The sequence below is a fragment of the Marmota flaviventris genome, chromosome X, assembly GCF_047511675.1.
Source record: "Marmota flaviventris isolate mMarFla1 chromosome X, mMarFla1.hap1, whole genome shotgun sequence".
Classification (NCBI taxonomy): Eukaryota; Metazoa; Chordata; class Mammalia; order Rodentia; family Sciuridae; genus Marmota; species Marmota flaviventris.
Genome location: NC_092518.1, coordinates 128,381,661 through 128,453,749, shown reverse-complemented (window position 1 = coordinate 128,453,749; position 72,089 = coordinate 128,381,661). Strand labels below are relative to the sequence as shown.

The window sequence follows — 72,089 nt, the reverse complement described above, 5'->3', positions numbered from 1 at the left end:
GACAGTCAAAATGAATCCAACTACTATGTAAAACTATAATACTCCGATTTTTTTTAAAAATGCAATAAAAAATTTACAATAGTGAAGCAGAGTGTCAACTATGAAGTATAAGGTAGTTGTTTAGTAAGTGTAAATGTTAGTTCATATATGAACTAATATTTCATACATGAAATGTTTCACTGAATTTGAAAATCTTTAAAATCAAAATACAATTTTCTTATTATACTGCTATTCTTCTTATTTACCTTTTATTCAATAAATGTAATTATCCATTCCTGAAAGAGACCACCATATAGATGTCTGTCCCTTTTTTATGAAATTTATTAATGTATTAACCTCTTGCTCCCTGCTGCCTTTATACTCTATCATTTATTGTGTCATTTATTTTTCTGGTATGATTTTACATATATAATTCAATAGAGAGAATTTTTACATTTCAAGCATTTCTTTCCTGGCCCATTATTTTTATTGATAAGATTTAATTAATATTACTGAAAATAATTTTGTCATTTAGAGGAAAGAGGAATTTCAAAAGTGATCCACACTAACATATCTGTTATGGGGTATGTTTGGGATCCAGTGAAAGAAACTGTTACATTTGCTATTATTAAGAAGTTAGGGAATCAAAAAGTCAATTCCAGAACTATTGGTCCTAGGAAAAGAGTACTTGAGCTGGGATCAGGGGATTAGGACCTGCTGCCAGAACTGTTGGCTCCAGACCCTCACCAGCAAAATTGATACTTTGCATGCTGCTTCACTTTCCTATGTAGAATTGCCTTCCCTTCAAATATATTGAAATTTCATCTGACTGGTTGTATATAAATCACACCCCTAACCATGTCTGCAGGAGAATCTATAAAATGTAGCTTTTAGCCATCTACCTTGTACAATATAGGAAGGCATACCTGAATAAATTAGGGAAGATGTTTGGAAAGCCACTGTTTGGGTCAGCTTTTTTTTCCCACTGTAACTAAAAGATCTGACCAAAAAAATGTAGAGGAAGAAAAGTTTATTTAAGGGCCCAGGATTTCAGAGGTCTCAGTCCATAGACAGCAGGTTCCATTCCTCAGGGCTTAAGGTAAGGCAGAACATCATGGTGGAAGAGTGTGGCAGAGGGAAGCTGCTCACATGATGATCAGAAAGCAGAGAGAGACTCAATACAAAGTATATACCCCATAGCCACATCCCCAATCCCCACCTCCTCCAGTCACACCCCACCTGCCTCCAGTTACCATTCAGTTAATTTATATCAGGGGATAAATTCACTGATTGGGTTAAGACTCTCACAACCCAATAATTTCTCCTCTGAACTTTCTTGCATTGTCCAAACCATAACAGCCACTATCACCTTCAATAAGGTCACAACTACTTAGTTCAAGGCAACTGTCACTCAAGCACATTCCACTTCTGACAGTCATTCATTAGTTCCTTCCACCTTGCCTCTTTAAAATCTTCATCCTAATATGAAGAAACTAACATAAATCCTCACACTTTTCCTTGTCTCCTCTTCCCTTCCCCTTGAATTAGTTGAAATTTAACTTCATGCTGATGAACACTCTTGGGTTAATCACTGTATTAGAAACCCCTTGGATGGATATTGTTCCACCTTCTGCTTCCCAGACCAGAGTGTCAGTGCAGTGGTCATTCTCCCCTCTTTTGGAGCTTACATTATCTGATTATTCTACCTCCTCCTGCTTCTGCCCCCACTTTTTCATCCCAAGCACCTACTTAATTCCAAAATCTCTATTACCTACTTCCATATATTAGCACCTGAATTTAACTTTTTTTCCATCACAAATATTGGCCATTATTCTTGGAATCAAACTGGCTACATGCCTTTCAATTGCCTTCCAATTTTCAAATCTCAAAGCTACTAAAATATTTGTCTTTCTCAAACTGTTTACTGCATTTGAAATATTTAACTTCTCTAATTATTTAATTTTTTATTCTTTTTTTTGTTCTGGGGATTGAACTGAGGCCTTGTGCACCTTAGGCAATTGTTCTGTCACTAAGCTATATCCGCAACCCCTAACTTCCTTCTTCAACTGAGTGAATCTTTGTGACCCTACCATCCTGAAAGATTTGTGAGATAAGAGATCTCATCTGTCTCATGTATAGCTGTATTTTAAGTGTGTAAATATGACTGGCCTATGGCATTCACCCAATAAATACATTTAATAGATAATAAATGCACAACATACAATTATCTTGTCCTCCTAATACTTGATCAATTTTCTAATTACACATATTCCCTAAGATTTAACCTATTGCCTCCTATTCTTTGTGGTCTCTACGTCAACCAAAAAAAAAAAACAAACTCCCACCACTGGGTTATGTATTTATTTCCATTTCTCAAGAGATCACCTATTGTCAATGAAAATTTACTCCCCATTTATATAGCCTTGCTCTATTCCTGAGCTCCAAGCTGCAACCAATCAACTGAGCAAGTTCAATGTTCTTGCTTCTAGAAGAATCTGATGAAATAAGTTACAGGCCTTGCAATCTGTGAACATCTGCCTAGTGGGGGTGACAGACACTAAAATAAAATTATAATGTAATGTGAGGAACGCTCTTAAAAACAGGTATGAATACAGTGCTGCAGGAACATGGATTAGAGGGAATAATTTAGCCTGGGATTATTAGCAAAGCCTACAGAGAAGTATGATTTAATTTGAGACTTGAAGATTGAGTAGAAAATGACCAGGCAACCAAGGTAGGAAAGGGTATTTTCATGGAGGAGGCTAAAGAGATAACAAGAATAATGAAAGGGTATGACAGCTATGGTATGTTTGGAAAAAAGAGATAGATATTTTGCCACACCTAAAACTATGTTGAAACTTGAACTTTAATCTTCCCTTTCTAAATCATTATGTCTTCCTGATTTCTTTTTCCCTATGGATATCCTCATCCTTCCTCTGATGCCTTCAATTCAAGACTTCTGGGTCATCTTGGATTCTTAACACTCATATCCTATTAGAAGCATATTGATTTTGCCTCAAAATTCTCCTCAGGCCCATTCTTCTATTCCTATATTAACATCCCTAGATCAGACCTTCATTACTTTCCTTGGCTAAAAGTTGTTTCCTAAATGCTCTCCTAACCAATGACTATTCCTACTTAAATAACTGCTGGCTCCTTGAAGTCTGCTTTTCTGCTTGTTGCTTTTCATTGACTGTGTTGATTCCTCCTCTTCTACTAAGTGTTGTGTTTGTTGAGGACCCTCTTCTAGGCCTTCCTCTCTTTCCTTCCTTAGTCTACACTGTCTCCCCAAATGGCTGACTCACCATTATATCTTGATGATTTACTGACAGTTTAAATCTCTCTATTGACTTCCACTTAAGCATCTCCACTGAGATAATCTGCAAGCTCTTAAAATTTCTTCTATCCAAAGTTGACTGATTATCCACCAGAAACTTGCACGTTCTCCACTTTTCTATCCCAATCATTGGCACTTTTTATTCAGCTTCTCAAGTAGAAATCTGAATCTTCCTTGATTCCTCTATATTCTAAAATTCTCATCATTCCATCAAAAAAAAATCTATTCTATCTCTGAAACTATCTGTACTGATTAGTTTTATGTATCAATTTGGTGAGGCACTCAGCCAAGCTATTCAATCAAACACTATTCCAGGTGTTGCTTGAAGCTGTTTGGTAGATGGGGCTAACAGCTACGTTCAGTTGACTTTAAGTAAAGGATATTTCCTCCAAACTCTGGGTCAGCCTTATCTAATTTGCTGAAATAGCTTAGAGCATTAAGTAAGGACAATGTCTACCTCAAGAGTACAACTTCAACTTCTACCTGAGTTTCCAGCCTGCCCTATGAAATTTGAACTTTCCAGCCCCTTCAATCAAATAAGAAAATTCCTTAAAATAAATCTATATCTGTTATGTATTAATGACTAAATTTTTTCCTCTGGAGAACCCTGACTTATACATGATATCTCCAATCTCTCTACCACTATGATGGATGCCTCCTGCTTTATTATCTCTAGCCCCCTAATATAGGCTCTTGACTCATCTTTACCTGTGAACTTGCCCACTCCAATCCATTCACCACACTGTAACTATTATATATTCATAAAGATGTAAACATGATCATGTCACTGTCTTGCTCAATGAGCTTCCATAGCTGCTAAGTTCCCTGACAATCCACATTCCTTTCTCCTATTTTTGAAAGCTCACCTGTTCTACACTTCAGCTTTAGGTGTCCACATCACACAGATGTTAGGATCATGCCAAACTTCCCCAGAATGTGATCCTATCTTCTGCCTTTGCACACGCTTCCTATTTCTTTGTCCCCAGCTAATTCTTCCTCTTCATTGAAGACTCAAGTATCACTTCTTCAGGAAATCATCCCTGACCTCACCTCTTATACTTTCCCACAAGATTTGGTTTTAATGTCATTAATCCTATTGTACTTCGATATGAAAAATAGAATTTGGGGTTAATTTAGAGAAAGAGAAAGATATATTCAATGTTTACCAACATCTACTCACTGTTTGGGAGCCTTAATACAGGATGTCTTGAAGTAATCACACATCTGCTCGGTGGCTTTTTTTTTTTTTTCATTGAACTGAGATTCTTCTGTTAAATGATTATATTTCCAAACCTTGCATCCAATTGTTGTCACCCCATGAACAAGGTGAGAGAGTTGAATAATGCCTATTTTCTCCTATTTGGAGACTGGTACAAGATGCCAAAGTGTCTAGAAAAGTCCCAAATTCTTCATGATTTAGGAAGAGTTATAAGTGTGGCTAAAGATGATTTTAAAAAGTCTTGGTACAATGCTGAAGATTTGCCTTAAACATCAAAGTTTTCTTGCTTTCTCATGCCACATGTGAACAGCAGTTGGGAGGAAACCTCTGTTTATTGTTGTCACTGAGTCTTGGACTGACAGAGGCTTATCACCATCTTATGACACTGCTATCATGGTATTTCAAATTGTTACTTCTGGGGAAGAGAGTGGAGAACCAAATCATAGTAACTCTTCAATGCTGCAATCAGAAAGGAAATGTTATCTTTTCTGCTTCCACTTCGTTAGCCAAAGTAAAGTATAGGACTGTTATTCTCTCAAGGGAAACATGTGCCTGGAAAGAAAGGAGAACCAGGAAAAGCGACAAGCTCTAGAAATCTCTATCACCAGCATTACTACCAATAGATTTTTTTATTGAGCACATGAACTAACCTTTATTTTTATGTATTTATCTATATGCACTGCTGAGAATTGAACCCAGTGCCTCAGACATGCTAGGCATGTGCTCTACCACTAAGCCACAACCACAGCCCTCAAAGTACAGTTCCTACTGAATGTATATTACTTTTACATCATGGAAATGTGGAAAAATCATAAATGAAACCATCATAAATAAGGAAACATTTGTACTTCAATGTGTAGTTCCTAAAAACAACATTTTCTTAAATAACCACAGTGCAATTATCAAAATCAGGAAATTAGCATTGTTGTGCTATATAATCTATAGTCATAATATTTAGCCAATTGTTCCAACAATTTGCATTGTAACAAAATACAACAGCATTTTCTGGTTCAAGATATGATCCAGAATCGTATTGCATTTAATTGTCATGTCTTTTTAATATTCTTCTATCTAAAACAATTCCTCAGTATTTCTTTGTATTTTATGTCCCTGACAATTGTGAAGAATTCAACAAATTTAGTTTGTAAAACAGTCATCAATTTTGGCTTGTCTGATGTTTCTACATGATTAGATTCAGGTGATTCACCTTTAAGAAGGAAAACCACAGAGGTGATACTCTGCCCTTCTCAGTACACCTTATGAAGAGACAAATGATATCTATTTGTCTTTGTAATGATCTATAATTTTATATTAATTTTTGTCTACTAATGTTTTTTCTTCTTTATCCACACCATCAAATACTGCCTGGCTGCTGCTATAGGTTCAGTGAACATTAGTTGATTTGAATACATCTCCATTCTTCCAAAACAAAACAATTACACCAAAAATCTGTAAATCAGAATCCTAGTTTCTTCCCTCTTCCTTTCATGTAATAATCACTAAGTTCCACTAATCTTATCTCCTAAATATCAAAGAATCTCACCCTTCTCCATTCTCACTACCTTTGTAGTGGTTTCTAATTCAAAAAGCTTGGTCTCTCTGCCTCTAGTCTTCCTCTCTTCAATCTATCTTTGGAAGGTGAGTGAAAGAAAAACACCAGTATCACATGTAGAAGGAGGGTAAGACTGTATTTAATTTCCAAGTCAAAGTGTTAGTAAGATGAGGCATATGCTTTCCTGTTCTTTCATTGTCTTGCAGAAAGATGAATCTAATCATTGAGGTTAGGAATTAATTGGATTTTTCTGTGGTGTTTCCGGAGTTCATGACTATGCCAAAGATGTTGTAAAACAAGCAATGTCCTAAATAATGGAATAGAATTTATCATAAAAACCTATAAAGTTCACTGAAATTTCTAGTCATGGAGCCTAGGCTAAGTTATGAGAAAATAGACTCCAAAGTTTAGGTTGTGGGTGATTTAGAGCTCTATGGTTAGCTCCAACGGTTGCTGATGGATAGCTCTGCTTGTGGTGAGGTATTTATCCAGAAGTACATTGGCCATAGTATACATTGTCTGTCAGAAAATAGACTTACCCCTCCCACTTACCCACTTTTTCACTTTCCATGGTTCCAGTCACCCATGTCCAACTACAGCCTGAAAATATTATAGTGCAATAAGGAATTAAGATATTTTCAGAGAGCGAGAAAGAGACAGAGAGACACAGAACTTTTATTATAGCATCTTATATATAGCATATTATATAATTTTTCTCTTTTTAGTAGTTATTGTTGTTAATCTTGTACTATACATAATTTATAAGTTAAACTTTCTCAAAAAATGTATTTATAGTATATATAGAGTTTGGTGGTATCTGTTGCCTTAGGCATCCTAGAGGAAGGTCTTGGAATATATCTCCCATGGGTGAAGAGGGGGACTACTGTGATCCACAGTTATGCAGATATCCAACACAATCTGAGGTAGGGCACCAACCATATCTTTGGTACTAAGACCCCTAACTATCTCATTGTTAATCTCAGGTAAGCCTCAGGGACACCTCTTGATGAAGAATAATCCATGTAAAATAAAAATAAATTGTGTCCTAACACCCCATGAGGTCTGACTGATGGTGCCAGAGGATGACAATACAATCTGTGCCCAGTGGTTCTTTGATTATCAAAGATTTAGTTTTATGGTTACTCTTGGCAGGTGGGTAACTCTATGAAGGGGGAGGGAGGGGACACAAGGGAGTGTTTTAATTGCACAGAAAAACTAGTTCTTGAAGTGGTTGAGGGAAGAATAAATGCTACTTGCTTTGAGTCTTTTGCATCCACTTGACACGGATATTTCAAGGAATAGATACGTGAACAGAAAAGGCCAAGGCCCAGGCCAACAGAAATTAGGCCTCTGCCTGTAGGAACATTTGAGACGTTGTTTAAGATAATAGGATTCTGATAAGATCATTTGCTGATTTAGATATAGTTTGTACCCAAAGACCCATGTACTAGAAGCTTGGTTGCCAATATAATGGTGTTGGAAAGTGGTGAAAACCTTAAGAGGTGGGGCCTAGTGGGAGATAATTAGCCTTGGAAGGGATTAATGCCTATCTTGCAGAAGAGATTAGGCCTCTTGAGACTGAGATTAGTTACTTTGAGAGTGGATTGTTATAAAGCAAGGCCACCCCATGTGTTTGCTCTTTTCTGCATGGATGCTAACACTCCACATAAATCTGTGCTGGGAGCCATTAGCCAAGTAGGTATGACAATTTCCTTGCCAGCGTACCCCATGTTGCAGTGACATTGAATGTAGGTGACCTTGCTCAAGGACCAAGGCGGATTAGGGCGTTCCCGGTTTAGGTTCCAGGTTTAAGGTTTAAGATTATTCCTGCTGGGAATAGGGCGTATCCTGCTGCCTGAGTTCCCCTTGAGTTCTCACGGGATTCAGACAGTATATTTTGGAGATAGAAGCCCAGTGGAGGTGGATTTGGGCAGAGAAAGTGGATTTGGGCAGAGAACGTGGATTTGCCCAGAACGTGATTGTAGACGGCTGGTGTGAGTTCGGGAATAAAGAGTTGCTGTTTGAATCTACAAGTTGTGTGGTGGCTCGTGATTTTGTGCCCAGCCAGACTGCGGCATTTGTGCCCAGCCAGACTGTGGCAAATCCGTACTATGTGATGTCATCTGCCACATTGTGAAAGACAGAAGAGCCTCAACAGAACTGTGAACAAAATTAACCTGTTATCCTGAGGCTGTATAATACATCAGACATTCTGTTATAGCAGAATGGACTAAGACATTCCCCCACTGCCAAATCAAGTTGAGTTTGACCTATCTACTTTTGTGATAGTTGACACTTATGGGTCACTGACTCAGACAGGTACAGTTTGTTCAATCTGGAACAGGAAGACAGAGAGGTTATTTGTTCTATGACCCTCTTCTTGATTCTCTGGGTTGGATCTGTTCATGACTATCCAGTTTAAGTCTGTTAGCTCCTCTCAAAGTGTAACAATCTCTTTACCAAATGCTACTTCTTGAAATAAAGGAATATAGCTACAGTGCAGTGGTGACTTATTAAAGGAGCACAGACACAACAGAAGCATCTTCAGAGGTGTGTGGCAAACCCAGCATCAGAGTTGTCTGCCTGGAGGGAAGACCACTTGCTATCCCATGAGCAAAAACAAGAAAGCCTCCCAAATTTATGGTCATCCACATTTCTGTGATCCATACAGAAAACTACTCACTATGGTCAGTGTGCATTCTGTCTGGTCCTGGGCTTTTCTTTGTTGGTAGGCTTTTGGTGGTGTCTTCAATTTCATTGTTTGAAATTGATCTGTTTAAATTTTCTATGTCCTCCTGATTAAATTTTGGTAGGTAATATGTCTCTAGAAATTTGTTAATGTCTTCAGGATTTTCTATTTTATTGAACTGTAAATTTTTGAAATATTTTCTGAATATTGTTTGTATTTTAGTAACATCCATCATATTTTCTTTTTCATCACAAATTTTATTAATTTTGAGTTTTCTCTCTCTATTTGTTGGCTTATCTGAGGGTTTACCATTTTATTTATTTTTCAAAGAATCAAGTTTTTGTTTCATTGATTTTTTTGTTTCAATTTCATTGATTTCAGCTCTGATTTTAATTATTTCCTGTCTTCCACTGCTTTTGGTGTTGATTTGTTATTCTTTTTCTAGGGCTTTGAGATGTAATATTAGGTTATTTATTTGGTGACTTTCTATTCTTTTAATGAATGAGCTCAATGCAATGAACTTTCCTAAGAAAGGAAAGTGTCCCATAGATTTTGGTATGTTTTATTCATAGTGTCCCAGATATTTTGTTATGTTTTATTGCTATTCTTATTTACTTCCTAGTATTTTTTTAATTTTTATTTTACTTTTTTTAGTTTTAGATGGACACAATAGGTTTGTTTGTTTATTTATTTATTTATTTATTTAATGTGGTGCTGAGGATTGAACCCAGTGACTCATGCATGCAAGGCAAGCACTTTACCACTGAGCCACAACCCCAGCCCTCTAAGTTTTTTTTTTTTAAATCACCCCTGATTTCTTCTAGTATCCATTGGTCATTTAATAGCATATTATTTAGTCTCAAGGTGTTAGAGTAGCTTCTATTTTTAACTTCATCTTTGATTTCTAATTTCATTCCATTATGATCTGATAAGATGCAAGTTATTATTTCTTTGTTTTTGTATTTACTAAGAGTTTTTTTGTGGCCTAACTATGGTCAATTTTAGAGTAGAATCCATGTGCTGCTGAGAAGAAAGTGTATCCAATCATTGATGGATGAACTATTCTATATATGTCTGTTAAGTCTAAATTATTAATTTTATACTTGTAAGTTCTATAGCTTCTTTATTTAGTTTTTAATTTGGTGGACTTTATCTAGTGATTAGAGAGGTGGGTTAAAGTTACCCAGTATTATTGTGTTATGGTCTATTTGATTCTTGACATCAAAAAGGGTTTGTTCAATGTATATCGATGCTCCATTGTTTGGGGCATAAATATTTATGTTTTTTATGACTTGTTGATGTATGATTCCCTTAAGCAATATGAAATGATCTTCTTGGTACCTTTGCATTAACTTTGGCTTGAAGTCCACCTAATCTGATGTGAAGATAGAAACTTCTGCTTGTTTCCTGAGATCCATGTGAGTGATATGTTTTCTTCAATCTTTTCACCTTCAATCTGTGGATGAGATGAGTCTCTTTGAGACAGTATATGTTGGGTCTTGTTTTTGTTTTTTTGTTTTGTTTTGTTTTGGTACTGGGGATTGAACTCAGGGGCACTCAACCACTGAGCCACATCCCCAACCCAATTTTGTATTTTACTTAGAGACAGGGTCTCACTGAGTTGCTTAGCACCTTGCTTTTTGCTGAGGCTGCCTTTGAACTCACAATCCTACTGTCTCAGCCACAACAGGTGCTGGGATTACAAGCATGTGCCACCACAACTGGCTGAGACTTGTTTTTTAATCCAATCTGCCACTCTATGTCTTTTGAATGATGAGTTTAGGCCATTTACATTCAATGTTATTATTAAGATGTTATTTTTATTCCCTGTGATTTTTATTTATTTCTAGTTTTTATTTTGAATTAGTTTTCCCTTTGATTAACTATTCTTCTAGTGTAATTTTTCCCTTTGCTGGTTTTTAATTTTATTTTCATTTCTTTTTCTTGAAATATTTTATTATTTTTTAGTGCAGGCTTTCTAGTTGTAAATTTTTTTAACTTTTGTTTACCATGGAAGATTTTTATTTCATCACCAATTTTGAATTTTGATTGTTCTGATTATATTATTCTTGGCTGGCATCCATTTTCTTTCGGATCTTGGTATGTATTATTCCAAAACCTCCTAGCTTTTAGGGTCTGTAATGAGAAATCAGCTGAGATCCACATTGGTTTCCCTGTAAAAATGACCTGTCATTTTTTTTCTGGAAGCCTTTAAAATTCTAACATTTTTCTGTATAGTAGGCATTTTCATAATAATGTGCCTTGGTGTGGATTTTTCTAAAATTTTTTTTTTATCTTTATTTTTATGTGGTACTGAGGATAGAACCTAGGGCCTTGCACATGCTAGGTGAGTGCTCTACTGCTGAGCCAAAACCCCAGCCCCTTGTTATAACTTTTTAAAGTTAGGATCCTGTATTTGATTTTCCATTTCATTCTTAAGGTTTGGGAAATTTTTTGATATTATTTTATTGAAAAGATTATGTATTCCTTTGGGTTCTAACTCCAAGCCTTCATATATCCCGATACATCTTATATTTGGTCTCTTTACGTTATCCCGTATTTCTTGGAAGTTCTGTTCATGGTCTCTTAACATCTTTTCTCCATGGTCAACTTTATTTTATTATATATTTTGTCTTCATTGCCTAAAACTCTCTGCCAAGTGGTGTATTCTGCTGGTGATGATTTCTATTGAATTTTTAATTTGGTTTATTGATTCCTTCATTGTGAGGCTTTCTACTTGATTTTTTTTTTCAAAATCTCTCTTTATTGATCTTTCACTTCCTGTATTTTCTCTCTGATTTCACTCCTTACATCATCCTTTATCTCAGTTTAACTATGATGATTCTAAACTCCTTCTCTGACATTTCTTCCACATGAAATCTGTTATTGAATTATCTTCATCTCTTTGGGGCATTTTGTTCCCTTGATTTTTCATGTTTTTTGTGTGTCTACCCATCCAATAGTATGGATCTGAGGCAGTAGAGTTTCTACCTTGTGGAATGATAGTGTCCCTGAACCTTACCATTTAGGGGCAGGCAAATAATAACAACCAATGCAAATAATATATAGAATTAAAACAAATAGTTCCTACTATGACATCTACAATGTTAATTGTCACAATAAACAGAAATAATGTGTTCAGTTATTGCCCACAGTAATAACAGTAAGTTTACAAAAGGGCTTACAATTTTGAAAGGTGGACAGGGAGAGAACAGAAGTGATATAGGATGTGATGAGTATGAGGTAGGAGGAGAGTAAGTAGAAGTAAAATATTAAACGAAGGGTGAAAGAGAGAATAGAGATTGGCTGTTAGTAGAAGAAAAGAGAGAAAGACAATCAAGGGAAACAGATAAATGAGAGAAAAACTATATAAAGTAAATTTTTTAAAAAATACAAATCTGAAATATACTAACCAAACATCCATGTTTTCAAAATAATGATCCATGAAAAATAGCTGGCTTCAAAAATGCTAGAAATGAGAGAAAAACAAATATGAATGTATAAGTGTGCATGAAACATTTAGGGAAAAATTAATCAGATGAAAGAAAAAAATAAAACAAAATTAAAACTAAAATTAAAAACAAAAAGATCTTGATGAAAAGTTAAGAGTGGTTTCTGGTGGAGTTCAAAATATTCTTGGCTTCCCTTTCAGCAGTGCTAGGTGCAGTGGGCTGGAGTGTGATGCCTGGTCTACCCTCAGGTTGGGGTTACTGGAGTGTAAGAGTAAATCCCATAGGTGGAGCTCTTAAAGTTGGGGTTTAGGCTTAAAAAGGTTATTTGTTGAGTGGTGTTTGGTATGAAGATTTTAAATCAGCACATATTCAGGGCCCAGCAGTTGCCAGTCCATGCTAGAAGACTACATCCTAGGGATCTCCCGTGTTCCACTTTTGTGGCAGAGGAGCCAATTCATAGTCCCCTGTGGACTCCCTCTCCCCATTTCCTGGTCTCTTAGGTTCCGTCTCTAAACTTAATCTCTCTGGCCTCTGGCTTTCAAATTGCTGGCCAGGTGAATCTCTCCCAGCAGGTCCTGCAAGTGGCCAGACTGGGTTGGGGGGAGCCGAGTGGGTTTCCACAACCAGTATTCCCCTGTGTAAATCCCTCTCCATCTTTGATTTTCTCCTAGTCACTTAGGCACACTCTATGTCCTGCAATGTTGGGTTTGTCAGGCCTGTATTTCAGGCCAAATTTGGTATTGCCAGTAATCACCTCCCCCAGCTGTTGCCCCGACCCCCCCAAAAAGCTGATGTGTGAGACAATGCAAGTACATTTATAGGTGAAATGATTGGGTTATGAAAGTCTTAACCCAATCAGTGAATTAATCCAAAATGGTAATTAACTAAGTGGTAACCAAAGGCAGGTAGGGTGTGGCTAGAGGAGGTGGGTCATTGAGGGAGTGCCTTTGGGGTATATATTTTGTGAGCTTAGCTTAGTTTTTCTGGTTCTTGGTCATTATTTTCTGAGCTGCTTTCCTAAAACACACTCTTCTGCCATGATGTTCTTCCTTACTTCAAGCCTTGAGGAATTGAGTCAGCCATCTATGGACTGAGATCTCTGAGGAAACTCCATAATGACTGTACTCATTTAGTCTCATTGTTTCTAAGGGCTACCTTTTCTCCAAATAATCCTTGCAAACACTTGATATCTCTTTGAAAACAGCCATTCTAACTGAGGTTAGGTGAAATCTCCTTGTAGTTCTGATTTGCATTTCCCTGATGTTTAGGGATGATAAACATTTTTTTTTTTTCACGAGTGTTGTCCATTTGTATACCTTCTTTTGAGAAATATCTATTCATGTCTTTTGCTCACTTTTATTGGTTCTTTTCAATCAACATTGGGGTTCATTTTGACAAAATTATAAAAGAATGAAAAATAATTTGTTCTAATTCAGTCCCCAGTACTTCCCTTCTCTACCCTCACCCCTCCTGTTCCCTTCCCTCTATTCTACTGATCTTTCTGCTATCTAGTTCTTTTTCTTTTATAGGTTTTGTCTTGTAGATATAATAAAGGTGAGATTCACTGTGGCACATTCATAAATGTATGTAGGAAAGTTAGGTCGGACTCATTCCAAAGTCTTCACTAATTCCATCATTTTCCCCTCTCCCTCAATCTCCTTCATCTAGTCCACCCATCTATCTTCTATTTTGATGGAATCCCCTCTCCCTACCCCAGCCTTATTTTGGACTAGTATGCAATACCTATCAAAATAACAATGACATTCCACACAGAAAAATAATCCAAAAATTATATGGTGAAGCAGTGCGGAGAGTTAATGGCATCCCCCTCCAAAAGAAACTCTCCCACCAGGATCTCCTTGAATTTACTCTTGATCTTTCAGGGATTCATTAATTCCTGCCCTAAAAATCAGCCATTTTTATCTACTGAACCCATGTACTCTCCCTAGAATCTCCTGAGTTACTTGGGTTGCTTATCAGCCTCTCTCTTTTTACTACCTTTGTATTTAATAATCCCTTTAAAAGACCCAGAACCATAATGTACTGCCTGAGAAAATCTCAGAAGGAAAACTAAAATGGTGCTCCTTCCCTACCTTTTCATTTTTGCTGAGATGTGAGCCACATTCACAGGGCCCCATATCTCGCTGTTCCTTTTGGGGGGAAGTATAAATCAGCTCCAAAGGATGGCAGAGGGAGAAAAGTGAGGGATGTCTTTATATAAGATCCCATCGACTTTTCCAGCATTCTCTGATTTAAAATCACTTGATGGCAGTTATTATAGATACCCAGGATTTTCATACAATCATATTAAAATGTCAAGGTGTCACAAAGCAGTTCAGACTTCAGTAGCATTGTTCTTCTGTGCATTCAGCATCCCAGGAAGTCTCCTCTTAGTGGCTGTGAATGAGATTTCCTGGGACATCTAATGCAAGACAGTGCTGTCATATTTGCTCCCTTTCCAGTGGTCAACTGAGCTAATTTGGCAAAAAAAGATAATCCTGCATGAAACCCCAAATGCTTGCCATTTGGCTTCACTTATTTCTTGGGGGTAACCTGTTTGTCATATAAGTAATTCAAGCCTCAATGGACTCTAATGACCATTGCTGGGAGTCCAATTCCGTTAGTGTACAGAAGCCCCACAGATTGTGCCTCAATTTTCTCCAAAGGGTCATAGGTGACACTGTATGACACATCTCAAATCTAAAGGTTAGGTTGCATCAATTTTTCCAATGGCACTTGGGGGCCAAGGGCTCTTTTCTCCCAACTTCTTTCTCCTTAGAACTCACAGGGTGGGTGGAGTGTCAAAGGATCACACTGTCTCAAAGTGCCTTCCTTATACAACGAACTTTCCAAGGCCCTTGGAACTTATGGTTATAAATAAGCACTGTGATAGCATGTTCACCAGTGATTTTAGATGCTGAATTAGGGCACATCAAAGAGAAACATATAAAAGATTTCAATGAGGATATCATTATAGAAGGGAAAGAGGCACAAGGATACCATTCACCCATGCCAATGCCTGGGCACTGCTGATTGCACCTTGGGGCTGTACTATTTCTTCCCTGTGCATCTATCTTTCCAAAGAGCAAGCCTAACAGCACTGCACATGGAGACTCAAATAAAGGTTTACATACTCAGTAGTCTCAGTTTAGATACCAACTGTTAGCAGAGTTTTTTTGGGAACCCTAGCTGCTAGTACCTGTGATCCTGTGGGAAGCAGGATTTGCACTCCAAGGCACTGAAATCTCCAGCTAGCCAAGCCAGAGTTCAGTTTGTGTACACCCTCCTTCTGCTAGCTGGTTACTGGGCAGTTAGGTAGGGGCTCCTGTTGGGTTCTCCACACTTTTGTTAATTAAATCTGATTGTGTAAAGCTCTTCAAAGACTCACTAAAGCCCAGCATCTTTAACTAGGTACACCTTGTGTCCTCCTTGACAATCTATCTCCACTCTTGACAATCTTATCTCCACTCTTCCTCAAATTCAAAGTTTGTCACACTGAACTTTTGGATGCTTTCTGGATACACTGGATTTTCCATGCCTAGTTCAATGCTCCCAGGCTCACTCCTTTTGTATAAGTCTTAGGTAAGGTTTTACTTCATTTGGGAAGACCTTTAATGACTCCATGCCAGGCCCCAATTTAGGTCATGTCCCTCCTATGTGGGCTCATCTCACCATGTACATCTTGGTTCCTATGTACTGAAAATGCTCATGGACTCACCAAGCTCTTGTACTATTATCCTTGTATCTCTAAGAAGGTTCTGTAGTACCTGCATATATAGAGCAAGTTTAGTAAATACTTAAGAGAACCAAATGAAATCAGGTAGGCGGTGCTTTGTAGCACTTAAAGCACTTTGTAGCTTTAGCCATACACTTCGTTAATGTGTGAACAATTTTGGAGTTAGTACCCCCAGCACTAATTTTCCTTAATCCAAGAAGAAACTAAAATCTGCAGAGATGAAATGACTTATCCTGATGTAGAAATGTGGAATTCACCTCCTCATTTCTCTCATTCCTGTCATGCAGCTATCTGTGCTACACTGGCAAGTTTTAAGGACAGATACCTTGAGCACTATTAGTACACTATTCTTTCATACAATATCTTACAGGTCTTGATCTCCATGGAAATATGACCAAGATGCCTTAAAATTTATCAAAATAACTTTACATTTGAACAAATGAGTTCTTTCAACATAAACCATCCATGTTTTGCATGATACAGAATAATGGTAATAAACCCCAATTCCCAGGATTCCTTGTAACCATCTTTTGTTGACAGTTATATCTTCCCTCCTTCCAATTTCAATCTATCCCTGTAATCAAGTGTACGGTACACAGAAATTGGAAGACGTTTAAGGACTCAAATTTGAAGCTTTGTCTTTAATCATTTAGCAAGTACAATTTTCAAAGTCTTTTCATGCCTTCCCAGTAACATAAAACTCCTTAGCATTAAAATAAGAGCGGACAAGTGGGATGGGATGCGGTGGGGCCTGGGGTTGTGGCTCAGTCGTAGAGTGCTTGTCTCTCATGTGTGGGGCACTTGGCTTGATCCTCAGCACCTCATAAATAAATAAAATAAAAGAATTATTGTGTTCATATACAACTAAAATTATTTTAAAAAAGGATTTTATTGGTTTCTTTGTGAAAAATTCTGAGAGAAAAAAGCTCGAGAAAAATACACTGAGAAAAAGATGCTCAAGATTTAAATCCTGGCAACAGTTGTGCCTTCTGAGCAATCAAGACTAGCATCTGGTAATGAATATTTCAGAATAACTGGTTATCAGAAGAATCTGAGGTTTACACGGGAAATGCCATTTATGGCCATGTGACAAACTGGTTCAATAGAAATTAGAATCAGTGTATGGACTCTAAAAGCCACTACAGTCAAAACCACCAGGAGCTCTAAGATCATGATCAGATGACAGAAATGCTTCTAAGTCAGCCAAGTTGAGTGTCAAGCCAGTGGCTGCCAATAGGCTTTTCCTTTGTAGGGCTGAAAGCTACTACGAAACAAGTTACTAATGGCATTTCTACCTACTCCTTAGAGATGGACTGTGCCCTGCTAGGCAAAATCAAAATCAGAAAACCAGAAAAGTACCACAGAGGAAATTTGAAAAGCAGAAAACAAAGGGGCATATCCCCCTCCCGCAGAAATAAACAAAAACATCAATAAAGGATATTTGTCTAGCATCACTCTGGATTCCAATAGCAGATGGAATGGTGATACTGTCAACTGTCAATTGTACCTCTTTTAAGGCTGTAACCTTGCTGGAGTTTCTTGAAGTGACCACAATAGCTAATTCCAAGATACATTCTACCTAAATTCTATTACTAAGACATTGATATCAAAATATTTTTAAACTATACTGAAATAATATTTTCTAAAGGGAGGATATCATTATGGATGCACAGGTAGGAGTATGTATTTAATATGGTTTAGCAGCATCCTATAAGATGTATTTAAATTTTATAACTGAGAACATGGAGAATTTTCAAGTATCTTCATTTTTGCCTGTTAAGGACTCCTAAAAGATGAATTGCAATCACACATTTACTTTACATGATAAATATCCCCGACATCAATATTTTTTTAGGTTTATAGAAATTTAAAACCAGGAGCAAACATCTGTCAGACTATATTTTTGCTTTTTCATAAGTGCAACTTTTTAATAAAAATTTACATCTAGATAAACAATCTTCAGAGTTTTGAAACTTTAATAAGATTTTAAAAACATCATGACTTCAAACTGAAAAACATACACATTTAGCACACAAATATTGTAATATGAATCAACTCCAACTCCATTTGAAAACATGTGAATCAAATTACAGTTTTAGAAGTTAGTAATTCACATTTAAGCAAGTTAGCGCCTTGCTGAATTCAGCCTTTGTAAAAAAGAGACTTAGTGCATATTGTAATGGTACATTGTGTTTTGTACCATTTTGCTGATTTTTTTCACTTTATTAAACAATAGTAAGTTCTTGAAAGTTGGTAGATAACGGCTAACTTCCTATGACATGTGAAATTTCCAATGGCAACAGTTACATTTTGTAACAGAACACTTTCTATAGATTTCTTTTCCTATCTTAAAATTTTAAAAGCAATCATTTGTAAGGATTGCATCAACATCAATTTAGCAGAGGAAGATCAAACTTTATTGAAACTGCTTGCATACAAAATATATTGCACTATAACCAAACAAATGTCAACATAAAATCCAATCTGTTGTCGCTAATATGTACAGAGAATATTGCCCAAGAGCAGTTACATTACAAGGTCATTCTACCTTGGTTAATTATCTACAGTATTTTAAACCAAACAGCTTACAGATGATGTGTGCAAGGTACCAATTTCTGTTTGCAAATACTATACATTCCCAGAATAAATAACTAGAAATCAACATTAATGTTTGGCAATACTTTTTAAAAGACTTTAATATTTGTGAAATCATGTGCAGTTTGTCGCCATTTTTATATGCTTATTTGTATGCAAGGAAAAGTAACAAAAATGAAAATTCAAAGAAACAAACTCACAAAATACATCAGAGGCAGAACTTCGGTTTGTACGGCTCTGTACAGATTCAGTGGTACCCCTACTCGGAGTTATTTTTTAAGAAAAATATAACATCTTAGAGTGAAGGTCCTTCACATATTTTTCCTCAGTAAATTTCATTCATTTAAAAAAGAAAGACTCAAAAACAAAAACAAAATCCAACACATCCAAAAAAGGAAAAAAAAAAGTATTATTTGCTAACCAATACTAGTCTGCTTTTCAATTCTGCTTATACATCAGACCTTATATCTCAAAGTTTACAAAACATTTAACCTGCTTCCAATGTTTCTTAGACAAAGTACCTGTACTTTGCAGGATTATTATGTGTACATGAAAATGACCTTCCTATCTCCCCCAAATAAGCCTGAACTTAAAATGTGAAAAACTTCACAAAACTTAGGGAGGACAAAATAAAATGTTCTGAGTTAAAATTGGTCATCAGGCCAAAGAGCAGGCATATCCTACTAACTTTCGACCAGGAAGATTTGTTCCTAGCTGAAAACATTTTAGCCTCTCTCAAATGAAAAGATAGTTATTTCTTCTCCTGTCTATACAGAAAAATTACACATCCCTTTCAATAACACTATTTGTCAAACTTCAGTGCAACAAAACAAAAACAAAAACAAGTCCTATTCTTTATACTGCCTAACCTGATGTTTATGTAAGGAAAAAAATATGGAAAGCATGCATTCTTCTATAAAGTACTAATGTTTGACAGGGTTTGCTACATCTTTAACATTTAGTGTTTCCAACTTATCTTCCCTGAACTCTGCATCCAAATATAATATTCCTACCTGCCAAGATATAAAAAAGGCACAGATCATACAACTTTTTTTTTTGCTAATGAAAATGACAAATGTCACATCACACATATTTCAGGGTCCACAAAAATACTGGAAAAGTGGACCAAAACAAAAACTGACACAGGACATGAAATGACATAGCATTTCATAGACTCCTAAATGTGATTGAAAACAGAAGTCCAGTCTGATTACCATAAATGCTATTTATTCAGAAAGACTGAAATGAACTGGTGAGTTATCACCCAATGCAGGAAAATGGTCCAAATTAACAAATATTATCATTGCTTAGTACTTTAAAAAATAAAACTAAAATCCTGCCCTGAAGTGCTAAGTATACTTAAAAGCAATGTTTCAAATTTTAAGATCCTTTTTGTGCAAATCTGAAAAATTGTTGCTTATGGCCAATACAAAAAATAAAATAAAATTCTTAGCAGAATTTGTGTTCATTTCATGCCCTGTGCCATCTTGCCTACTATTTGTCTTTGGCCTAACAAAGTTTTCTAATATGGAATAAGAATTACGGAAACGGTATAGGAAATATAACTTCAGAATTATGCAGTTTAGGGTACTCCATTCACGAGTGGTTGCTGACCATCCACGCTGTCTGGCTTTTCCTTCTTCTGGTTACGATCTTTACCCGTGCGCAGCCGGTTACCTTCGCTGGAGGTATTCTGTAATGTTTTAGTGTGGACACTCCTTTCATTATTGCAGTCAACTCTGATCTAAAACAAGTTATAGTTGTTATATATAGACCATATCCTATTGTAATCTTTAAATGGCCTGACAAGAAAAATAAGTCTGAAGTGTAAATTCCACATGTTCAAAAGGGAAATGGAGATAAGCATAGAAGAACTGCAAGAAATAAGATAAGGCGGGTTCTTTATTTGGTTTATGATTTGAAAACACTCTTCTTTAACTGGAGCATACTGGTCATCTCACTGCATCCAAAGTTAGAGAAAAACTCACAATACTACCATGTCTCCTTCTAAACAGAATAAACAGTGAGAAACATTTAATTAAAATGAATTAGTATTACTGAACACCAGAAGAGAGATACAATGCTATATAGAATATATAGCACTGTGTGTGTATGTGTGCACGTGTGTGTGTGTGTGTAAAACATACCTCATGCTATGCTAATGCTGGAATTAAAAAAGAACAGGCTATTCTCCAAAGACTGTGGAACCCAGGAGGAGACACACAAAACAATGTCTTCCTATTCTGGATTTACCAGGATAAGAAGTCAGCTAATTCACTTATTAGACAGACTTTAGTTTACACCTTTATATCTATCATAGGTATGATTAAGTTTCTCTGCACTGAAATTCCCATTGCATATGACTACTGCTTTCTAGTAGCATGTGCTTCAGTAAGGCAATTCAGATGGTCCTACAACTTGAACTGTGAAGAACTGTGCTGGGAGCCATTAGCCAAGTAGGTATGACAATTTCCTTGCCAGCGTACCCCATGTTGCAGTGACATTGAATGTAGGTGACCTTGCTCAAGGACCAAGGCGGATTAGGGCGTTCCCGGTTTAGGTTCCAGGTTTAAGGTTTAAGATTATTCCTGCTGGGAATAGGGCGTATCCTGCTGCCTGAGTTCCCCTTGAGTTCTCACGGGATTCAGACAGTATATTTTGGAGATAGAAGCCCAGTGGAGGTGGATTTGGGCAGAGAAAGTGGATTTGGGCAGAGAACGTGGATTTGCCCAGAACGTGATTGTAGACGGCTGGTGTGAGTTCGGGAATAAAGAGTTGCTGTTTGAATCTACAAGCTGTGTGGTGGCTCGTGATTGTGTGCCCAGCCAGACTGTGGCAGAACTGAATGTTAGAAGGAAATCTGAAGATGATAACTTGTGGAAGGACTAGCATCCTAGAACAGTATAAGGACTAATGTAATTTTAGAATAACATTCTAAAAGTTACAAAATATTGTGCTAATTCTGAAAACTACTAACAGAAGTCCTGATGCTGTATAGAAGAAAGATATTGACCAGTGTACCTAAAACAAATATTCATGTGCTTCAAGTGTATAAGCTAAAAATGTGTCCAAATGGATGACTTCAATTGCAAAGTATGTTAAAATTTCAGGCCTGTGTTTTAAATGTTTGGTTGTCAAAGGTTCAGTGCTTTGTATTCATTTGCATTCTCACACAGAAAACATTTTTTATTCAGTATTCCATTATAATTATAAATATGCATACTTTTAACCAATGTTTATATTGTCAAGTTCATGAAACTTGTCAGTTTAAGTGAAGAAGCACAAAACTAGTAGAGAAATACCTGGTAATATTTTGCCAAAGTTTTTAATCTAGGTCCAAGGCCTTTTCTATGCTATTCCTTAGGAAAATACCAATAGTTAAAATTTACTTAGAGGTGATATGAACTATAAGAAATATTTTACCATAAAGTTCTTAACATTTATGTCTAATAATGGGTGCTGATTCTAAACCAATCAATAGAGGGAACTCTTAAATCTGCCACCAGGGTTGGAATATCACTCCACAACATGCTAGCTATGTGAATATGGGCAAAGGACTATGACTTCAGTTTTCTCACATATAAAACAGAATAATAAAACTACTTATCTCAGTAAGCTGTAAGATTGACTAAGATAAAACACACAAGAGGCATTTAGCAAAGATGCCCGATGTGCTTGAGGTAATTTTAAAACTATTTGAAAACTGGGTTTACCACTGATAATGACCATTTGAGAAGAGATCCTCAGAATAGACCATCTTAAAACAAATGGTTAATTTGCCTGGAGACTACCTGAACATCATAAGCCCTATCTATCATAACTATTAGTTGCAAGCAGAGAGAGCTTCCCCATACTTCTACTCAGGGAGAATACCCTAGTCTTGAAATTCAGGGGACAAGGGGCCTACGATACTCATTTATTGTCTTTTAGTACATTTCAGAATGTTCCTTTTCTTAGGGATTTGAGGGGGGTCCTCAACGGTATTAAAATCCTAAAGTGGTTGCCCAGGTCTTCCTAATGCTAAGACTCCATCTTCTCTAGAGAAATCCTCTTACTTGTATACTTGTCACAGAGGACTAAGACTGCCTACAACTATAAAATTGAAGGAAAAATACTTCACATGCTCCCAAATTTGAAATCTTTGAACATGTTTAAAAAGAAAGTAAAACTCAAAACTGAAATTACTGTATTCAAATAATTTATGGAAAGAGTCACATAAGTTTTACCTGAAGGGATCCATCAGCTGTTCTTCCTTTTGCCTCTCTTGGATTACGTGGGCGATTATCTGTTCGGGAGTGATCGTCGTTTCCTACAGGAGGATTTTCAAAAGGTTTAACAGTTACTGATTCTCAAGTGCTTAATGGAAGTTCTAATACCACGTCCTCTATGTAGACCAACCACAGAAACTAATTTGTAATTGATAGCCTCGTGATTCCAGTTACATAATTGTTAATAATCTTTTCTGTTACCAAGAAACAGAAGGTATTATATACAGCATAAACAGGTCAATCTCAGTTAAGAATCAAATGCTTTCTCTTCAGAGTACTTAATGAAGATAACTAATTAGCTACTTATCTGTGTTTTTTCATATATTCTACATAAACCAAAACTAATATTGTGTTAATATACAAAGGAAAGGCTGATACTTTCCTATGATGGTCAGCACAAAAAAGGAGACAGGATTTTGACAGTACGTACTTCATTGCATCACCAAGCTGTTTCATGGAAGTTCAGCCGGCTGTTACAGTTCACCATTATTTCTCAATAATGAAAACCTCTGTACCTTTGAAGCCTCCGCCTCGTCCTCTTCCTCCCTGTCCTCTTCCTCCCCCTCCACGCCGCCGTCCGTCTCCTCTGCGCAGAAAGTTCTCCCTCTCTTCCTCTGTTGGAGCTAATGACCAATCACTGAGTTCGTCTCTGTGGTCAGATTCTGTTTCAGAAGCATTTGATGCTTCAGAATTAGTTCCTATCGAGAGTTAAAAGTTATATACCATTGTCCGACTTTAAAAAAAAAAAAAAAAAGGTTAACAGAAGCTTCCAGAGACGATTCAGGGGTAATCCAATACTCTTCCCAATTTAGAAGCCCACCAGAGTATCAACACCTTCCATTTTGTAAAACAAATAATTGAAAATTTGAAATGTTGGGCTTTGAAATATTTGAGATGTAATTTTGTAATTTATAAACAGTTACTGTTTGGGTTTTTATTTTTTTTAAAAAAGATATTTTATTAGCTATCTGAATTCAAACCTGAGTATGCCATATCTGTAAACAGCTGTTCTCCTTTAAACATCTGCTCTCTGGAGAAAAAGTTGTCTACAACAGTTCAGTGCAATACCTTAATAAACAAAAAATCTATAAAGAGAGCTTGTTATAAGATTTGGCCTGGGAACAGAGGAGAATGTACACATTTTGGTCACCTCTGAAAGGGCACTAATGAAGGCCACCATGACATCTATCTCAGGGAAGGGTCTCTTAGGGGGATGTGTTTGTCCGATGCTTGGCCCACAACCTTCCCTCCCACTCCCACTGAATTAACTGATCATTAATAAAGGAATACTTTGAAAACCTCAATATGCCTGAGGGGTTAATAGTGGAGGGGATAGGAGTGTGGGAAAAGAGCTCCATGGTGAAGTGAAATTCATTGGTAAAAAGAACGGAGTGTTGGGAGAGGGGTTAGGGGTTAGGTTCAAGGTTGGCCTTAGGAGTAGGTATCTCTCCCCGACTCCAGAATATCAACTCTACTACCTCTCTCTATCTCTCTCTCTCTCTCTCTCTCTCTCTTCCTCTGTTGGAGCTAATGACCAATTATAGCTTCACCATTATAGCTTCATTCCTGTGGATCTTGAAGGCTTTTCCATCTTAAAGAGTTCCTTTTTGAAATGCAAATATTTGTGAGATGGATTATACCTTACACCATCATTAGCAAGTAACATAGTAGATACACAGTTGAGCAAGAAAGACAGTAGGCACTGGTAGGTGGGGACCGGGTTCACTGAAAGGTACTGGTAAAGAAGATAGAAGCACGGACAGAAGAACTGGGAAGGCAAAGAGAAACTTCGCCTACTTCTTGACTGTGCCTAGGGCTGACATTGGCCATGCCACTCAAAATCACCTTATGAGTCACAGGATGCAGACCCCTGATTTACATAGTCCATCCAGCAAGTATGACCAGCACATGCCTGACAAAAAATGAGCCACAGTACACAAATGAAAAAAGTTTTGGCTATACAGTAATAAAATCAGGAGAGGTCTTAAGTCATCAACACACAAGGGCTTGAGTGGATTTATCCCCAATCAGAACATGGACAGAACTCAGAACTGCCCTGTTGAACTATGTGTGTCATTATTAGTTTTACTCTATGTCTCTTGAAACACAATTTGACCCACTGTGAATTGGAAACCATGTAGTGAGAAGTTGTTATAATGGGGTTCTAATGATATTAGAGATTAGCAGCTATTAGGTCTAGGAACAGATAAAGTTACTGAGTAAAATGCTTAGTTTGTACCTGAAGTATATCCAGGACCGCGTCTGCCGTGCCCCCTATTTCTGTAAGGTCTACTACCTCGACCCATTCCTTGACCATCCTCAGTCACATAGCCTTTTTCCTTATCTGTACGATTTGGTGGTGGTCTAGAACTAGCTCCAATCTGTCGCAACTGCTCATCAATTTGTAATCTCTCCAAACGCAACTGGTCTACTTCCTATTTAAAATATACAAGATAACAGTAAAAATAATTTGACATTTTTCTTAATAATATCTTTCTCCTTTTTATCAGATAAAAAATATACTGGAAATATTTAAATTTCAGTTCTAAATTTATAGTAAACACTGTTACACAAAATTATCAGGAAATTGGTCTCCTTAAAAAAGAAAATTACTATAGATAACAGGTTATTGATGTCCAGAATTAGAAATATAATAAAAACTCAGAATTAAAACTATACTGAATAAAATTTATGTTTATTTGATTTGGCACAATTATCCAATTATTCTATGGCTAAGGCACAAATATGTTATTTTTTTGGGACTTCTTGATGATAGGATATTGAATAAAGCAATATTAAACTATATAAATACAGATAAATGACATTTTAAAGTATAGCCATCTAATCTCAAAAAATCACACACTGTAAATTATCTTAATTAAAGTAGATTTGCCAGTTAAGATCTCAATTTACAAATCACTGAGTTTGGGGCATCTTTTGCTTTAAAAGAACATATACTATTTTTTGGATGTGATTATATAGTTAGGAACAATTATTTTCCATGAACTAAAAAATGCTGATATTCCTTATATAAAAGGGGCAAACACTTGAATAGCTGAACAAAACAGTTCAGTCCTACATTATTCCTTGAAAACCCCTTAAAGTCTACAACTCTACTACAACAAATACAACAAACAGTATATATTCAGATGATTAAAACATACAGCTGGGGTCTACTGACAGACCCTTATAAACAGTACTTCCAATAAGCTATAGTCTGTCAAATCCAGACAAAAACCTAATTTTAAACCCTTGTCCTTCCAATCTACCCATAAATATCTCATTTACTGGCTACAGGGAATCAGAACCATAACTACAGTAAGTACTGGGTGTTTCAGTCAAGTAGAAGTCATTGTAGAGACTGTCTATATAAAAAGTCACTGGAAAAACCCCTGAAAAGCTTAAGTTCCTAAAATATGGTGTGGTATCTGGAAAAGAAAAGTCAGTTAAGGATCACCTGTGCTCTAAACCACACAAGAGTAAAGGACAGAATGCAGCTGAGTGAGTGGCTGCCTCCAAAGGTACAATAATAGCTCCTGGAATGGATATACGGATCTTGCATAACAGAATGGTATTCCAGGGTAATACCACTGAGGCAAAACAGTCACCTTTTGGTGAGAGATGCCAGGCCCAATCAAAGGAAGATCTGGTGATAGAAAGAATGGAAACAGGACAGCTGCTGATAACCAACAAGTTATTCAATTGTGAAGAATAAATCAAAAGATCTGAGAGAGAACATTAGTCAAAAGAACAAGGGATTTGATACAGTACAACCCTAACTGTCCAGGTCTTTACAATCATTTAAGCTAAGAAATGAAGAAAAACACATACAACAGATCACACACAAAACACACTGTTAACAACAATAACAGCAACAACAAAAAGCAAATCAAAAAGGTATCCTACCCATGCAAACCTTGCTGGATGAAACCTTCCCATTTTAAATTATTAACTGATCATCACTAAGAATGAACAAAATGCCCAGCTATTGCACTATTTCTTCCTTTCACTCTGATTTACATATTATTGCTCTCTTTTTATTTAAGTCAGCAAAATAAATCTTATTAGGATAGTGCCATAAAAAATGGAAAGCTGGATTACTTTTTAAAGACTATTTAATACCAGCTGTGTTATAATTTTGATAAATAGAAGTACAAAGAAGAAATTATAAAAATTAGGTTAAGAGTACATTTCATTATATTATAGGCCAAAAGGAATTTCAAAAAGCATTTAGTTTAGGGAAATATCTTGCCTAAAGTCATATAGCTAGTTCTTAGTTAAAGAGAGACTAGAAGCAAATAGCTATATTGTCAATCCAGTGCTCTTTTCACTATACCTTGTAGCCATTTGGTTCCTATCTCCCAGCTTGCAATCTAGAGGTAGAACTGTACAAACACTAACTAAAATGAGCAATTACAAGAAGACACAAATAGTTTGTATTTTGAAAAACAGAATAAAGAGAAAATATGAAGGGCCAACATTTAAACACAGTAGTTCATGAAATGCTGGAATTTCCTTGATAAATGACATAAAAGGGACAACAAAGGTGAGTGTTAGACACAAAATTTAGTGTGGAAAAAATCCACAAAAGCTAGAACGAATCAATTGGATTAAATGGCTAGATATAAGAATACCAAAATTGAGTGTAAGGGTTTAAGAGAATAGGCAGAAATACAGGAATTTATTGAGAATGGAATATTAGGTTCTTAAATTTACAATAAAAAAGTAAGTTGTGTTTTTAGAAGGAATATATTCAAGTTAAACAAATTAAGTATTTTCTCTATTTTCTTTTACAAGGCCATACATTATTATGCACAGGCTAGAATGATTCCGAACTGCTGAAATATTTACTATAGTTTTTAAATTTTAGTGCAAAAGGATTGAAAGTTAAATTTTTCCTGTTCTCACAGCATATTAGCAATGTATAATAGAGTTGATGTTTAATACAAATAAAAGTATTTTCCAGAAAAATAAAATATTTTTTCTGTCCTCACCTTTAAGTAGTTCAGGTGATAATCCAAGAGAACAGTGGCATTAGCTATGCTATCCTTTGTTCCCACAAAAACAAATGGTACCATACCCTGAAAAATAAATTACAGCAATGAATGTATAAAATTAGTGATAACTGCTCTGGAAAAATACAAGTAATTACTAAATTCCTACCACAGGGTCTGGTGAACAATAGGTACATAAATGTTTGTTGAAAAGACAAATCAATATATAAAAACAAAAGTAGTTGATGTATTTTACACATCTATTTTGAATAAGGACAGATCAATATAGCAATTATTAAATGTTGGCAAAAAACACTGATATAATTCCAATATATGCAAGCTTTAACATGAGAAGTATAGACAAATGCTCTAATTCATTTACTACAAGTTTTACTAAATCAAATTCTTTAAGAAAATAATTCAAAACTAGATACCAGGATTTCAAAAGTAAAAAAACAAACCTAAATTTTGTTGAGTTAACAGAGTATAATCAAAACAGGAACAAAAAGAATTAGGATATTGAAAAATGCACTGACAAACTGAGAGATAAAAAAGATACAGGCACATTCATGACCCAAATAGCAAGACCATATATATTTCAATAACATATTCTGAAAAATTTAGAAGGATGAATTACAGGGAAAATTTGCTTTTCTTTCTATGGATACCACTTTGATATTTATTAAATAAAATCATTAGTGGTTCCTTAGTTGTGGCATAGTTAAAACTATAGTTTACATGTCATTTATATGCCATCTTTCCATTTATTACTATATAAAACATTTTCTGTGGCTTGACTGTTTTCAAAATAATCAGTTTTGGTCTGCAAATTACTCCTTGCTAATATAGATGTTATAATGAAGGATTTAACACCCCTGTGTATCTGGAAATTTTTGTTGCTTTCAATTGTTTAAAATTATAAAAATGATTGATATCATCAACTTTCTAAATGTACATTTTCCTCATTTTGTATTAGATTTATAGACTATTTCCAGGGGTCATACAATGAGAATAAAGTACATGAACTTTTTTATATTTGAAAAATATTAATAAAATGTTCTTGCACTGTTACATGTATTGAAACTGTCATCAACAATGTGAGAAAAAATGTTTCACTGTATTCTCCTTTTGCTTTCCTTTCTAAGTTGACTGGATGGGTAAAAAATTATGATCCCTTCTATTGACTTCCCTCAATTACTAGTGAAAGTTATAATTTTTGCATACTTTATACAGTTGACTGTTAGATTGTAATATTCTATATTCTATAATAAAAGAGAACAGATTTTTAAAAAGCATAATCTAAATATTTATACTTCTGACTCATCACTATAAATGAGAAAATAAACTCTTTCTCATCACAAGCAATAGGGAATCCTAGGGGAGATTTGTAAAAAGCAGGGAATTATGACATACATTCAAAATTAAGAATATTTCAATATTTTGCTATTGAATACATATGGTTACTGATATCTATAAACGATTAAAGGAAAAGTATGATGGTAGCTTTGCTGTGGATATAACATAACTCTCTAGGCAAAGATAAAAGGTATGAGAAGCCAAGAAGCTATCCCTTGAGCAAAGCATTGGTCTTTCATAAGAGCATTCATTTGATAAGTGTTGCTACTGCTGGGATGGTTTTACCTGCTTGCATTCAGTATACAGCATCTAAAAGGTATGAATGGGCTGGCACAGGGTTTTTTCCCCTGTACATGAGCATGGCTGCTGATGAACAAAACTGAAGAATCAGAAAAACACCACTTTCAGACTGACATTCACCTAATAGGCAAGGAACTGCCTTCTGAGTAGCACTGGCCACCTAAAAAGGAGCCAATAAAAACTCCTGGTCTTCATACTGATTTGTTTTTGCACATGTAACATGTAAAGTATGGAATCATCAGGTCTATAAATCAGAATTCCTTTCTCAAAAACATCATTTTAACTCATGTTTTTTTTTTTTTTTTTTTTTTTGCCACCTAACTTTGTTACACATCTGTTAATTGTGTTTTCTAAAATCCCATGTAAGAGAATGCTACACCCTTCCCACACAATCACCAAAACCAGCTTTAAAATTCTGTGTTACAGATTTGGTTAGATTGATCTTGAAGAAAATGATTTAAAAATATTTTCTCTTACACCAGGTCCAAATTGTTTTACTAACCAAAGGCTACTCTAATTTAAGCACCTATCCAGAGGACCTGAGTAAATTAAAAGAAAAAAATAAAGTAGAATGGTGGCCTTTAATAGAGATACCAGGAAAAAGTGATGACCTATTCTAGTATGAGAACTAGGCTTCCCAGCAGAGAGGAATAGCCAACCCACTTGAAATTACAGTTTTGTGCAAAATGACACTTGATTTTAATCTCTTCTGAGTTATAACATCTTTTCCAAAAACAGCTTTCCTAGGCCAGGTAGGGGGTGCTGCCCTCAAGGATCTATACAGTGTGGTTGAGGAGATCAACAAGCACTTGTTGGTCTCCTCAACCACACTGTATAGATCTATGTTCTATGCTATGGTTTAACACAATAAAGCACAAAGAGAAAGATTCTTGATGCATTCAGGGAAGGGGAACAACACTGTATAACACAATGAAGCACAAAGGGAAAAATTCTTGATGCATTCAGGGAAGGGGAACCTGAAGCAAGTACATAAGCAAAGAAATGAGTAAGGTCAAAGTGAGGTTGGAAATGGAGGAGAATGAGTGCTCTAGGAAGCATAAACACAAAGTTTTCTACTGCATATATCTAGAAGCAACAGAATATGATAATGTTCAAAGAATTCCAAGTACTTCAGTATGGCTCAAGCTTCTCTAGAGTACAAGGGAGAAGAGTGGTGACAGATGACACTGGATAAGTAACTGGCATGAAAGCCTTGAGCTTTGTCTGCAGGAAAATTAATACACATTCCCACAAATACTCCTTCACCAGCCCCCAACCAAGAATGATCATTTATAGTCTTTTTTAACAAGGGGAATAAACATTTAAAGTATAAACCTAAAATATATTTTTCAATGAGTGTCTTCCTACTTGCCAAAACTTGAGTTCAGGTTTCTGGAATTCCCTACTACAACTGATCAAACCACTAAATACCTAAAGAAGTGTAAGGATTGCAAGTGATATTACAAAAAACTCTTAACAAATGATATACAGAAGACTGGATGTAGGACTTAATTGTAGGACTTCTAAAACCCATTTCTAAATTGATAGCTTAGTTCAAATAGTGAAAATGAGTTTCTAAGTGTTTTTTTTATCTTTAAAAATAGCTTAACTGAAGGCACATTTTGAGCTACAAGGCCTGCAAACTTAAAGGAGATAGAGCATGGAAAAACATAAAGTACAGCCTCAAAAGAAAAATGCAATCCTGTTATGTTTATGGTGTTAAGAGTTGTCGTTCTGAATAAACAGAGAAGTATGTATTACTTTGGTTTGTAGTATCTCATCAGTTCACTAGCAGATCTAAAAAAATAGAACATGAGTAGTTCACCAGTCTAACCAGGAAAAAAAAATATTCAAAACACCAACAGTGACATCTGAATCAAAAAAAATTACTTTTAATGTTTTCCAAATTGACAAAATAATTCTTACCCTCTGGACTTTTGTACTGTTTGGTTGAGTAAAATGGGTGCTGTTTTCCTTTATATCTAAATGTTTTTTTTCTTCAGAGGGGTTAGGTCCAACCCTTGTATTATTGGAAGGTAGGGAATTTGGTGGCATAATTTCCTTAAAAACAGGCACAAAACACAAAAGATAAAAAGAACCATTTTTAAGACTTGTTAACTCCATAACTGTATAAATGATTGTTTTTAGGAATGTAACTTATAGAGTACTTTGGTATATAAACATCATGCACTAAAAAACTGCAAAGGACTTAACTAAAAGAACCTTTCACAAAAAGTGGGTAGATGTGTGAAATTTGACATTTGGAGGTGACAGTACTACTGCACAGAAGGGCATAACCTCATTTCCCTCACCCCATACAAACACTTCAAACGTTGCTACCAAAAGGCATATATTCGGGAAAATAAAAGTGAAAGTTATAAAAAAAAGTTATATAAAATTTAAAGATAAAAAAACTATAAGCACACATAATCCTGAAACTAAAAAAAAAAAAAGTCAAAGGTGAAACTTTTGTTTTTGTCAGCAACATTAACATTTGAAAATGCTTTACAAAACATTTTCACACATTATCTCATTAAGTTGTCATTAATGCCAAACCCAGTGATGTATGTTTCATATTAAAAAATTTGTAACTAGCCATTTTAAAAATTAGAAAATAAGATTTACATAAGTTAAGATGACTAATCTGAAGTCACAGCATTAGATAACAGATAGAGGCCATCATGTACAACTATACCGTTAGTTATATCAGGCATGTTGGATGATCAAAATATCTACAGTCACATATACATATGTGACAGAGAGGTCTAAGTTAGTATGTCAGCTAAAAAATAGAAGACTTTTACTTTTATTAGACAACCAGAAACATGAAATATAACATACCTCTTCCTGTGGGACATTTTTCTCATTTTCGGCCTCAATTCTCACCCTCACAACTCCTGACTTGTCCACAATCTCCTGAATCAGTTTTCCATTTTTTCCTATTACTTTACCTAAGTAAGAAATGAATAATTCATTTTTGGTTTTAAAAACACACCTTAGTCCCTCTGAGCACACTCTCCTGTAAATTATCTCATGTATGTGTGTATGTACGTGTTTACACACACACACACACACACACACACACACACAGAGAATTGTAAGATTCAAACAGAGGCCCCTGTTGTGACAGTTAAATTAGTTTTCTCCTTGATTAGGTCATCATAACTTAAATGCCTTTGGTCAGGTACTACAGTTGATTAATACTTGTGAACTGATTGGGTAATTCAAACTTCTAAGGAAGTCCAAAGATAGTCTATTGCTTTGCATACGTAGGAGGTTATGTACAATTTAGGAGGTTATGTACAATTTAAACTTGCTGGTAGTGTGGTGCTTTATTATTCTGCAAAGTTCTACAAAAGGAATTAAGGAAAGAATAATTGTAAATATCCATGCTCAACTGACAATTTTGATTCTTATCTACATGTGATTTAAATCTGCCTCTTTATCCATTCATTCTCATTTTTAGAATTTTATAAAAGATAATCTAAGTTTAAAAGTGGCTTATGCAGGTATACATAGATCTAAAAGGAATACAATCTCTCACGCCAGTCTGTTAAAATATTATTCCTGGGTAGTAGTCAAAAATGAAAATCATAATGAAAAGCAAAAGTTTAAAACCTGTGTAAGTACTCTTCACTAAAAAAACCAGAGTTCAAGTACTAGTAATAAACAGGCACTGGATTCTTTCCCTCATTTTAGAAATTCCAGCCACATACATCACTGGGACATAACTGCTTTCAGAGCCATCATCACATATTAGTGTAAAGCAAGACATTACAAATATAATAACTACTAATTCTAGAAATCTGTGTGTGAGCTGTATCTTATTTCAAGGGCTCAGCAAGGTATCCATCACATGCTTGCCCCACTAGCTTTTCTGAGGCAAAACTGAGGAAAAACATGTAAGCCAAAATTTGCTTTGAGCCAATCCTAGATAAGAACTCAGTAAAGATCTCCTCACAGAAGGATCCTGTGGCTCTTGTAATTAGAGCACAACTATGACATTTTTGCTGTGTGTAGCTGCATGAGAGCCTTTGGTCCACTCAGTGGTCAGGAAACAGAACAGATGCCATTAAATTAGAACACCTGACCTAGGATCTTTTGACAATTATTTCTGGTCCTATTCAAATAAAAAGGAGAAGAGTAGGGACAGTGAAGCTACCTGAATGGAGTTTCCCATAGTTTGTTTGGGTACTGGGAATTGAACCCAGGAATGCTCTACCTACCACTACATTCCCTACTTCTTTTTAATTCTTCTTATTTTTTTTTTTTAATTTTGAGACAGGGTCTTGTTAAGTTGTGGAATCTGGCCTTGAATTTGCAATCCTCCTGCCTCAGCCTTCAGAATCACTTGGATAACAGGTTGTGCCACTCTATCCAGCCCACAGTTTCTTTTTATTTATAATAGCTATATTTTCATGAATCAATGCTGGTTTAAATAAAAGTCTAAATGAGTTAGCAAAAAAGAAAAATGAGATTTTAGCATGTTTCTATTAAGATAATATCTTGACTATCCTAAGTATTGTACAAGTTTAACACAGCTGAATAATTAAACAAATTCATTGTCAAAGCCAGGGAAGAACAAGAAAATTTTAAGAAAAGGAAATCATTATACACACTAAAGAGAGTTTGAGAAAAATAGATAATAAATCATATTGTGAGACCTAACAAAACTCTTGTAATATTGATTATGACATCTCCCCTAAAGATTGCCTTGCCTAATCTTATGTAAAAATGCTTTCTTAAAGTCCCCAACATTGCCAGTTTTGTAGAAGCCCTCTCAAAAACAGAATACTCTCACTTTACTAAATAGAAACACAACACAACAAAAAACAGGATGATTTACTTCACAAGGCTTTCTGGTAAAAGATACTTTCAGAGATCCTCTTCTTTCCAGTTAAGACTATAGGTAGAATCTACTTTTATTTAATAACAAATTATGAAATTCAATATTAAACAATTATTTTAAATCCCAACAGATAATTGACTACAATTCTGCTTTACTGAAATGAGGTTGTTTTGAATAAGGTAAAGGAAATTGAATTGAGTCCACTATTATGCCCAGAACTGCACTAGGTACTTTATATGTACACATATACATACTGTAAGGTGGATATTTTATACTTATTTGATAGGTGAGGAGAGAAGACTCAAGGAAGCTAAAGACTAAAATCCAGAGCCAACCCCTATGCCCAAGCACCTTCCCCTACCATCATGCCTTCTCTAAAACAATGTTTTATGAGACATATAAGCATCATCAATTTGATATTTTTTTTAAAAAACGAATACTATATTTTCATAAGATTTGCCAAATTTACAATAATATTTCTTATTTAAAATTTTAAGTACTTGCTTAACAAGCTATAAAGAAGAAAATAAATATCATTTATAATCTCACCATCCTGAGATATTCACTTCACCCTGTGCTATACATACATTTTCTACACAACTGGTATGTGAATTACCTCAATAACATTACACATTCATGTTCTTTAATTTGTCTGTAATATATAACTGAGCTATTAATTCTGCATTATTTCACTAGTATTTGTACTTTATCTTTAAGCTGATTTTCTGTGGGAGAAAAATACCATTACTAGTGTTTTTTAATGACACTAAAGATGTTTAAAACTCTATGCTGATAAAAAGCAAGCTATATAGTTCTGAAACTATGTCCACAAAATGCATAAGTCGTCCTTGTTTTCTTTTTAAACTTTCCCAAGAAGTTGCATTACCTCCTACAGCAATCATGATTTCAAGGTTAAAAGATTAAACATGTACAGGCAATAGGTCTCAATCATACTTACAAATTAAAATCATATTTAATTTCCTTGATAAAATTACACCTGTTTTTGATATGTTATACTAAAAATACCTGCAGCATTTGGGAGGGTTGGTGAAATGTTCTTAGGTATTTGCTGACACTCATGATGGTGATGGTCATCGAACAGTACTCAAAAGTTAAAATAAGAAGTTACCAGTAACTTTGCAGAAAGTCCCAGAGACATTTAGTTACTTCTGGCTTAAAAACGTACTAGATTTAAGAAACTTGCATTCAGATTGTCAAGTTGAGATAATTAAAATTAATGCTATATTTTATAGCCCTCTTAGGGAAATCAAATACCTATCTACTATGAATTATAAAGATACCAACTATCATTCATTAAAAAAAAAAACAGTCAATTTTAAGATAGAGACACTATACAGTGAGAAGTCTGGTTTTAACTACCAAAGCACTCTCCTTTGCATACATTCTGATAATATAATCTGAGTATGATACCCAGTAAACACTTTCTCAACATGGTAGCAACAGACCATATTTCAAAGACTGCAATTCAATTAAGTGATACTCCCGAGTGAGGAAAAATTGGATTCTATTGGTATAAAAATTGTTTACCTGAATTTTATTTTTGTGGTGCATGTTAATGGTTATTTCTGACTCACCTACTAAGTTTCTTGGAACTTGTATGACATCTTCAGCAAATTCAAGAAAGCTTCTAGCCTTTTTCACTGCATCCTGATCCTAATAAAAAGGGGGAAAGTTTCAAGACAAAATGATCAACCAGCAGCAACACTGATTTGGGGCAGGGGGCTAGTTAGTAAAATATTTACCTCTCCATAAATATGAAACGTGCAGGTATCTTCATCTAGATCAATAGCAGTGACCCCAGGTACTTTTCTAGCTTGCTGAATATTAGCACCATGAGTACCAATTGCTAGACCCATCAGATCTTCTCGTACAATAAACTGTTCATGAAACCTTGAGGCAAGCTGCCTTGAACTCTGAAGAGAAATACACATCTGATGAATACGCTTTATCAACTATTAAGACAACTGTATTTAGGTCAGCCATGTAAATTATCTTGACCCTGTATATTGGGGCCTATAAATTAGTTTCAGTTGAAAATTAATTTTAGAAAAGATTTCCCACAGCATAAGTACTTTTTAGGTTATTACTGAAGGTCTATGCCATTTGATATTAAAGGAAAGAACTTGTCGACAATTTTCCAAGGTAACTTTTGAAAACCTATTTGCAAGGCTGCCTTAGTTAACCAATATCAACAATTCAGCAATTAAGAAGCAGATCAAATGTTCCCAAATAAACACCAGCTCACTGGATCTGACAGACTCAATATTGTTTAGGCAAAACACTGAAAATGTCATCTTTATAGAACATTTTATTTTTACTTAAGGATATTATTTTTTTTCCCTGGAAATAGTACATATTTAGGACTTAGTATCACTAGGTATTGTGTTCTAAACATCCCTCTCTTTAAATGATGGCATCAAAAGAACATATTCCATTTTCTCCAAACCTAAGAAAAGGAATTTTAAGACTTGCTGTCATAGAAGTTAAATTGATTACAGCATGCCAAAGATTTAAAACTTATCTCACATATGCATCTGAAACCTAAAATTAGAGCAGAGTCTGTAAGACCTTATGATCTGGATCCACAAGTATAATGAGCTCTTTCAAATATATTCAGTAATGACAAAACTAAATTCCACTGATACCCCAAACTTGTGGATAATCACTGTCTTTTAAATAGTATATAAAATTTTAATGTTTAGTTCTAGCATGCCATTAATGCAAACCAAACGTATTAGTGGCTCATGTTGAAAATGGGAATTTCTTATAGGAATATGTGAATCTCTTTAATATTAGTAGTGAAGGAAGATAGGCATGCACACTAGTTCTCATTATTCAACACACCTGATAATTGAATGAATATACCTAAATGTAAATAATTTTATAAGTACAATTTCCATTCTTTTAGATTAGAGTAGTAAAATTCATTAAATATTTCTAGGACTTTCCAAGAAGTCATGCTTTTTGAGTACGGGTTCATTAACCTGGTTCCTTCTTTTCACTGATGATTCACTGATAAATGGTAAGCCAAAGATTAAGAAGAGGCATATGCGTGTATTTTATAATACTCACAATAAAAGTAAGAAGGCTGCTCTGGCATATAAATTATAAGACAATCACTAAAGAAACCACAAAATTGTGAACACAGGGACATTGAGAAAGAATGAGAAAAACAAAACAAAACACAACCAATCAAAAGACCTCCATGGCCATAAGGAAAACAAAGTAAAATTTTCCTCTCTTGCTATCAGTTCAGTAATCACACATCAAGTTGGAATGTAGCAAATTTCGTAGGGTTTTACAAGAATATAGCCTTGACTACCTTCTCTCCAAAACTTCAGATTGGAACTTCTTTTTTTTTTTTTTTTAAATATTTCAACTGATGCTTTTCCCCTGATGAAATGAATAATGATAAGGAAATCTGGATTTTGACAGTAATCTACTTGAGTTGGCACACTGAACCATAATCCATTTAGTTTCTATGGTAATGGATGGAAATACTAGACTGTTATCAATGAAAATAAATGTATGATGATGGAAATTATAGGAGAATTAATAAAAGTAGATAAAATGCACCTTAAGAGACGAAATAGTAAGTAAGGGAAATAGCCTCTGGCAGGAATCTGAAGACAGGAGTTTTAAAGAATGACAACCAATTAGAATGAAGAAGTTCTATACCCTTTTAAACAGAGATAAACATACATAATGAAAGGAATATGATTAGATATTTTAATAATTTCTAGTACTTTAATGATAACATGTTATATGGAAGAAGCATTACCTCATTTTATTAGCAGCTTTGACAAACTTACAGTAAAAGTGCATTGACCAGAAGTCCCATCAAATATATGAACTGCTTAATTTTGAAACATCAGGCAAGAAAACTTTACTATGATTATGATTCATACAATTTAGCTTTCTAAGCTAAAATGAATTATTAAGAAATACTAAATGAATGACAAGCTGCCCATATTCAAGTTTTGGAATTGTACATTTTACTCAAGGTAGCCTTACAAGTAGTGCTAGGAAAAGTGACATACCTCCAGCTGCTTACTAGCTTCTTCATTTCTCAGTATCAGAGACAACTTAGTGCGCAGACTTCGAAAGTGCATGTCAATCAACATATGTGCTCGCTTTGAAGTGACTTCATTGATGGACTAAATGATTAAGTTAACAACGTTATTATCAAAGCAAATTCCCCAAATGAAACAAACCAAAAATAGACAACTTGGAAACACTCACCAAAATGACAAGCTGATAATTTTCTGGATCATAAGTTACAGAGAAGGCACCAACTGCCTTTTTAAAGTCCTTATGTGCCGATTCTTTAGCACACCTAGAAATAAAAAGAAACCCATTGTTGAGTGATTACTAACTACTGGCAAAAATATATTCAGATTTATACTTAGGATAATCATGGATTCGTATTAAATTTTATTTATGCAAAATACATTATATCCATTTAAAAGATTAGTTCCTTTGTTGTGTATCTTGAAACAGTCAAATCAAGCACTTGATTTTATAAAAAAAAAGAAAAAAAAGAAACATTTATGTTCTAAAGGAATTACTTGTGGGTTTAGATTATCAAAGGAAACATATTTAGGGAAACCACTCTTCTCTGTAGGCTTCCCAATTTTGGTTACATATAAGTCAGTAGATTCCTTGAGTCAATATTTGAAAATTTATGGGGATAGCTATTGGGTATCTAATTTTGTTTTGGTTTTCCTTTAAAACAGATGATAAATTTGAAGGAAAGAAAAAAAGAAAAAGAAGTATGAATGAGAAGGCAGAAAATTTACATATAAATACAACCTCTAGAATAAAAAAAGGATTTCTATGTATTCTGATCTGCAATTTATCTGAGTTGCAGTATGTCCAAATCAAACTTACTATATGCCCTTGATAAAATTTTGAAAAAGTAATCTCTTATCTGAAGTCTTTAGCCATTACTCCATATCAAATATTATAAACATATCTTCAATCTTTTTTAACCCTGCTTAGAGCATTTATTTAAAAATATTTTAGCTAAAGGGGAAAAATCTGGAGAAACTTTCGTAGTCTAGAATTTGATTTGTCAAAATCGTAATATTTATTTTTATTAGTTCTGAAATCTTGAAATTTACAAAAATGTTAGTTTATTTTACAAAACAAATATATGTTATGTACATTAGTTATGTATCTTGCCAACTAAGTTTACAAGCACCAAGTCTGGCTGTGATTATATAACTAGAAGAAACAAAATAAGTTCTTTTCAAATTATTTTTCAGACCAAACCATCTTTTGCCAAAGCTTACTGAACTTAAAAATTGACTTGTACTATTTTAAAATTTATATTCTTTTAAATTCACTGCATATCATCTGCATGTTCTCACCATTTCTTGTGTATAAACTTACATTTGTCTTAAGTCTTCTGGCACCTCAAGTTTGATCTTATGGAAAGTATCTTTTGTAGCAGGTTTGTTTGGATTAACCGATCGTAGACGCTCAATCGTGACAATTTCATTGTATGTAGCATCACATGCTGCATATTCTATCACATAAAACTGAGAAATACATAAAATCATTCCTTCTCACAGTTTTTTTAAAATCAAGAGCAAAAACTTATACCTATTGAATTATTTTCAAAATTAATTCTTTACAGAAAAAATCAATAAACTTAAATATACTGAACATATAGTGAAAACATTATAGAAAAGTGACTCAAATTTGGTATTAATTCAAATACAAATTCAAACTGAAATGTAGTGTCTGGGTTTAGAGAAGTATAAGAAAAAAATTTAAATTAGCATTTTCCTACCTCACCCTTTATCATCCTCACTTTAGCTAACCACCAACAGCAAGGCTCTTTTTCATTTGCTCTGGAATAAACCTACACAAAAATTGCAACACAGAATATTTATGATTAACATAATATAAAAATTTATACATTATCAGACATTGAGGAAATTTTCTTAAAATGCCTGTCATTCAAATAATATGCCATATGCTTTCAAACAAATTGTATCCTTGTCTCTACCCTGAGCTACACAAAGATACATAATCAGAAACTACCTGAGATTGCCTGGGAGCTCCCTATTAAAAGCAGTTCACCTAGTTCTCTGTTCTACTTCAGTAATACTCAGTACTCTGAACAGGTATGCTTAAGAAAGGCTGATTGTTCATAAACGTGGGCACTTTCCTTAGCTACCTAGTGAACTACAAAAATGTATCTAAAATGTACAAACTTGCTTTTGTTTTATTCAGATAAGCAACTAAAGTAATCAGAAGTTACTGACTCTGGCCTACTGCCTTGTCACTAACGGGTAAGATCACTAACTGACCAACCACTCAGCCCACTAGGGATACCACCCTGTCCTTCTTGTTTTCTGGGGACTAAATGGACAGATCCTTGGTTACTGTCGGGACTCCTGCCTCCTCTCCACTAAAAAGGACAAATCCACGCTGGCAATCTTCTGGATATCACATTCCTGCTCTCTCACACACTGTGGACCAGTTCTTCTAACCGATCTCTCTGGTGACCACTTCAAAGTTCACTTACGATGTGCAGCATGGAACCTTTGGTGAAGACACTAGCAAATCATGGTTAATAGGAAAAGAAACAATACAATATATATGTTGAGAGATAGAAATACTCAGAAGCAGAAAGTAGAAGCAGGGAGGACAAGAGGGGTAGAGAGGAAAGGCCCCAAGAGGAGAGAGAGGTACCGAATCTAAGGTTGACAAGCAGGTCAAGGCTCAAACTTGTCTCCCCTTTACAACTAGAGTTAATGGTTATATAACTCAACGTACCTTTCCTTCTGGCCTCCACTGCTCTCTAGACTCTGCTCTAGCCAAAGAAATAACCTGAACTGTTACGTAATACAGTGAGGTTATCCTAGCAACAGCATCTCAATGACTTCCACATGTCATGTGACTACAGAGAAAAACAAAAAGGTCCACTTTACCCCTTCAGCAAACACTATTATGAGTACTACTGATACAGACAGACCAAAAGACTTGGCCCTTGTTTTCAGAGAGCTTGTAATCTTCTGGGTAAGTAGACAGTGAAAAGTCTTGAAATATAGATAACATTTCTGTTCCCTATTATGATCCCTTGCAAAACCAAGCCCCATTGCTTATACCTAGCAAGTATTCAGAACATGTTTGGTAAATAAATAATACTTTATTTATATTTTTAAATTATAGAAAACAAACCAGGCCTGGACATCGAGACCTTCCCTAATTACTCTCTAAAGTAGCAGTCCTGCCCCTATATTACCTTTCATCTCGGCTTTTTTTTCCTTCATGACTTTCACTTGCCATGATAATAGCTATCCTCACTAGAATGTGACCTTAACAAAGGCAGAGACTCTGTCTTATTTTGTTGCACCTTTGGTACCTAGAGTAGAAAATAAGAATTCAAGTACAAGGACCTAGTACCATTTTGCCTTACCTCTATATATGTGTACTTAGTTGCTTTCTTCATATTTTAAATACACATGAAGTTACAGTTACTAATAAGGCATTATGCTAAGTGTTATGCAGAAAAAAGAGAAGTAGCTCACAATGAAATATGAAAGGGTAGGAAGGCAATGGATGATGCTACACAAATTAACACAAAAGAGATTATAAGTGCCTTAAATACAAAACCAATTTCTAATGAACAGAGAATCATAAACACAATGATTCTGATCATGCGCTAAATCTCCATAGCAACTCTTGGTCAAACAGCTCAATGGCAGATGACCAGGTTGTTCACAGTATATTCTATGAAAAAGATTTTATCCATATGTATCAACTGAGAGCTGTAGGTTTTTAAAAAATACATCAGGAAAATTCACTGCTACAGAAATAAATTTCAGGTCACCGCTCTATTAAACAGAATGATTTGTTTTGTTTGTAAAATAAATTTTCCTAATACATTTTGCTTAAAACAGGGATACAGTTATAAATAAACATTATTTAAATAAAAATTCACATATGGAAGGAAAGGGAAAAGTACTAATGGGCAAAAGAACTTGGGGCAGTGACTTTTAAAGACATTCCCTGAGAGGGGCTAGAGATGTTGGCTCAGTGCTAGAGCACTGACCTAGCATGTATGAAGCCTTGAGTTCAATGCCCAGTACTTAAAAAAAAAAAAAAAGACATTCCCCGAGTTCTACTGAAATAGACAACCTTAAGCATTGTATAATTTTATATTATTTCAAATCATTATTAAGAAGGGCAGGTCAAAAGCACATATCTACCTCAGTTATGAAACTCAAGTTATGAAACTCAAGGCAGCTTAAATAGTGCATAAAGCAAGGTAGAGATAGATATATAAAAAGTGAAGGCAAATTAAATACACAACTCCTTCCATACTTAATGCTATGGCAGGGGGAACTCACCTCAACTTCATCACTTTCATTTATATCTTTATTATAACCTACAGGTGGTGGGAATCTCACATCATGGAATGGAATCTGTCTCTCTGGCTGCCAGCTGAAAATAAACAAACATGTAATTATTTAACATGCTTTTGGTGTGTAAATCTAACAGTGACCTCACTGCCATTAATTTTTGATTAAGTGTAACCCTCGATTTCTAGTTTAAAGAAACAAATGCTTTTAAAATGGCCAGTTTTTGCTGAGTATAATGGCAATATAGACACATTTCAACAAAGTCTGCATGCAGCATAGCAGCCTAGTACTTCCACTTGGAATATTTCTCTAAACACAATAGATCAACAATTTATTTTCAAAAAAAGTCTTTCTTCAATAATTTCAACTTCTATGAGTTTTAAATATTAAGGACATAACAGAAATTTCCTTTGATGCTTAAATTAAATGTTAGTATCAATAACTGTTAGTAATATCATCAACATACTTGTACTTGCAAAGGAATTTTAACCACATTCCAATAATCAAAGAAACTGCCCTCTAATTCCCAAGCAAAATGGGGCAGTCAGCACATTAGCAATTCACAACTCACTTTTCCCCCTTTAAATTTTAGATCCCACGAGGCGGTCAATTCCATGGGTAGCTGGCTGCTGATCAGAATGACGTATCAGCATGCACTGGGTTGGTGGGGGTCTCCTAAACCACAGAAACCCGATGGAGATAGCCTATAGGAGTTCAATTAAGTTGTCTATGTTTTGTAATTTAAAATGATAAGGAAAACTTTGAAAGATACCAACTTATTCTTTCATACCCAAAAAGATTATAAATTATTAAAAGAAAATTTGTAAAACACTGGAGGATTCAACTGCTGGAGCAGTCACTTCTGGGTTCTTTCTGGGGTGTCTCATCAGCAAATATTACAATTTGTTCTATGTCTAAAGTCTACGTTATGTTAAGGGGCTTTCTTAGTAAAATCCTAATGAGGAAAGTGCTGATTTTTTTTAAAAGGATATAAGAGGGCAAGTGATTAAGTCAGAATTTGTAGACATCTGAATAGCACTGAAATTAGCAGAACCCTCCCCCTGACTTATTACACACACTTGAAAACTATAGAAACTTTTAAAAAAAGAGTCTTTACTTGAGAAAAGCCTTTTTATACAAACTGAAAATTAGTGGCTTTAACATGTTACAAAATCATTAGTAAATTTGTAATGCATGTAATAATGCAAAATATAATTTTTTTGGTTCCAATGAAGGAAAATTATTTAAATTCTTAAGTGTATAGTGATAAAAATTCAAATTCATTATTTAAAAATGTGAAATATGGAAGGTAAAAACAAAGCACCTAAAACAATCTGGTATAATAGTAAAGCAGTGTTTCTTTATGACTGACAGGAAAGAAAGAATAAATCTCAACTAAAGTTCTTTGAAACACTGTTCAAACATTCTCCAAGAAGACAAAGAAAAACTGATGCTCTACTTCAAATTCTCAGGACTACAGACACAGCTTGAAGAGATACTTTTATGCAGATGTGATACAGGAGATAAATAATTAGGAGGGGAACAGAATAATTTTATATTTACAGTAGAAATCTGGTTGAAAAATCAAAGAGAACTGATCTGATAAATTAATGTATAAACTAGACACATTTTGACATAAATGGAGGTAATGAGTATTTGCTTAATACTGTAAATTACAGACAACAAGAGAAACTAACTCTCCTATTATGGCAAACAGTGTTAACCTAGTAAAGGGATAAGAGTATAACTGCAAGAAAAAAATTACTCTCCAAGTTATCAAACATTCCTCCATTAGAGGTATGATAATATTGTCGCCTACTATATAACCAGATACTCAAAAAAGAAAAGTGGCAAATGCTGAAACTTTGGGATTTAGGTATGCAAAGAAAAAGACATTCTATTATTCAAACTTGTATTGTGGACTGAGATTACCAGGGAACAGGTTTAGATATTCTCAACCCTTTTACTTCCATCTCTCTAAATGTATCTCAGGCATCTAAGGATACTACTACTTTGTCCTGCTACTAACTAAAGAACCAACTTACAATCTAATTACAAGAGTTGCTAGACACTAAATGCAGACTTGCACTTAATTTCTTAGAGCATGTTTTTATTTATTGTTCAGTACATCTGGGTCATGTACTACATTTTAGCAGATTTATTGAGAAAAGAGTCATAAACCATATAATCCACCAATTTCAGTGTACAATTTAGTGGCTTACAGTATGTTCACATATATGCACAATCATTACTAGTAATTTTAGAACATTTTCATCATCTCAGACAAGTACTAAGCAGGCACTAATCAACTTTCTGTCTCTACATATTTGTAGCCTGCTTTTGATATACTATTACTTCTCTTAGTACATAAAAACCCAAACTTCTAACTGTTGGTCGTTTATCAGTATTCAGCAAAATCCCAAAACTGTGGCCCCACTTACACTTTAGTTTATAGCTACTTCTTTTTTTTTTTTTTTTTTGGTACTGGGGATTGAACCCAGGGCCTCATGCATGTGAAGCAAGTACTCTACCAACTGAGCTATATCCCCAGCCCCTATAGCTACTTCAGTATATTGAACAATTACTATGAAAATAGCCTTTGTTAGTATTCAAAAAATGTGTCAAAAGACTTGCCTCCCCCAATAAAATGTTAACATCTATACTTTAGTACAACTAATATTTCCAGATAAATATCTTTATTTTCTGATATAACTAAAGAATGCAGAAAAGATCTTATTATTATTGATTATAAATATATGAAGGTAATGGTAAATATGACTTTCTGATAAAATATACTAGCCAACTAAAAACATTAGTTTTAGATTTAATGTTACAAAACCCAGATGATTTTGTGGCCAATATCCATAAATCCCTTCATTTTCATCTTTTACAAAAATTACAAATATTCCTATTTACTAATACAGAAGATTCTGGTTTCTTTTTCAGTCAAAGGGACTAAATCAAGCATCAAGATTATACGATAGGGAGCTCCTAAGTCATTAACAAGAACAGTCATCCCACTGATTTAACAGTTGTTCAGGAACTTCTTGGTCAGTAATATGAAAAACATTCAGACTAGACTTGAATTTTAAAGATAAAAAGCAAACAGAGAAATCATCATAAAATATTACATGATCTGAACATTAAAACTATATATTAAGACACTTACTTGTTTTCAAATGCAACTGTTATTGAATCTTCATGAACATCCTTTACAAATGCCTGTAAAAAAACACAATTAACTCAAGACCATTTTTAGTTAAATTTTAGAGATACTAAACATTCTATGCTGAAGAATAAAATGGAGCATTGAGGAACAAGTTTGTTTTTGAGGTTTATTCATCCATTTATCACGTCTATATTGCCACCTACTATATGGTATACTCTAGGAATAGAAACAGTTAAAACACTAAACAAGAAAAATTGCTCCACAGAGGTCAGAATCTCATAAGAGAGTTAAGTACAATGAAAATTACAATGTGGTGGTGAGTATAAAGCTGGAGGTACACTTTGGGATAGTATTATTCAAAATTAAGAAACTTGTTCCAGGGGCTGGGGTTGTGGCTCAGCAGTAGAGTGCTCGCCCCGCATGTGTGAGACCCTGGGTTCGATCCTCAGCATCATATAAAACTTGTTCCAGAGCCATATGTCAGCCAGCATAGATGTGTTGCAGTCTATGAACAAATGCTATTTCCTTCCTATTGACCTTCGCCTCTTTTCACCTAGTTATCTTCTATTGATTTTTCAGGTTTCAATACAGATGCCCCTTTCTATGAAAACCTAGAAGACTAGGTTAAATCCCTATCCTCTGCTTTCTCAGCATTCTGTGCTTATCCCTACTATAAGCTTACTCCACTATATTATTGTTCATTTTCTCACTAACAGTAATATTGGGTGTTTTGGGGTCTTATTTACTTATACTATGGACTGAACCTAGGGGTGCTTTACCAATGAATACATCTCCTTTCTTCTTCTTACCCCCTTTTTTTTTTTTTTGACAAGGTCTTGCTAAGTTGCTGAGGCTGGCCTCCAACTTGCTATCCTCCTGCCTCAGCCTCGCAGAGTTGCTGGGATCGCAGGCATATGCCACCATGCCACCAGGTCTTATTTTATTTAGTTATTTTCCAGAGTGCCTAGTATTAACTCAATGTACTAGGTACTAGGCAGATAATTGCCTAAGAAGTTGCTCTGCCAGCCCTGGGAAAAATTGTGTGTGGTGTTGGTGGTGGTAGATTGATAAGGGAAACTTATTGAAAGAGGTCAGGTTTCTACTAAACCTCAAAGAATAAGGGAAGAATTAGCTAACCAAGGGAATGTAGGATACAGAAGCATTCTACCAGGTCAAAGAGGCAGAAAGAACAAAAGCTCAGATTATGAGAAACAGCTTTAAATGTGTTAGAAATAAATTCTTTATCAACAAGGAAGTCAAGAAAACTCAATGGGGAAAGAATAAGTGTTTTCAATAAGTGGTGTTGAGAAATTGGATATCCATGCAAAACAATAAACTTTGAACTTTTTACCTCACACCACATAGAAAAATCAACTAAAATACATCAGATACCTAAATGTAAGGGCTAATGCTATGAAATTCTTAGGGAAAAACAGTAAATCCTTGTGATTTGAGATATTAGATATCCATATTGGTTATCGGAAAGAAGATTGGTTTGGATTAAGACCATTCTTCAATGTCTGTATTCTCAGTAACTGGCACAATTTCTAGCATATAGTGGGCATCTTATAAATGTCTTGATAAACAAATATGTCTTCAAAAGTCTGATGCAAAAGGATTCTTTAAAATATGAAACTCCCCTTAATATCAAATTAAAGCATGTGAGTCAAACATTAACTAACAGTTACTAAGAAAAAACTATGGAAGCTGAGTCAAGACCATGGAAAATACTGATATGGAAGCAATTTATAAACAGAGACACCAAAGTTTGGCAATAATTTCAGGATGAATAAAAATAAAGTTATGTTTAAAAGAAAGTTTCCTTGTAAGAAAGATAAGGGTGGACTACAATGGCATCTCTGTGTTCTACAATACCTAAGGTAGGTAAATTATTAAATTATTTTTAGGTTAGGTGTGGTATATATCCTTTTAGTTGCTGGTTTAAAGGGGAAGAAATCCACATTTTCTTCCCATCATTCTGATCTTGCCTTTTTTCTTCTTCTTCTTCTGGTACCAGGGATTGAACCCAGGGACACTTAACTACAGAGTACATCTTTTTAAAAATATTTTATTTAGAAACAGGGTCTCCCTGAGTTGTTTAGGGCTCACTAAGTTGCCAAGGCTGGCTTTGAACTCAAGATCCTCCTGCCTCAGCCTTCTGGGCCTCTGGGATTACAGGCATGCACCACTGAGCCTGGCTGATCTTGCTTATTTTTCCTCAACTATAATTAAATTACCAACATTTTCTACAGCATATTTTGAAAATTATGGGCATGATATTTTGGAATACACCAGATTTTTCATAATAGTACATGACCTAGTGCTCTAAAAGGTTGTTTGCCTATTACTTCAGCAAAAACGTGGCTTGATACTGAGTTAGAAATACAGGAGTTGGTCACTCAGGCTCTAACATTTTATAAAGTATGTTATAAAAATTATGGTGAAAGGGGAAGATCCCCCAGCCCCCATTTCTTCCTTGTCTTTACATGACAGCTAACACCAAATTAACAATCTACATTTGGAAGATGGTGTTAGACCACTGACTAAAGTTAAGACTCAGCTGGGCATCATGGCACATGCTTATAATCCCAGCTTCTCAGAAGGAAGAGGCAGGAGGATCATGAGTTCAAGGCCAGCCTTGTGAACTTAAGACTGGCCCTGTCTCAAAATAAAATGAAAAGGTCTGGGGATGTAGCTCAGTGGTAAAGAGTCCTGGGTTCAGTCCCAAGCATCAATAAAATAAATAAAGTTAGGATTCCTGTTAGATGACTGATCCCTTATTTCCTACAAAGGGCCACTGCTTCTGTCTCCATTCTTGTCTAAAGTTCTATAATGTTTGCAAGTTCTGGCAGTAATTAACATTTGTTCTTTACTGTAAATTATATGCTAAAAATGGTAAATCCTGTTGTCAGAAAACAGAACCTTGTTACAGCTGGGTGAAACACTATTCTCAGTAAGTCAAGTGACTTCCAAGTACTGCTGCCCTTGTCTAAATCTGTGCAATCATTATAGTTACAGGTTATGTGTTATTTACATTAAAATTAATTAAAATTTAAATCATTCTCCCATTCACTCTTGCCACATTTCAAGTGCTCAATAGTAACATAAGGCTCAATGGGTGCTACAGTGGAGAGCAATGATTTAAAACATTTAATGCTGTTGATTTTTCAGACCCATCAAAGAAGTCCTTTAGTCAGATTTAGATTTATTAGTACATTGCTCTTTGCTTATTTTCCCTTATTTGCCTAAAATTTATTGCCCAGTTTAATCATACTTATTCATCACACTGCCTATTTCCTAAAATCAAATATTCCCTCAAAGGAGGAAGATCACAAGTATTGACTATTAAAAAAAAAGGAAGAAAGGAAAAAAGCTTTCATGGACTCTGAATGCAATTCCGGATGTACAGTGTCAAAAATGGTTTGAGTAATCATCACAGCCAAGAGGCCTGCTGCCTTTGAGTTAATGAGGCTTATCTGTATATAGATATTTGCATGATTGTTTCAAAATCAGTCATTTCTAGTCAATGTTTGCATATTAAATGAATACAGAAGGCATGTAATACCTTCTGGTTGCTGCTTTAATAAGTAGAATAAAAGAAACTGATCAGTAGTCTCTAGCCTGTGTGTGTGTGTGCAAGCACACAAACACACACACACACCAAGGACAAGTATATCCTGTGAGTGTAAATGTTTCACTAAAGCATCACTCCAAGAGTTCCATATCTTTCTACATTTCCTCATACTTTCTCCAACAACTCTCCTTATGTCCCTGCCCTCTCATACCCGCTCCAGCATCCACACTCATAGTCTTGTTCTCTAGCTGCCTCCAGAGCACTTCTCTAGCTGCCTCCAGAGCACTATCATCCCACCTACCAACTTGAAAACTACATTTTGCTGTGGTCACTACCTATCAGGCAAAGTTTGTAGAGAAGACAAGCTAAGGAAGATTCCCGTGAGGCTTCCAAAAGGTGGCAAATTTCATGAGAAAAATATGATTCTTTCTTATTTGTCCTGATCAAAAGATAACACAGATATAGATAAAACAGTATTAAATGAAAGCACAAAGGGAGTTTGACTATATTGTATGAAAGCTAGGGTTGTAACTGGGGTTACTGAACACAGTTAACCTAGGTTCAAAATATTAGCTCTGAATCTAACCTAGGTTCAAAGTATTAGCTAGCTCTACCACATTATAGCTGTGGTAATCTCCAATAAGTGATCTCCAATCATGAGCAGATTCCTCATTTGCAAGTTAGGAACTGGACCAGCCTAAAATTGTTATGAGTAATAACATCATACACATAGGTGACAATAAATGATAACAGGAAGAGAGGCATATTTCATCAAAGATGCAGAACCATAAATGTTTTGGATTTGCAAAAGTAACCTTTCAAGAAAAGTACACATTTTAAAAAAGGCTTTCATGGGGCTGCAAAACCAGGAGCCCCTGTCTATGACCAAAGACTGTGGTCTATGACCACAGATGTCAGTCACTCAACAGTTTTCCTTAGAAGTTATGACTTAGTCACTCAATCATAGCATAAGCCATGATTGGTGATATGGGAAAGTAAGTAAGTCTGAAAAAGAAGGATTTTAAAATTTGGATAGAAAAGGAAAAGGATATTTCCACAAAGACACTGAACACTAAAAGTTTATATTTAGATTTTGAAGGAAAAAAAAGTAATGAAAATCTTTGGGATTTGAAAAAAGTGATAAAATACATTTAAAAACTGATACAGGTTTTTGACCAGAGGAATAAGTAGAAAATTTAAATCACTGATCCTGGGATCCCTGATTTACTGACAACTGAGCCAAAGAGGCAATCACAAAACCATACTTATAAAAGTGTGTAACGACTAGAGGTATCCAACTCAAACATTACATTACTGGGACTGAAGAATGAAAGTGAGGAAACCCATCTGTATTTGGGTAAACTCTTCGTTCTCCTATTATACCTCATACCTCTTAACTTGGTAAACTATCTTACAAATAGGAGTCACTGGTCACAAGAAAGATTAATGTACAAAGAAGTTTCCAGGTAAATCCCACCACTAAACACAAGTACTACATATCAGTAGGTTTCTACTGACGACAGCACATGCAGTCTTAAAAAATTGTTTTTAGAGAAAACAAGATTGTAAAATATCCCTCCTAGAGTTGGACAGGATAGGAACACATGAAATGAGACAAAATAAGACTCCAACCCAAGGCTTCAAATATAAAGTGAGTTGTCACTTTGTATCCCTTTGTATATGGGCAGTAACAATGTAAAGAAACTTAACAGAAAGGGAAAAATACAATAATCCTCATCAACATTCCTTCCAACCATAGCACATGCCCAGAATACTTCATATGGGCAATTCCCATAAATTCTGAGAAAAATATGATTCTTTCTTATTTGTCCTGATCAAAAGATAACACAGATATAGATAAAACAGTATTAAACGAATTAGTAATTTTCCCTGTGTTTTAATTTTTGCATACTTCAGTTTTATGAGCTCCCAGTGTAAGTAACAAAAGCAAATGTCCTGGCAGGGCCAAAGAATTCTAACTTTATCTTTCCTTAATAGGCATTCAAATGAAGAATTACAGTATAATATGTAAAGATGCAAGAGTTAATAAATGGAACATTTTCTAATATCTTGTATCACAGTAGAAAATGGCAACATAACCATACAATTGTAGCTATAGGATGCTAAGGTACTGTTACAGTAACAAATACAAAGATTACAATGAAATTGAAAACTGGGCAGGAAATCAAGTCCAATCAATTTTTTTTAAGACTTATCTTTAAGAAGTCAAATGACCGATTTCAAATCCCAGATCTGAGCCTGAAGAACTCTGACATTTATTAGTAAATTACTTATCTAACTTCTATATACACCATTATCTAAAAAGTGAGACCAACAGTATATCTCATGATTCTGGGGAAGGAATTAATAAATGGAAAAAGGTAAAGCACCTAGTACAGTGTCTGGGGCCTTGCAAACACTCAGCACCTGTTACCTATTATCATAATTATGATGCTAATCATCTCAGGAAACAGATTCCCATGTTGGGCAGGAATGAGAACTTCAAGTCCTAGACCATGGAATTTTGCATTTAATTAATAATTTTGAGGTTATCAAGAGTATGAAATTGGAAAATATGCCATTCAAAGGGGGAAAGATGATGAATCCATGAATACAAACACTAAAAAGAGTACGTGGATTTTTAAGGATAAAATGTGGTTGACTTAATAATTCACTTCCTCAAAGTGCAGAATTACACATGTATGTAAAGTTAGCTGGGAAGAACTCAGATAAAACATGAATGCAAGTTTATCTGCATTTTATGGAAGTGTGTAAATTTATAAATTTTATGCAAGTTAATTTGTAATAAAACTGATTTATAGCAGGCAATGTAGCTAAAACATGTAAGGCCACCAATGTCTTTAAACATTTCCTCTTGACTGTACATTTTATATTTATTAGTTGCTAGATATAGTAATAATTCTCAGGAAATTAAAATCTGTCTTTAGATACCAAACTTAAAAAATAAGATATATTAAAGTATAATCTGTAATTACAATTACAAATTAACATAATGACACCATATTACATTAATGAATAGATACTAGCCACTATACTTTCAATTTATCCATCTTTAGTAATTTTCATACTAATGCATAAAACCTAGAAATATTTCTTAAGTATACATGCAGTGCCTTCATATTGGAATGACATGCATCCTACATCTAAAATGGATTCACTCTGAACACATCAAAACTCTTAATCCAAAGAAAACCATATTTGGAGCAGATGGCCCTAGAATAAAGACTGTATTTTAACATTATTATTCGCTTAGGAAATGCTTTGTAAAGATTTTATGAGGTACAAGGCAATGTTTCTTCATATCTTAAATAAAATACCCACAGGGCTCTATAAGTAGTACTTGTGACCAACACTTTCCAAGTTAAAAGAAATATGTAAGCATTAAAGTAGTCACGCTGGTTGTTACTAAGTCTAACTTTTAAGTTTTCATAATAAATACCAAAGGCAAAAATGAAAAGTGAACAGAGCTGTTTCAATCTTAGGGTTTAGGCTTCTTGATTTTTGTTAATTCTGAATTTTGAGCTTTAGTCAGTTTTTCAGAAAGAAATCATTCCTAGCACTTATTTTATTTAGTTTATACTGCATGTGCTCAGGAGAGACAGCACTATACTTTGGAATATGGTACTTTTGTCTTTTGTCAAAGTCTGAATTCATTTGTTATGAAGCTGTTTGACTTGTTTAGTTTTTGAAGGCTATTCTATCAATTTGTTGAACAAAGTTCCCATTTTACTCCATAATTGTAATATTTCTCCATAGTAGTTCATTTTTAAAAATTGTTCTTTACTTCCCATCTTTCCCGTCCACATCACCAGAAAGGCAACTCAATCTACAGCAATTTTCTAAGTCAGATGACTATTTAAAACTTTTTCATTATAGAAAATATTGTTCCATCAATACAGATCTTTGGAGGTTTTCTTAAAAATCAACCGTAATTAAATAAAACATAACAGCACTTTTTCTACATACATTTGTTCGAGAATTAAATTTTCTGTCATGGAATCAAAGGTCAACCATTCTTTTTCATCCACCTTCAAATTAAGTAACTTGCTTTAAGCATGTGAGAGAAAAAAGCAAAAAGAGAGGATATTTCTTATATTCCAGTCAGTCACTTTGCAAGCAAAATCACCACAGCAAGTTGTCTTCTAAAGCAAACCAGCTTCACCTTTTAGTAAGATTGGCATCTAAACTATCATAGATTAGAATACCGCTTAACTTTAGTCCCTGCTCATAAATTATAGTTAATGCCAAATCTCTAGTGACCAGAACTACCAATCTAGGACCCAGAATGCTTCTACACAAAGTCACCCTAGTAAACTGAAATGAAAATTTTGACTGCAGAGTCAAATGAAACAATTCTGCATTGGTAAGTTTAAGAGCATAAATGTGGAGGGTTTTTATTTTATTTTTTTCGAGACGGTCTTACCTTTTTGCTGAAAGTATGGAACTGTTTGCATACTTTACTTTTTCATGAAATATAGTTTTATCCAATGTCCCCATAAAATTGACAAGCACAAAATATATATTGAAGTCACATATTGTCCTATAGCCAAACATGCTCTACTGGAAACATTTTTCTATACGTTTGTAAATTGTGTTTCACAATGGAAATAGCTATTTTTCATGATTCCTTCCACGTGCATCTTCTGTTGCCAACAAAGTGTAGTAAGGTTGGATATTACTTACAGAAGTTACATTCAAGAGGAGATGAGAATTTATAGATTACTAGATCTACAGGAAGAAGGTACAAATGCATGCACTATGGCTACATCCAAATATTTAAACATTTAAGATATTAGTTGATATTCAATGAACTAAAAAAATGCAGTAAACTTACAAATGCCTATTTAAAACCACAACTAATACAGGCCACTGCAACTCTACAGAATCAAAGAGAATAAAAATCAAGTTCTTGAGTACAAAAAAATATTTCCAAACATCCCCTAGTAAAATTCCCTAGTAGTTATGCACTCCTAGTTAATTTCCTGAAGTTTCGTGGCATATATTCAGGTCTTTGAGGACTTAAATACAAAGAATTCTTTTAAGTAGCAAAGTTGCTAATGTTTTTAGGCGCTGAAGCATCTGGATTCCTGAATTTATCCCCATTTATAGAAAGGGAGGGGGTCCAGGAATATTCCCGATGGTCAACTTCTTTAATGCATCGCTCAGATATCTTAAGGTCTTCCTGAAACTTTTAGGTCTAAAATTTTCTCTGAAATTCACAAAGACAGGGCCACCAAAAAACAGTTGCCATTGTGATATGGTGCTGACTACTGCTTCTTACTACTCTTTCTCCACACCGCTCGTCCAGAACAGGGGCGCTCTCCCAAGTCCCAAAGCTGGGCCAGAACACTGGATCCAAAGGAGACCTGAAACCCTCTTGGCAAGGCAGGAGGCAGCCCCGATGGAGCGCCCCCAGCTCCTCCACAACTACCCACACGTCAGGCCCGGATACCGCCGACAGAGTACATTTGGGAAAGAAGGAAAAAGCGTTTCCTGTCACTTAGAACCCATTCTGGCCCTTCCCGCCGGGATCTCGTTTGTACCTGCCGCCGACCCTCGCCCATTTCTTTCCCTGGCCGGGCTTGGCCTCAGAAGGGCTCCCTCTTCTCCTTGCTTCTTTCTCATCCCGGTAGGCTCCAGGGCCTCTAATCGGAGACTGAGCGGAGCTCCAGGGGCTTCCTACAGGCCCTAAGTCTAGTCCTTCCCTCCCAAACAACATCCCGCCGAGTGCGTCCTGGACACCGGGAGCAGCGCTCCGAAAGAGGGCCCCAGGCCTGCCTTCTTGGAGACACCGAGAAGAAAAGGGAGGGAAGGCAGGACGAAGATGGGGCCTGCCCTGGAGCCAAGTACCTTGTAGAAAGCGCCATTGGAGCCCCGCACCTCCACCACCAGCTCCTCCATCTTCTCTTCAGCCTTGTTCGCGCCGGGAGCCCGCCCCCGAGAGGTGGGCAGCGGGCGCTCAAGGCCCAGCCGCCGCCGCCGCCGCCGCCGCCGCCGCCGCGCTGCCGCACGCCCCCCGGCAGCGGCGCCGCCGTCACCGCCGCCGCCCGCGCTCGCCGTCGGCTCGCCGCCCGCTCTAAGGCGGCCCTTCACCGGAAGTGAAACCGAAACGGAGACGAGCGCCTGACTGAGGCCGAACGCTCGGCCCGCTCCTCGTGTAAACAGTGAAACCGCGTCACGTGATTTATGCCGCCCCTCCCGCCGCGGGTTCGGCCCCCTCGGCCCCGCCCTCTTCTTCCTCACGGGCTGGGGAGGGCGCGCGTGCGCGCTGCTGGGAACTAGCTGGGACCGGGTCCGGCGTAGGGCGCGCGGGTTGGACGTGCGCGGGCTCGGTGTAGGGCGGGAAGGCGCGAAGGGCGGTGACAGGTCGAGCGGCCTAGCATCTACTGGGGAGGGCCAGAGCGCCGATTTGTGTAGAGCTGCAAGGGGGCCGTGGGAAAGGGCCTCCTATGGAGATCAACTGCATCCTGGGGCCGGGCAAGGATTAGACGGGGCTTTGATTTGGTTCACTTTTTTTTTCTCCCAAAGTAGCGCAGAGCCTGATTGAATTGGAGGTGGGACAAGAAAGGTGATGAATTAGATTTGAAAAGACTTTTAACTGTAACAGTGGCAAGCACACTGACCCTTCAAGGTACAGGGCAGAGAATAACACCCTTCCCCACTAAGAGATCTTGGGTTGTCTTGTGGGTACATTCTGTACCTTCTGAGTGGCACCGGACCACATACTCCTCTTTCCTCAATTCATTTTTATATTTTTCTTGACCTTGATGCAAAAAGAATGTGTTTTGTGCTTATTAATTCCTTTACAGTGCGTTTCTGCCCTTCTCAATGCCTACCTTGCACCAGAGGGTGTGCATGTATGTAGCACTCATCTGGCCAGTCTACAGGGGCAGTTGCACCTTTTTCTTGCAGTTCTCCGCCTTTACCCTCTACAGTAGCGCCAACCATAACTTTCCCATTCCTGCCTCTTCACTGAGCTCATATCCACATTGACCCATATTCCCTTTGTCTACAAGACTTGCATTCAACTAAGAAGTTTATTAAGTGCAAACCATGTGCCAAGCACTGTGGTAAGTGCTAGTGAGACATTGGTAACCAAAATGACTGCCAGCATTGAACTTGGAATCTAGAGGTGTAGATAGACATAAATCAAATTATCACAAAATCAGTATAGATTTACAACTGTGATAAGGGCTATGAAGAATAGGTACACCTATTATAGTGGGACCTGATCCAGTCTGGGGAGCAGGAGGGGTGTTGCTAGAGAAGGGAATGATTCCGGTGGGAATATGAGAGGTAAGAGTTAACTGGCAAGGGGGGGGGAGGGGGTTGGGGGGGGAGGGGGTTGGGGGGGGTGGAGTAAACTGCCTCAGGCAGGTGTCCTAAAATGAGAGGCATGTTGGTCCTCCAGTTCCTTTCCCACCTGACTCACAGAAAGAACAACAATGTCCTTGCTGGTGGAACTCCAGCTTTAAAGCAGTAGATCAAGGGCCACAATCCTTGAGGCTAAAACAGAAATGCCCCATTGTACTAGGGTCATTGGCATAGTCACAATATATGAAAACTCTAATAGGGCTGAAAGAGAATCTCACCACAGTCTGAAAGAGAGCAGAGTGTTATCTTTAACTCCAAAGTAGTAAAAGGGGACATATTGGAAAGATTATACCTTCCGTAAGATGTTGTGCAATTTGCCCAGGGCTTTGAAACATGTCTGCTCTTTACAACTGTTCCTGAACCTAAGATGCAATTTCATGCCTTCATGTGCCTGGACATGCTTGCAGGCCCCATAAATACCCTTCCCCTTAAGGTTATCAGCTGAATTCCTATTTGGTAGTTATTTTACCTCCGGTGCAAAGAGTTGAGTTAACTTTGCTCTTCAGTTCTCAGCATATTATCATCATCAGTTCCTACCTGGCTCCTCTTGTTTATATTTTTTATTGAAATTATTTTTCCTCATCATTCTCAATCCCCATTGTCTTCTAGACATAATCTACAACATGTTTGCTATAGCTTTTTGATAATTTTGGACAAGTCGTGTTTTGTATACGTCTTCTGCATTTATGGAAACTGTTTCCACTAACACTATTTCTGAGCTATATCCACATTGCTGTGGGTACAATTGGTTTGTTATTTCTAATTGCTTTTGTGTATGCCATAGATTTTACTGATATGTATTCCTAGTGATACAGTATCTAGATTATTGCCAACACTCTGATATCATATTATAGTGAAAAATCCTTGTGAATTAATTTATGGACCTTTGCAAACATTTCTTTGTGCTTTTAAAGAACACTGTGTATACCTCCTGTTTCCTCATTGTACTGCCTATATAGCAGGGACTCAGATGTTGAATGCCTCTATTATGACGCATAAAATACTAGACTCATTTATCTACATTTCTATTTCCTTCGTTGGACTCTCCATTCCCTTCAGGCAAGGAAATTGTCTTGTCTTTGGGCTCTAGGCATACTAAAAAATATTTGATTTCAGAATATGTTCAATGAATGAATAAATGCTAATCCCAACTATGTTCACACACTTTAACTTAATCTTTCCTTGTTCACTCCATTTCTCAGTCTTGCTCTGATCACTAGCTTTTTAATTTCCCCTTTTCAAGATAGACCATCTGAATTCAGACATTGGGTTCAGCCTTGCTCACGAACCTGCTTTATAGCCCAAAGTCTTCACACTTTGTTACTGGCAACACCTGCCTTTGCATTAGTTGCTCAGGCTGTTTAAAATTAAGTCATTTTGACTGTCTTTATCTCAGACATCTAATCCAATGACAAATCCTTTCAGAGTTCAGAATTGATTTCTTATCGCCTGCACTGTTAAACCTGTGATCTGAGTCGCCATTCTCTCTTACCTGGAAAATGGCTACAACTTCTTTACTGGTCTCAGTGTAGCCACTCTTGTCATTTCTCTGTCAACTCCCAACATAAAAAAAGAGAATGACCCTCTTCAGGTATCAAGCAAGTCACTCCTCACTCAAAACCTCCCAAGGACTCCCTCAATTTCTCAGGCAAAAGCCACAGTCATTAATTATTTATTCCAGCCTCAGTGTGCTACACAGAAGCTCTGGCTTCTGTTATCTCCTCTGTCTCACCTTCTACTTTCCTCCTTCACTCCATTCCAGCCACAGTGTTTTCTTTGCTGTTTCTTGAAAATACTGGATAGTTTCTGTCTGTCTCCCCTCACTAGAATGTAAGCTCAGTGAGAACAGAGATTTTCATTTATTTCATTTACAGCTGATCCCCAGTGCCTACTATGGTGTCTGGAACATATTAGATGTTTACTAAATATTATTGAATGGGTGAATGAGTGAATTGATGAATAGGTATTGAGGACGTAGCCAAGGTCAAGTCTGCTCCTGTGCCTGTATTATCTAATATTAGAAAGATGCTTCAGTGCTTCTATCCCTGCCTTGGCCACTGCCTTCCATTAAATTGCTGCCTGTTGTCTTTGCATTGATTAATTCTGTGTTATTTCCTGCTCTTTTGCAACTTGAGCCCTCTGAGTCTTTTTTCATGCCTCAATCCCAGCTGAAATGCCTTCTGCCCTTTCCAACTCGGGAAATCCTATGTACCCTTCAGGACTCTGCTGTCTTCCTTCTTCCATGACACTTTCTCTGACAATTTCACCTCACCTTGACTTCTCCTTTGAATGAGATATTAGACAAAATGCAATGAGAACTTTTAGATTTACAGGAAATGTGAGCAGGTAGCACAGTTCCTACTCTTCTCACACATTATCCCATGCAGTTTTCCCTATTACTAAAATCTTGTATTAGTGTGATACATTTAGTACAACTGATACACCATGATTAACTAAAGTGTATAGTTTACATTAAGGTTAACTATTTGTTCTGTTCTGCTCTGTGAGTTTTGCCTAATGTGTCCATTCCACTACATAAAAAATTCCCTGTGCTTCACATGTTAATCTACACTACCTCCTAACCATTGGCAATCACTTACTTTTTTGTTGTCAGCATAGTTTTACTTTTCTCAGAATGTGCCATAGTGGGAATTATGTAGAATGTAGTTTTCATTGTGTTTTATTTTTACTTATTAATATTCATTTTATATTCCTCTATGTCTTCTTATGGGTTGATAGTTTATTTCTTTTTATTGTGAAATAATATTCTACTGTATGGATATAATAGTTTGGTTTTCCACTCTCCTATTGAAGGACATCTTGGCTGCTTCCAGTTTGATTATAAGTAAACCTGCTGTAGTCTTTCTTGTGCATTTCGTGTGTGTGTGTGTGTGTGTGTTGGGGGGGAGCATTGTCTTTCAAATCACTAAGGTAAATATCAACCAAAGTGACTGTTGGGTCATATAGCAAAACTAAATTTGGATTTTTTAAAAATGTCAAATGCTCTTCCAAAGTGGCTGCATCATTTTGCATTCCCACCAGCAATGATTGAGATTTCCTATTGCTCTACATCTTTACCAGATTTTGGTATTTCAGTGTTTTGGATTTTGGCCATTCTAACTGGTATGTAGTAGAATCTGATTGTTGCTTTAATTTATCATTTGCTAATGCATATGACATTGGGTATCATTTTATGTGCTTATTTCCATCTGCATATCTTCTTTGATAAGGTATGTGCTCAGATCTTCTGCCCATTTAAAAATTAGGTTGTCTTCTTTATGAGTTTTAATAATTCTTTTTATGTTTTAGATACCAGATCTTTACCAGATATGTGTTTTGCAAGTATGTTCTCTTAGTCATTGTATTATTTTTTTCTCCTAATTAACAGTATCTTTTACAGAGTAAAAAGTTAAAAATTAAATTGAATTTTTAAAAAATCAATTAAAAGTTAAATACTTTTGATATTGTCCCCAAAAAGTCATTATCAAACCTAATTTCACCTAGAATTTCTTTGTTAACTTCTAGAAGTTTTATTGTTTTGTGTTTTACATTTAGGCCTATGATTTATTTTGAGTAATTTTTGTGAGATGTATAAAGTCTGTGTCTAGATTTTTGTTTGTTTGTTTATAAATGTATGTCCAAGTATACCAGCGCCAATTGTTAGAAAGCCATAGTTTCTTGATTGAATTGTCTGCTTTTTTGACAATTATCAGTTGGCTATATATATGTGGGTCTAATGTTAGCCTGTTTTGTTTCATTGACCTATTTGTTCTTTCATTAGTACCATACTGTCTTGATTACTATGACTTTTATAGTAAATCTTGAAGTCAGATATTGTCTGTCTTTTATCTTTGTTCTTTAAAATATGTGTTGGCTCTTCTGAGATGTATGACTTTCTATATAAACTACAGTGAAAGGCTGGGGTTGTGGCTCAGTGATACAGCATTTGTCTAGCACATGTGAGGCACAGGGTTCAATCCTTAGCACCACATAAAGAAATAAACAAATAAAATAAGGCATTGTGTCCATCTAAAATTAAAAATGTTTTTATTTTAAAATTTCAGAAATTCAAGTTAATTTTTGTAATTGCTTTTATTTTTTAAAATACATGTCAGTGGAATGCATCACAATTCTATAGTACATAATTTTTCATATCTCTGTATATAACGTATGTTCACACGAATTCATGTCTTCATATATGTACTTTGGATAATGATATCCATCACATTCCACCATCATTGCTAATCCCCTGCCCCCTCCCTTCCCCTTACACCCCTCTGCCCTATCTAGAGTTTGTCTATTCCTCCCATGCTCCCTCTCCCTACCCTACTATGAGTCAGTCTCCTTATATCAGAGAAAAAATTCACCATTTGTTCCTTTTTTTGGTGGGGGGATTGGCTAACTTCACTTAGCATTGTCTTCTCCAGCTGCATCCATTTACCTGCAAATGCCATGATTTTATTCTCTTTTATTGCTGAGTAAAATTCCATTGTGTATATATGCCACATTTTTAAAATCTATTCATCTACTGAAGGGCGTTTAGATTGGTTCCACAGTTTAGCTATTGTGAATTGTGCTGCTATAAACATTGATGCGGCTGAGTCCATGTAGTATGCTGTTTTTAAGTCCTTTGGGTATAGACTGAGGAAAGGGATAGCTGAGTCAAATGGTGGTTCCATTCCAAGTTTTCCGAGGAATCTCCATACTGCTTTCCATATTGGCTGCACCAGTTTGCAGTCCCACTAGCAGTGTGTGAGTGTGCCTTTTTCCTCACATCCTCGCCAATACTTATTGTTGTTTGTCTTCATAATACTTGCCATTCTGACTGGAGTGAGATGAAATCTTAGAATGGTTTTGGTTTGCATTTCTCTAATTGCTAGAGATGGTGAACATTTTTTTATATATTTGTTAATTGATTGAATATCCTGTTGTGAGAAGTGTCTGTTCAGGTCCTCAGCCCATTTATTGATTGGGTTATTTGATTTTTTGTTGTTTAGCTTTTTTTTTTCTCTTACCCTAGAGATTAGTGCTCTATCTGATGTTTGAGGGGTAAAGATTTGCTCCCAAGATGTCAGCTCTCTATTCACCTCACAGTTTGTTTCTTTTGCTGAGAAGAAACTTTTTAATTTGAATCCATCCCATTTATTGATTCTTGGTTTTAATTCTTGTGCCATAGGAGTCTTGTTAAGGAAGTTGGGGCCTAATCCCACATGATGGAGATTAGGGCCTACTTTGTCTTCTATTAGATGCAGAGTCTCTGGTTTAATTCCTAGGTCCTTGATCCACTTTGAGTTGAGTTTTGTGCATAGTAAGAGATAGGGGTTTAATTTCATTTTGTTGCATATGGATTTCCAGTTTTCTCAGCACCATTTGTTGAAGAGTCACAATCAGTTAGTGTGCGGTACTTATACAACTAAAAATAAATTTTAAAAAAAACACAACCTAATTGGTCAATATCTACTAAATAATTTCCTGTAATTTTGATTGGGATTGCATTGAATCTATAGATCAAATTGCAAAGAAGCAATATCTTAGCAATACTGAGTCTTATTTGTGAGCATGGTATATTTCTCAATTTGTTTAGATATTTTATTTCTTCCATCAAAATTTTATAGTTTTTCTCATATAGACATAAAAAATGCTTAGTGATATTTGTGCCTAAATATTTTGGGGTTTGATGTTGATGTAAATGGTATTTTGGTTCTTTTTCCTAACAAAAGGGCATTTTTTTAACCAGCATCTTATTTTAAATGCTTCATATTATGATGAGTCAGTAGTGCTTACAAAAAGAAGAGGGCTTACAGGGAAAAGTATCAAAATAAGGCATAGCCTTTTATTGTCACAGGTCAGTATTAAGCAGTAGTGTTCTTCCTGGAAGGTACAAGTTGGACATCTGATTACCCAAAAGTTTAAGATGTGGCTCTGAAGATAATATCAAATGACCAGGATAGTGAACTTGGGATGGATTCCCTTAACTAGAATCAATGGCAATGAATTAGTGACAACGTTAAGTCTAGATTACAGTACTCTGGTGTCCAGTCATCCTCTATTGTTCATAGGTAAATCTGTACAGGCACTGTGCAAAACATGGGAGGGCTGGCCCTCTGGTTTGGAGTGCATATTAAAAAACACAGGCACATAGCCTAGAAACCAAACTTTATATGAACTAACAAAAATAATCATTTTGAAAATAACAGTAGGTAAGCTGGATAATATAGCAGGTTCTAAGTCAAAAGTCTTGAAGAGGTTTCCTGAACAGCAGGTTTGAGTTTCGCTAGTTCTTCAGTAAGAGATGCTCCATATTATGATGATATGATGATGATGGCGATGATATGATGATGATCAGAATGCTGATTCCTATTGCCCACATCTTGCAATTCTTCCACCAATATTTTCTCTTAAACTTGGCAGCACTTGTCTCAAATTGAGACGCTCCTGCCTGCAATGCATCTGCATGGTCATCTAGCTCAGAGAGCTTCCAGTCTTTTTCTAACACGTTGTCCATATTGACTCTCATTATGTCAACAACCTCATCTACTTGAGTTTGTGTCTGCTGAATTCTCCAATTACTGCCAGTGGCAGCACTGGAACCTGCAGGCACAGCTTCAGACATTTTGGCAGCGGGTGAGGGTCCGGTATAGTGTTTTTAAACTTAAATTCCAATCACTGATACATAAATCTTCCTCTAACCACTGCTTTTGCTGCATTCCACAAATTTTGTATTTTTTTCCGTTTAGTTCAAAAATATGTTTAATATATCTCAAAACTTCTCCTTTGGCCCATCTATTATTTAGTTTTCTGTTTAATCTCCAACTGTTTGGTGAGAGTTTTCAGTTATATTTCTATGTTTTTAAATTTCTCACTTAATTTCTTTGTGGTCTCTGAAAATATACTGTTTGATTACCATTCTGTTAATTTGGTTGGAAGGGGGGTACCAGGGATGGAACTTAGAGGCACACAGCCACTGAGCCACATCCCCAGCCCTTTTTTATATTTTATTTAGAGACAGGGTCTCACTGAGTTGCTTAGCACCTTGCTTTTGCTGAGGCTGGGTTTGAACTCACAATCCTCCTGTCTCAGCCTCCTGAGTTGCTAGGCTATTCTTCTAATTTTTAAGTTGTATTTTATTAAAAAAAATATGGTCTATGTTAGTGAATATTTTATATGAACTTGGGAAAAATGTGTATTCTGTCATTGCTGGATGAACTAATTCAGTTAGATTGACTCAATTGATGGAGGCTGTTCAGTTCAATCATATCTTTATTCATTTTCTATTTTTATTTTATTGGTTCTTTTTAGTTTTTTTTCTGTAGCTAGATCTATCATTTACTAACAGAGAGGTATTGAACTCTTCAACATAAGAATGAATTTGAGCCAGGTATGGTGGCACACACCTGTAATCCCAGTGGCTCATGAGGCTGAAGCAGACAGGTCACAAATTCAAAGCCAGTCTCAGCAACCTAATGAGGCAATAATCAATTTAGTGGGAGCCTGCCTCAAACTGTGAAAAAATACAAAAAGGCTGGGATTGTGGCTCAGTGGTTAAGAGCCTCTGGGTTTAATCCCGGATATCAAAAAATAAATATAAAAAAAAAGGAATGAATTTTTTGGGTCTTCCTTTTTAAGCCATTCTTATAGTCCCTGTTTTTTAATCCATGTATTTAGACCATTCTCATTTATAGTAATAATAAAGTTAGATCAATATCTACCATGTATATAACTTTTTATTTATCTTACTTCTTTGTTTCCTTTTTTGCTTTTTCTGCTTTTAATTGAATATTTTAAATCATTCTATTTTCTATTTATGTGTCTAGATAATAGAGGTTTCTCTAGATTTTGCAATATATATTTGTATCTAATTTAATTCCACCTTGAAATGACATCATTGTTAGAACAAATACCATATTACAGAGTATTTCCAATTCATACCTCCTGCCTCTCATAACTTTGCTGTCAGTCATTTCACCTCCTAGTATAATATAATCATCCAAATACACTGTTGCCATTAGTTTGGTGTAGTTACTCTGTATCTATTAGGTAAAGAAAAGTAAGAGTTTTTAATGTTCACTCATTCCTTATTGAAAATTCTTCCTTTATTTAGATAGATTTGAAATTTTTATCTGTCATTTCCCTTCTCTCTGAAGAATTTTTTTTAACTTTTCTTTTGAGGCAGATCTACTGATAATAAATTCTCTTACCTTCACCTGAGACAGTACTTTCTTTTTCTTTCTTTCTTTTCTTTTTCTTTTTTTTGAGACAGTACTTTCTTACTTTTGAAAGACAATTTCACAAGATAGAGAATTTTAGGGATTTTTTTTCTTTCTTCAAGTATCAATTTAAGTATTTCATTCCAGCCTCCTCTTGCTTACTCGGTTTCTGATGAGCTATCTTTGTTCCTCTATTAATAAATTTCTCCTCTCTTCTGGCTTCTTTCAAGTTTTTGTCTTCATATTTCTTCACTTTAAACATGATGTCACTAGGTGTGGACCTTTTTTACTTTTTTTGGTATTTATCTTCTGAGCTTCATGGGTCGGTCTATGGTTTGGTGTTTGTCGTTAATTTTGGAAAATTCTCAGACTTAATTACTTCAAGGATTTCTACTGCTCCTTTTTTGCCTTCTGGTATTCTTATTGTGCATATTGTATATACCCTTTGTAAATGTGCCATGGTTATTGGATATTTTGTTTTTTCCCCCATTATGTTTAATTTTTGAATTTCAGTTTGGGAAGTTTATATTGTTAGCCAAATACACTATACTAATGAGCCCATCAAAGAAATTCTTCATTTTTTTGCAGTGTGTGTTTGTTTGTATCCTTACTTTTTATACCATTATTTATTTTTTTTATTTACTTACTTACTAATTTACTTATTCTTATGTGATGCTGAGGATTGAACCCACTGCCCCACACATACTAGGCAAGCACCCTACCATTGAGTCACAACCCCAGCCTTATATCATTTCTTTTTTATTCTTTCTTGGAGAGTCCCTCTCTCTGCTAACATTACCCATTTGTTCTGGCAGGTTGTCTATTTTTTCCATTAGAATCCCTAACATATTAATTATAGTTATAGTTATTTTAAATTCCCTGTTCAATAATTTCAAAAGCAATGTCATATTAATCTGGAGTCTATGCTTGCTTTGTCTCTTCAGACTTTATTTTTTTTTCTTGCTTTTTAGCATGCAATTTTTTCTTGAAAGTCAAGCATGATATATTGGGTAATAGGAACTGAGGTGATTAAGCTTTTACTTTGAGGTTGTATGTTAATCTGGCTAGGAGCTGGACTGTGTTTAATGTTTGTAGCATCTGTGGGCACCAGATGCTTCAGTTTCATTTAGTGTCCTTATTTTTGTTGCCTTTGCTATCCTTGGGTTTCCGTCTTACATGGTTTCTTCCCCTCCTCCTCTGGAAACCAGAATGGGAGTTTTTCTCCAGTCTTCACTGTGAAAACCTGGTGGGGTTCCTGGAGACAAAACCCATGAAAATGTAGCCCTATCACCCAGGCTCCCCCACCAAGAATTTTTAACTCTTAGTCCACAACCTCACACAAGTCATCAAAACTAATGTTTAAGTTTTTCTACCACTAATTGGCTCCAGCAGCTTCTGCTTCAGGTAATCTGATTTGTGTTCTGATTTTCTGTTTTCAGCTGTCTCTAGATTTTGGGCTGGTGGTTTGTCCTGTGAACTAAAATCTCTGGGTCTAAAAAAATACATTGATTTTTTCAATGTTTTTCTTGTTATGAGCATGGGAGAAACAACTTAAAAGCTCTTCACGTGTCAGAGCTTGATATTTGACATGTGAGTTGGAATTTTCTTTGTAGCTTAGGGTTGAGTGCCAGGGCTCATATTCATAGCCCCAACAAGTTTCATTTTATCAAAGAGTAAAAGTATTAATCTTAAAGGTGTCTGTGTATCTATTTCATTATAAGATAATTTATTATTTTCTCTTTATTCATTGAGGACAGGTAAGCATGTAGTCAGTGGCAGACACTGAGTTACCTGAGTCAACTCCCACACCCAGCCTCATTTTCTTTTACCTAAGAGACTAGAAAATGTAAATGTGCACGTTTCCAACCAACTCTGCAGTAAGAATGGCTGAATAACTTTTTTTTTCCAAATAAGATGTAAATAAAAATCGACTGCAAAGTTTCTGGAAAGTTTTTGCTTTTTTTCTTTGATATATGAGTCAAACTTGGCTTATGGTACCTCTTCCCCTGTTATGCTTGTTTTCATCATGGAAATGATGCCCAAAGGTAGGGAAATTTTGAGGATGGGGCCAAGAGAATTACCATAGCATCACTGAAGTTTTGCCAACAGCCACTTACCAGCAGACTTCTTGGGTGAAAAAATAAACTTTTGTTTGAGACTTCCTAAGCTGCCTTTCCTGTAACCTGCAGCCCATATGCATTTCAGACTGATGAAATACCTAATCTATATGGAATCTGAGGTACAAAACCAAGAAATCAGACTAATACTAGGAAAATCAGAAGTAAGCTTGGCTAGAATGGAAGACTCATGCTGAGGCCCATCTAGTGAAAGAACTAAAGCAGAGATTAGTCTAAACAGTTGTTGAAATCCCAAGGACTAGAGGTTTGCTTATTGCTACTTGTTATCCACATGGCACATGAGATGTGGAAGGGCTATTGATTGTAAATTCAAATTTGCCAGCAGCTTGATGTTTCTGGGCTTCAGTTTCCATATCCACATAATGGGGATAAAAGTGTGTTCCTCATTAGAGTGTTGTGCCTGAACACAATAAGTGTATTTTTCTCATCCTTTTTGGTCTCTCAGAGATTATTTAAAGTGGTTATTAAGGCTGTTTACTGCTTATGCTGGGTCACGATGCATTGAAAGTGTGACTCTGTTTGTCAATATTGTTACATTTGATTACATTCCACTTAAACCTGACAAATATTTACTTACATAAAGAGTTCATACTATTTATTATTCTCACATAACAAAAACTCTGGAGACAGGAAGTGAGGAGCTGGTATGGATACTCCTTCTGCTTCTAACTCATACTCCTTGCTGTTCTCATATTCCCACGTTGATTGTTCCTTCTCCAGGCCTTGAGGTTACATTTTATGCAGGAAAACTGGGGAAGAACAGGGTGCAAAAAGCACATGCCAGCTGCTCCTTTTTTTGTAAATGAAGAAAATAACTGTCTCTAACAGAAGCCCATCTAGTAGACTTTTGTTTACATTTCATTAGTTAGAATAATGTTACATGGCCACACATAATGGCAAGAAAGACTGAAGATGATAGCCAGACATGTTGCTGTCCTAAATTAACTGAATTTCTTTGGGAAGAATGTAAGACAAATGTTAGATATGCAGTTAGCTGTGAGTACTACATTCTACATATCCAGTGACTCGCAATGGTGAATTCCTCAAAAGAGCAGAGGGTGTGGGTTGAGCTTAGAGTGATTTGCTCTTGGTCTCTATGAAAATGTTGCCAGTTTTGAGGGAAGAAAGTCTAATTTCAGTAGTATAATCTGTGACTATCATATGTTGACACAACATTGTAAAACTTTCTTGCTCTCCTTGATATTGACAAATAAGACTTTTCAATATTAATGCAGAGATATGTTTTCTATAACTCATAGTACCTAGCCAGAGTAGGCCTCAGACCCTTTCTTATAACTGGTATAAAATATTTCAACCATTTAAAAATTAAGGCATCATGGAAATATCAAGAAATAATGGCAGATTAGAAGAAACTAAAAAGACATGATGACAAAAATACAATGTGGTATTCTGGATTGAATCTTATAAGAGAAAAAGGAAGGTAAGGTGGAAAGTAGTGACATATGAATAAAGCCTCTAGTTTAGTTAATAGGTAGGTTTTTAATTGTGAAAAATGTAACATTCTAATGTGAAATATTAGCATTAGGGGAAAGTAGGTGAGAGTTATACAGGAACTCTATGTTATTTTGTATCTTTTTTTTGTCCATTGAAAACCATACCAAAATATAAAGTATACTAAAATTTAAGGAAATAATTTGTTATATGACAACATAAGTTTTTATATTTAAATAACAGTGATGAGGCTAGGGATGTAGCTCAATGGTAGAGTGCTTGCCTAACATGTGAAAGGTCCTGGGTTCTGTCTCCACTACTGCAAATAAATCATGGCAACTAAAAGTAGAATGAATGAGATTCTAATGTTCTGGTATGAGCCTAATGTATTTTTATAGCTGGAATTTAGGCATATCCAAGAGTCTGTTGGGAGAAAGAAAGAACTACCATAAATCTATTTTTCATAAGGAAGGAGGAGCCTTTTAGGAAATAGTATTTAGAGTAGAGAGATTAAACAAATGGGTTCAAGTATAGAGGCCAGAATGGAAAAGGAGGACTGATTCTAGTTATAATGTAATATGAGTCATTTAGATTTTGTTCTGGATTCAGCACCTATGCTGAAGTTCTAGATTATAAGAAAAGAAAAAAAAATCATAAATCTAAAATACTTAGGATATAAGTCACCTTGTACTTGGCCTAAGATCTTCTTCAAGCAATGGAGATAACACCAGTTGTTGAGTGTGCATCTTTGATTTGTTCATGGCATACTTTCAGCAACAGGTCTGAGCATCTACACAGGTATTGGTGGACACTAGTAGTACCAATGATCTAATTACAGGGCAGAAACATTTGCTGTGGTGTTTCTGGTTGAAGTATTAGAAATAGGAGAAGTCAGTAGAGGAAAGGGGAAATAGAAAATGTCACAGGAGCTTAGAAGACTGGTTCTAGTAGAACAAATGAAGAATTTTCAGGAGACTATCAAGATTATTTTTAAGAAAAGAGAGACTAATATTTCCTTGGAAGTATACAGGAACATGGTCAGAGAAATACTAATATTGGACCAATATTGTGACTCCCTATTTACATCTAGATTGGTACACCCTGAGAATTACAGTTTATAAAAAAGTATATTTTGCAAAGTCTTGATGTACAACTTATATCTACTTGTTGGGTTCTTTTAGTACTTGTTGGGTTCTTTTAGACTTATAAATGCTGACCAAAGCATGATATTGTAAAAAAGGAAATGAAAGTCAATTTGACTTTAAATATGTGTGTTTGATAATATTAATTGCTTCAAGTAAATGGTGACTTTGTCTTATGAATAAGAAAATAACAAAGTACATTTGGATCAGTCCATTATTATTCATGGAAAGAGTTCAATTAATTATTCAGAAAAAATCTTCAAAATTAAGATTTGGAACTAGTGTTAATATGACCACTGACAGTTAAGTCTTCTAATAAAAAGACTATTTAAACACTAAAAATGATGCAAATCTTGTAGCTTTTTAAAATCAGAAACTTCTTAGACAGGTGCAGTGGTACACACCTGTAATCCCAGTGACTGGGGAGGCTGAGGCAGGAAGATCAAAAGTTTGAGACCAGCCTTTGCAATTCATCAAGGCCCTAAATCAACTTAGTAAAACCTTGTCCCAAAATTAAAAAAATAAAAATATAAATGAATGGGGATGTGGCTCAGTGGTAAAGTCCCTCTGGATTCATTCCCCAGTAGGAAATAATCACCATCATAATCATCATCAATTTCTCCATCAAAATAAGTTTCTGAAAATGCTTGTAATAAACCTGGAGGGAAATCAGGAATAGTTTTAAAATTAAGTCAACTTATGGATTAAAATTTTAAAAATTGTTAAAATTAGTGCATTATTAAGTTTTGAAGTAAAGAGAAGAACTTTGGATGTATAGATTCCAATTTCATTTTCTCTCTATTGAGTCAAGCAGATGATGGGGCCTCCAACTGTTGGATACATAGGAAACCTTGGATTTGTATAGGATTTTCTCCTCCATGGGCTACAGGAATACCTGTAAATCAACATCCAGGAGCCCTTGATTGAGTGAGAGAACACTGTGTTCATATACCTGGAAAAGTTTGGTGGTTATAACAAAAGGGATAAATGTTCAGTGACTACTCACAAGGAACCAACTGTTTCCATATTATTAACCTGCAGCGAATCTTCTTCACCTGACTCACCCTATAGATATGCCTTAACTTAGGGATTTCTAAAATACAGAACTGAACCCCAAAGGATAAACTATTGTAACAAAATTAATTCCAGCTCAGGGACCCCACAGCTAGAGAAAAGAAGATTCTACACATCCAGGTAAACTGACCTTCTAGAAGCACAGGACATCTTGAATAGAAAATAACAAGACCATTTGAAGAAATCTAAGAGTAGCATAAATGAGAAATGTGAAACTATATAACTTAACTTCCAAACTATAATGAATAAACTTATGAACAGAACTATTACTATGGAGATCCATACATGTGGCTTGAAACATAACACAAAGCACAAAAGATGGAGATGGCAGTCAGGAGAGAAAAGAAAGGATGTTTGAAAGACAGATATAGGAAACATAGTGTTCAAATTGATGGGAAATCCAGGAGGAGAGAAAGGAAGAGATGAAGGAGAGTCAATAGTAAAGAAATAACAGAAGAAAATCAATCTCAGAGGAATACATACCTGAGTCTGTAGATTGAAGGAGCTTACCAAGTGCCTAGTTGGTTGGTGAGAAGAGTCATTGAGGAGAGATGGGCTTTCCAGAACATCAAAAGGTTGGGGTACAAGGTACTACTTATGACACTGACTCTGCCTTCGGCCATCATTGATGCTAATTTAAGAACCAAGAATTGGCTATATTTGTAAACACTGCCTTAAAGAAAAATACCTATACTATCCAAATAGTCCAGGCAATGATGTAAGCCTGAGATTTAGAAGGGTAATGGTGTATGTAGAAACAACTCAGACTCTTTTTCTGCATGGAAAATACTACTGGTATCTGCATCCTCAGCATCTGCTTCCATGCTGTAGTTACCATTAGTGCTCTTTAGCAAATATTTCTAGTTTTCTCAATTCTAGAAACATGGTAGTATCTTATTTCCTTGTCCTCTTTTAAAAAATCTACTTCATATTTTATTATTTCTATTTTTTAACAGCAAAAGAGTTGGAACCCTGGGCTGGGTTTGTGGCTCAGTGATAGAGCACTTGCCTAGAATGTGTGAGGCACTGGGTTCAATTCTCAGCATCTCATATAAATAAATAAAACAAAGATCCATCAACAACTAAAAAAAAAAAGATTTAGAACCCCAAAGAGCTACCTCAAATAAATGCCTCATAGCCTGATACCAAATATGGTAGAAAGGAAATTAGGGAGGTCGTGAGTACTACCTCAGGACCCCAACAAATGAGCATT

The 72,089-nt window shown here is 35.7% G+C and overlaps 1 protein-coding gene and 1 pseudogene across 10 annotated transcripts; both read right to left on the bottom strand.

The window, feature by feature from the left end:
• Positions 1-16,576: 16,576 nt before the first annotated feature.
• Positions 16,577-55,503, bottom strand: Fmr1 (fragile X messenger ribonucleoprotein 1). 10 transcript variants are annotated; one of them, XM_071606888.1, is made up of 16 exons: positions 55,340-55,503; positions 45,895-45,947; positions 42,714-42,807; positions 40,145-40,216; positions 39,742-39,890; positions 38,590-38,683; positions 38,388-38,504; positions 36,090-36,260; positions 35,922-36,000; positions 32,319-32,428; positions 31,404-31,538; positions 27,822-27,908; positions 25,067-25,262; positions 23,343-23,525; positions 22,786-22,868; positions 16,577-16,784 (listed from the first exon to the last, which is right to left on the bottom strand). In XM_071606888.1, exons 1-16 carry the CDS (start codon positions 55,388-55,390, stop codon positions 16,641-16,643), a joined length of 1,818 nt encoding a protein of 605 aa, XP_071462989.1. In that variant the 5' UTR covers positions 55,391-55,503; the 3' UTR covers positions 16,577-16,640. The 10 variants fall into 10 exon arrangements, with proteins under 10 accessions (XP_071462989.1, XP_027779916.1, XP_027779918.1 ...); XM_027924115.2 differs by lacking the exon at positions 16,577-16,784 and adding an exon at positions 17,918-20,303; XM_027924117.2 differs by lacking the exon at positions 16,577-16,784 and adding an exon at positions 17,918-20,252.
• Positions 55,504-63,137: 7,634 nt separating this feature from the next.
• Positions 63,138-63,476, bottom strand: LOC114082991 (vesicle-associated membrane protein 3 pseudogene; annotated as a pseudogene).
• Between the last annotated feature and the right edge of the window lie 8,613 nt (positions 63,477-72,089).

Bases quoted from the DNA above. Each gene is read 5' to 3' on its own strand.
- Fmr1 (XM_027924115.2), bottom strand. From the start codon at position 55,390: ATGGAGGAGCTGGTGGTGGAGGTGCGGGGCTCCAATGGCGCTTTCTAC. The intron at 42,808-45,894 runs GTAAGTGTCTTA...GTTTATTTTCAG, and splicing joins ACAGTTGCATTTGAAAACAA to CTGGCAGCCAGAGAGACAGA. The intron at 36,001-36,089 runs GTAAATATTTTA...CCTTTTTATTAG, and splicing joins CGTTTCATATTTATGGAGAG to GATCAGGATGCAGTGAAAAA.